Source organism: Kogia breviceps, chromosome 2, assembly GCF_026419965.1.
Source record: "Kogia breviceps isolate mKogBre1 chromosome 2, mKogBre1 haplotype 1, whole genome shotgun sequence".
In the NCBI taxonomy this organism is placed as follows: domain Eukaryota; kingdom Metazoa; phylum Chordata; class Mammalia; order Artiodactyla; family Physeteridae; genus Kogia; species Kogia breviceps.
In genome coordinates this window covers 181,336,090-181,408,178 of record NC_081311.1, presented here as the reverse complement: position 1 = coordinate 181,408,178, position 72,089 = coordinate 181,336,090, and the positions used below count along the sequence as shown (strand labels likewise).

The 72,089-nt window shown below is 44.0% G+C and overlaps 1 long non-coding RNA gene and 1 pseudogene across 1 annotated transcript; one reads left to right on the top strand and one right to left on the bottom strand.

The window, feature by feature from the left end:
• Positions 1–14,789: 14,789 nt before the first annotated feature.
• On the bottom strand, positions 14,790–20,016 carry LOC131750435 (elongation factor 1-alpha 1-like; annotated as a pseudogene).
• Positions 20,017–23,027: 3,011 nt separating this feature from the next.
• Positions 23,028–68,743, top strand: LOC136793717 (uncharacterized). Its single transcript, XR_010839337.1, has 3 exons — positions 23,028–23,485; positions 48,385–48,508; positions 68,137–68,743. It is a non-coding gene; the product is annotated as an uncharacterized lncRNA (long non-coding RNA).
• Positions 68,744–72,089: the final 3,346 nt, after the last annotated feature.

Genomic DNA, 72,089 nt, shown 5'->3' with positions numbered 1-72,089 from the left:
ATGAAGAAAGTGAAGATGGAAAGAAGAATGCCCAAGCACCTTTATAAGTCAGTGAGTGTATTAGTAGAACTCAGCAATTTCCAGAGCGTTCGTGGAACTCTAGAACCCCAAGATGTTCCTGGGAGAAAAAGTACTCCCTGGTCAATTAAACTTAGGAATGGCAACATGATACATCTCTCTCTTGAAGATTTGCAATCAATTTCGACACATTAATAATTCTGCAAAAGCTTTTCTAACTTTATTTACACCCAGAGGTTCCCAAACTTAGTTCACTTCTAAACCAATTTTCCACATTAAACCTATTAACTTCTCACTGAACTTGTCAGGAGTCTTTCTGGTGTGAAGTAAGGGGATGGTGGTGAGAAATTTGGAAAAAATCACTAGGGTTTTGCTTTGTGTTTCCACTGCATTCAGCTTTTAGGAACAATCTGTGCAGTGGTGTGAAGAGTGCAGCCCGAGGAAGAAGCACACGTTCTCGGAAACAGAGAGTCCTGTGCTTAAACGCAGTGCCTCCATTTATGAGTCATGCTGCCACGGGCAAGTTCCTTCACCTTTCCTTACCTCCAGTTCCTGACCTATAAATCAGCAACACTCACCTCATAAGATCATTGTGAGAAGCAAATGAGCTGATGTACCTGAAGAAGTTAGCATCAAACCTGGTACAGAGTAAGCACTCAGTAAGTAAGCAGAAAATGGTGTCATCGTTATTATGCCACCATCCAAATATCCTGCCAAACATTTTGCAACATCCAGCATGACTCGAACATTGAGCTCTGAGAGTAGGAATCAGACTAATCTCTTCTGCCTTCCTCATGCACATGGGGATCAGCCTAGAGCCCCATCAAGAGGTGAGTAAGCCCATTTTAAAGAAGGCGTTGATGGACGTGTCTGCTTTGTGCTTTTTCTGAATAGAAAGCAAAGGAAGGAGGCTTTTTCGGAAGGAGGACTTGTCCTCCAAACCAGTCTGGGCTGACAGTGTCAACTCTTGCAGGCTGGAAGCTGGCCACCAGGACATGGAGAATCTGCTTAGTCATTTCTCAAGAGCAAGAGCAAGTAGCTTGAAAGTGAAGCCAAATATACCCCTTGAGAGGCCCACCAAGTGCCTCCTAAAAAGAGAAGAGATGGGGCAGTACAGAACTCTAAACAACAGGATCTGATCAGGGCCACAGGGAAGAGACAGCTGGCTGCCAGGGTCAGAGACCCACACCCTGGGCTCGGGGAGGTTGGCCCCGGTTCACCCCTGGCCATCCAACCCAAGTCCCCAGCTCTCCTCCCTTTTGTTGAAGAATGTTGCCCACTGGCAGCTGCAGTCTCTCCAGGGGTCCTATGGTCAGTTTCTCTTCACTGATTCATCCATTAATTCAATTAATATTTATTGAATACTTACTACACATGCTATGGGAAACACAGTTGTATAAAAGACAGAAAAAGTCCCTGCACTTATGGTGTAAACATTCTAGTGGAGAGAGAGGGATGGGAAATACACAAGTAAACGAGTAAGAAAATAATTCCAGGGAGTGTTAAGTGCTTTAGGGAAAAATTATGAGGCTGAGAGATCAACGAATTAGGAGCTAGAAAAGAATGAAGGTGGGCACTCAGCCTCCTCAAAGAAGAGACATTTGAGCCAAGACCCGAGTGGAGCAAGGGAAGGAGCCAGAGAAGATCTGGAAGGAGAGTGCCCCAAGCAGAAGGGCCAGAGAGCACCACAGCGCTGGGACAGAAATGAGCCCAGTGTGCTGAAGAGTAGCCAAAATGGTTACAGCCATGTTGGGAAGTGGACAGGAGGGCAGGAGGGGATTAGAGATGAGGTCAGAAGTCTCCCCAGGCCAAGGCAAGGAGTTTTACTCCAAAAGGGATAAGAAGTCATCGGAAGATTTTTAATGGAAGAAAGGATAAAGAGCTCACCCTGATTGTTATGGGAAAACTAGATGATAAGAGAGCAAGAGTGGGATCTGGGAGAGCAGTCGGTGCATGCATCCAGGTGAGACAAGATGGCGGCTCACACTAAGGTGTTGGCAGGTAAGGGGTGAGATTTGGGGTGTATTTTGATGGTAGAGTGACAGGGCTTGCTGGTCAGTGGGATGCAGGCTATTTCTGAAAGTGAGGTTGATGAAGGGGGACTCTCAGAATAGCTGCCTTCTTACTGAGATGTGGAAGGGTGCAGGAGGAAAGGTTTGGGGAAGGAAGATACCATAATGCTTTGCAAGGGCATGGAAGGTTCAAGGTGTCTATTGAACTTCCAAGTTGAAGGGTTCACCTGGAAATTGGATGTGTTTGGAGCCCATCTGTCAGCACTGTGTTCATCAGCATAGACACTTAAAGCCCTTCAAAACCCCACACTTCGACATGATTAAACGTAGTCAGAAGCTTACCATTCAGGAATGAGACTTTAGCAAAATGTGTAATCCAACCCCTTTGTTTTACAAGAGGAATACAGAAGCCCAGAGAGGGGAAGAACTCACTCACTCAAGATCAAACAGCAACTGGCTTGCTGACCCAGGACTCACACCCATGTCCTCCCTTCTCTCCACAAAACATCTCCCAACTTTGAGTTCTTTTTCCACTACTCACAAAATTTTTTCACATTGATTTTTTCTTTGTTGTTGGGTTTTTTTAACATCTTACTTCAGTATAATTGCTTTGCAATGTTGTGTTAGTTTCTGCTGTATAACAGAGTGAATCAGCTACATGTATACATATATCCCCATATCCCCTCCCTCTTGCATCTCCCTCCCACCCTCCCTATCCCACCCCTCTAGGTGGTCACAAAGCACCGAGCTGATCTCCCTGTGCTGTACGGCTGCTTCCCACTAGCTATCTGTTTTACATTTGGTAGCGTATATATGTCCATGCCACTCTCTCACTTTGTCCAAACTTACGCTTCCCCCTCCCCATGTCCTCAAATACATTCTCTATGTCTGCGTATTTATTCCTGTCCTACCACAAGTTTCTTCAGAACCAATTTTTTTTTTTTAGTTTCCATATATATGTGTTAGCATACGGTGATTGTTTTTCTCTTTCTGACTCTCTTCACTCTGTATGACAGACTCTAGGTCCATCCACCTCACTACAAATAACTCATTTTTGGTTTTTTATGGCTGGGTAATATTCCATTGTATAGATGTGCCACATCTTCTTTATCCATTCATCTCTTGATGGTAACTTAGGTTGCTTCCATGTCCTGGCTATTGTAAATAGAGTTGCAATGAACATTTTGCTACATGACTCTTTTTTTTTTTTTTTTTTTTTTTTTTGCGGTACGCGGGCCTCTCACTGTTGTGGCCTCTCCCGTTGCGGAGCACAGACTCCAGACGCACAGGCTCAGCGGCCATGGCTCACGGGCCCAGCCGCTCCACGGCATGTGGGATCTTCCCAGACCAGGGCACAAACCCGTGTTCCCTGCATCGGCAGGCGGACTCTCAACCACTGCGCCACCAGGGAAGCCCCTACATGACTCTTTTTAAATTATGGTTTTCTCAGGGTATATGCCCAGTAGTGGGATTGCTGGGTCATATGGTAGTTTTATTTTTAGTTTTTTAAGGAACCTCCATACTGTTCTCCATAGTGGCTGTATCAATTTACTTTCCCACCAACAGTGCAAGAGGGTTTGCTTTTCTCCACACCCTCTCCAGCATTTATGGTTTGTAGATTTTTTGATGATGGCCATTCTGACTGGTGTGAGGTGATACCTCATTGTAGTTTTGATTTGCATTTCTCTAATGATTAGTGAAGTTGAGCATTCTTTCATGTGTTTGTTGGCAATCTGTATATCTTCTTTGGAGAAATGTCTATTAAGGTCTTCTGCCCATTTTTGGATAGGATTGTTTGTTTTTGGATATTAAGCTGCATGAACTGCGTGTATATTTTGGAGATTAATCCTTTGTCAGTTGCTTCATTTGCAAATATTTGCTCCCATTCTGAGGGTTGTCTTTTGGCCTTGTTTATGGTTTCCTTTGCTGTACAAAAGCTTTTAAGTTTCATTGGTCCCATTTACTTATTTTGTTTTTATTTACATTTCTCTAGAAGGTGGGTCAAAAAGGATCTGGCTGTGATTTATGTCATAGAGTGTTCTTCCTATGTTTTCCTCTAAGAGTTTTATATTGTCTGGACTTACATTTATGTCTTTAATCCATTTTGAGTTTATTTTTGTGTATGGTGTTAGGAAGTGTACTAATTTCATTCTCTTACATGTAGCTGTCCAGTTTTCCAAGCACCACTTATTGAAGAGACTGTCTTTTCTCCATTGTATATTCTTGCCTCCTTTATCAAAGATAAGGTGACAATATGTGTGTGGATTTATCTCTGGGCTTTCTATCCTGTTCCATTGATCTATATTTCTGTGCCAGTACTATACTGTCTTAATTATGGTAATTTTGTAGTATAGTCTGAAGTCAGGAAGTCTGATTCCTCCATCTCCATTTTTCTTTCTCAAGATTGCTTTGGAGGCTTCCCTGGTGGTGCAGTGGTTGAGACTCTGCCTGCCGATGCAAGGGATATGGGTTCGTGCCCTGGTCTGGGAAGATCCCACATGCCATGGAGCAGCTAGACCCATGAGCCATGGCCGTTGAGCCTCCTCATGTGGAGCCTGTGCTCTGCAAAGGGAGAGGCCACAACAGTGAGAGGCCTGCGTACTGAAAAAAAAAAAAAAAAAAAAAAAAAAGATTGCTTTGGTTATGCAGGGTTTTTTGTGTTTCCACACAAACTGTGAAATTTTTTTGTTCTAGTTCTGTGAAAAATGCCATTGGCGGTTTGATAGGGATTACAATAGTTCTGTAGATCGCTTTGGGTAGTATAGTCATTTTCACAATGTTGATTCTACCAATCCAAGAACATGGTATATTTTTCCATCTGTGGGTATCATCTTTAATTTCTTTCATCAGTGCCTTATAGCTTTCTGCATACAGGTCTTTTGCCTCCTTAGGTAGGTTTATTCCTAGGTATTTTATTCTTTTTGTTGCAATGGTAAATGAGAATGTTTCCTTAATTTCTCTTTCAGATTTTTCATCATTAGTGTATCAGAATGCAAGAGATTTCTGTGCATTACTTTTGTATACTGCTACTTTACCAAATTCATTGATTAGCTCTAGTAGTTTTCTGGTAGCATCTTTAGGATTCTCTATGTATAGTATCATGTTATCTGCAAACAGTGACAGCTTTACTTCTTTTCTGATGTGGATTCCTTTTATTTCTTTTTCTTCTCTGATTGCTGTGGCTAAAACTTCCAAAACTATGTTGAATAATAGTCATGAGAGTGGGCAACCTTGTCTTATTCCTGATCTTAGAGGAAATGATTTCAGTTTTTCACCTTTGAGAACAATGTTGTCTGTGGGTTTGTCATATATGGCCTTTATTATGTTGAGGTAAGTTCCCTCTATGCCCACTTTCCAGAGGATTTTTATCATAAATGGGTGTTGTATTTTGTCAAAAGCTTTTTCTCCATCTGTTGAGATTATCATATGGTTTTTTCTCTTCAATTTGTTAATATGGTGTATCACATCGACTGATTTGCATGTATTGAAGAATCTTTACATTCCTGGGATAAACCCCAGTTGATCATAGTGTATGGTCCTTTTAATGTGCTGTTGGATTCTGTTTGCTCTGCATCTATGTTCATCAGTGATATCAGCCTGTAGTTTTCTTTTTTTGTGATATCTTTGTCTGGTTTTGTTATCAGGGTGATGGTGGCCTTGGGAATGAGTTTAGGAGTGTTCCTTTCTCTGCTATATTTTGGAAGAGTTTGAGAACGATAGGTATTAGCTCTTCTCTAAATGTTTGATAGAATTCGCCTGCAAAGCCATCTGGTCCTGGGCTTTTGTTTGTTGGAAAATTTTTAATCACAGTTTCAATTTCAGTACTTGTGATTGGTCTGCTTATATTTTATATTTCTTCCTTGTTCAGTCTCGGAAGGTTGTGCTTTTCTAAGAATTTGTCCATTACTTCCAGGTTGTCCATTTTATTGGCATATAGATGCTTGTAGTGATCCCTCATGATCCTTTGTATTTCTGCAGTGTCAGTTGTTACTTCTCTTTTTTCATTCCTAATTCTGCTGATTTGAATCTTTTCCCTTTTTTTCTTGATGAGTCTGGCTAATGGTTTATCAATTTTGTTTATCTTCTCAAAGAACCAGCTTTTAGTTTTATTGATCTTTGCTATTGTTTCCTTCATTTCTTTTTCATTTATTTCTGATATGATCTTTATGGTTTCTTTCCTTCTGCTAACTTTGGGGGTTTTTGTCCTTCTTTCTCTAATGCTTTAGCTGTAAGTTTAGGTTGTTTATTTGAGATGTTTCTTGTTTCTTGAGGTAGGATTGTATTGCTATAAACTTCCCTCTTAGAACTGCTTTTGCTCTTTTGCTGCATCCCATAGGTTTTGGTCGTCTTGTTTTCATTGTCATTTGTTTCTAGGTATTTTTTGATTTCCTCTTTGATTTCTTCAGTGATCTCTTGGTTATTTAGTAGTGTATTGTTTAGCCTCCATGTGTTTGTATTTTTTACAGCTTTTTTCCTGTAATTGATATCTAGTCTCATAGAGTTGTGGTTGGAAAAGATACTTGATACGATTTCAATTTTCTTAAATTTACCAAGGCTTGATTTGTGACCCAAGATATGATCTATCCTGGAGAATGTTCCATGAGCACTTGAGAAGAAAGTGTATTCTGTCGTTTTTGGATGGAATGTCCTATAAACATCAATTAAGTCCCTCTTGTTTAATGTGTCATTTAAAGTTTGTGTTTCCTTATTTATTTTCATTTTGGATGATCTGTCCATTGGTGAAAGTGAGTGTTAAAGTCCTCTACTATGATTGTGTTACTGTCGATTTCCCCTTTTGTGGCTGTTAGCATTTGCCTTATGTATTGAGGTGCTCTTATGTTGGATGCATAAATATTTACAATTGTTATATCTTCTTCTTGGATTGAGCCCTTGATCATTATGTAGTGTCCTTCTTTGTCTCTTGTAATAGTCTTTATTTTAAAGTTCATTTTGTCTGATATGAGAATTGCTCCTCCAGCTTTCTTTTGATTTCCATTTGCATCGAATATCTTTTTCCATCCCCTCACTTTCAGTCTGTATGTGTCCCTAGGTCTGAAGAGGGTCTCTTGTAGACAGCATATATACGGTTCTTGTTCTTGTATCCATTCAAGCAGTCTATGTCTTTTGGTTGGAGCATTTAATCCATTTACAGTTAAGGTCATTATTGATATGTATGTTCCTATCACCATTTTCTTAATTGTTTTGGCTTTGTTTTTGTAGGTCTTTTCCTTCTCTTGTGTTCCCTGCCTAAAGAAGTTCCTTTAGCATTTGTTGTAAAACTGGTTTGGTGGTGCTGAATTCTCTTAACTTTTGCTTGTCTCTAAAGGTTGTAATATCTCCATTGAATCTGAATGAGATCCTTGCTGGGTAGAGTAACCTTGGTTGTAGGTTTTTCCCTTTCATCACTTTAAATTCACATTGATTTCTTAAAGTTATTTACACACTCCCTAAAAGTTTCTCATGTTCCACTATGGGAGAAGTTTTATTTTCTCAACGAACTTAATTTTCTCTACCAGCAGTTTAAGTTCACTCTCTGTTGTAAGCATTCTTGTATTTTTTCTAAAATGTGCATGATGTTGTTACACCTTACTCCTCAGAAAATCATGTCAGTTCTGTATTTTGGTTGCCATTTACAGATGAGGAAACTGAAGCACAATAGTCAAGTAAATTCTGTTCAGTCCCATAGCTATGTCAAGACACAACCAAAACTAGAACCTTGCGTGTCTTGAATCTTAGCTCAGGACTCTTCCCTGTGGCGCAGGAAATCTTTTAAGCTGAGTCCTGCCATCCTTCAGCTGAGGACCATTACAAGCTCTTTATAAACAGGAAGATAATTAACATCACTCTCATCCTACCCTTTTCCACACCATATGATCCTTTATCTTTTTAGCTCTACTCTCTGTGGCATAGATGGGTCCTCATTCCAAATCCATTTCCTCTTTTTGGGGAAACTGCATTTCCCAGCTTCCCCTTGTAGTTAAGCATTTCCTTGTGACTGATTTCTAGTCAATAGAATTTGAGCGTAATTAATGCACACCATTCCCAGTCTGGGCCATAAAAATATCCCAGGCTCAATTGTCCATGCTTTTCCCCCTCCTATCAGCCTTATATAGATGAGCCTGGCTACCTTAGAGCCATGTAATGAAGATGGTGGAACTTCAAGATAGAAAGATCATAGATCCTTCCATCAACACTTGGAGGAAAATAGTTACCAATCAAGAAAACACATTTACAATTTTTGTGAACAACAAATAAGCTTCTACCATATAAGAACCAGTATACATTTTGCAATCTGTTTGCTATAAGAGCTAGTATACTGACCTGGGTTAGAGACAACTTGTTCTGTCCCGAGAAAACACTTTGCAACACCTAGTGACCACTTTCCAACACTCAGACTCTTAGCATGAGACTAAAGTTTGAAGTAGAAGAAAGAAGCTCAGAGACCATAGACCATACCCTTCTTTATCCAAGAGAGGAAAGAGAGATCCAGAGAAAGACAGATCTGGCATTGTCTAAGGTCAGGGACACCCAAAGGTCTCTGCAGAACTAGAGCACTCATTTTCTGGCTCCTAGTCCCGTGCTCTTTTCAGGACATAACATTGCCACTCTACTGACAGATGTGGGGTATAGTGTCCAAGACAGCCTTTAGAACAGGACTCAGACAAAGCTCACTGTCAGAAATGTCTTCTGTAAAACAAACTTAGGTTACCAAAGGGGATATGGGGGGGAGGGGGAATATAAATTAGGAGTTTGGGATTAATATATACATGCTGCTATATAAAAAATAGGTAAACAACAAGGACTTACTGTATAGCACAAGGAACTATATTCAATATCTTGTAATAACCTATAATGGAAAAGAATCTGCAAAAGAATATATATATATAATATATATAACTCAATCATCTTTCTGTACACCTGAAAAGACCATTTGTAAATTAACTATACTTCAATGTTTTAGAAACGTTTAAAAAAAGAAAGAAATATCTTCTGTAGTTGTAACCCAAATCTCCTTATTAGTTTCCATTCACCTATTCGTGTTCTGTCCTCAGAGAAGTTGATGAGTCTCTGATCACCTGCCTTCCTATAATAACCTCCTGACACTTAAGGGTGAGTATTATACGACCTCTCCATCCTCATTTCTCCAGTACAGCTAGAGTCTCACAAGCATGTTTCATTTTCTAAGAAGTAAAAACAATCATGACTATAAGAGCCCCATAACCTTGGCAGGGGAGTTCTACCCTGAACTGACCCCATCATCCAGTTGTTTCTTCCATCACTCAGCAAGGCTCACAGTTTTCACTCATAGGACAGCTGCTCTGGCAGAAGGAACACGGGGATGGTTTTTGTTTAGTCAATCTTGCTATAGACATTCTGCCCACTCCCACATTCCCGGAAGCCCTCTGGACACTAAACTGAAGTCTACAGCTTTATCCCTGTTTCAGGCAGGGAGTGTACAAATATCTGCTTTGTAAAGACTATTCCCAGTGTTCTTGAACTTTTCCTGATCCACATCACTATCAATAAAGTACTTTAATCATGTGCCCTTAATATACCTATTGAAATATTATAAGATCTATTGTTATTTAAATAGAAATAATATCTCCTGAAATATTTATAAGGACATATATGTGCTATACAAAAATTAGTTATGTTTATGATAGAGTATTCACAAAAATAAGAATTTTTTAAAGGCCGAGATAAAAGACCAGTATGAATAAAAGTGTTAACAGTTTCTTCCCTGGACCTAGTGGGCCCTTCTGCACAGTCCCCTTTTTGGAGAACACTTGGCCCATCAAAGTTTTTGAACTGAAGTCACAAACTGGAAACTTACAGGCCAAATGTAACTCACAAATGTGTTTTGTTTGGCCTGAATAATGTTTTCTAAATTTTCTATTAGTTCCCAACACTTAAAAATTGGACAAGATCACATAAAAATCTCACATAAAAATCTAGAGTTTTTTATCCATTTTATTCACTGCTTTACTCTGGTGCCTGGTTCATAGTTGGCACTCAGTAAACACTTATTTAATTGAACTTCCACCTTCTCTCAAAAAAATAAGACTGGCACATCTTCCTGGCAATAATCACCTGGAGCTGAGTAGTGACTATCCCTTCTGGCAGGATGTAGACTCACCAATCTTGAGGCACAGTCCCCACCACTCCCTATTGCCTATAACCAACCAGCTTCACTCACACCTGTTACCTGCCTGATCCCTGAACAACTGCTTTTGCCTTAGGACCTCCTGGTTATGTGATGACCTTGGTCACGCTCCATGAGATAAAACCAAACCAATATTCCATCTGGAGTCCAAAGATACAGGTTTGAACCTGATTCTGCCAATTACCATTCTTGGGAATTTGTTCTCTGAGCCATGATCTCCTATCTGGAAAATGGGAATTTCAATACCATTTCCAAAGGTTGTTTGAAAATCAGAATAAAGGAGATAATATCTGTGGGCTGTTTTGTAAGTTTTAAAGTATTATGGAAATTAGGAAACTTACCACTATAACAGCTGTGTTCATCCTCCAAAAGGACTAGATGAGGTGATGGGCATGGAAATTCCCCAGAGCTGACCACAGTCCCCTATGTTAACTATGTCTCTCCTATACCTTGTTCCCAGTCCTACCCTACATCCCACCACTTTGATTTTCAGGTGACCTGGGAGGACAAATGAAGGGACAGGCCAAAGAGTAAAGAATAAGCCACCACCCTAAAGGGTTGGTTCAATTTTTCATGAGAGTGACTCCTTTATTTCACTCTTTCTCATGTCTAAGTCACTAACAGCTTGTGACTTAACGCATTGTCAGACCCAGGTGCCCATGCCTTGCTCCTAGAGACAAAGAGTGTGCCCAGTGTCTTTCTACACCTAATCCTAAAAGCCAGTCCCAACAACCTCCACCTTTATCTCCTTGAGTCTAGACCTGTTATGAACTTCTAATCTCGTTGTTCACCCATTGGAAATATGCCCAAGAGAGCCCTTCTCTTCCACCTTTTTATCAGCAAGGAAACTATTTTCGTTACATATAAGACTAGCCTCCCAGCAATGTACTTGCTACACACACACACACACACACACACACACACACACACACACACACACTCTTCTCCCTCTGGCTCTCCCATAAATGTTTGCCAGATATAGGCTGACCCATATAAAATGGTCAATATTCAACCATTTCTGACCTAGGGAAAGGGGCAATTTTATCATAGTTCAACTCAATACATTTAACCCAGAGACCCAAACTTGGGGGTTTCTGTGACCTCTGAACCTTCCTATTTTTAAGCCAAAGCCAGTTGTTCTTGTCTATTTCTCATGGTGATTGCACTGAGGCTTTGAGTAAAATACTTCAGCATCTCAAGCATGCTGGAGGGGGTTTCCTTCCTCATGGACCTATAGTTGCCAGACAATTCCACGAACTAGAAACCCTGGTAAAAATACAGATTCTAGATGCAATAGATTCTTGCATCTTCAGTCTCTTCCTGCTCCCTGGGGAGAGGGGGTGTGGAAAATTTATAAAATATGCACTGCTGGCTTGAGAGTAGGAAGTGAAAGCGTTTTTAAGGAAGGAGAGGATCACTTCAGGATCTCCCAAGTCCCATCATCTTGGAAGCCCCACATTTCTCCTCCCCAGGTTTCTTTAGCCCTTTATGAAAGAGGTTCCCAAATTCCCTACCTCTGGTTTCTTTTGCTCTGTCCATCAGCAGGAACTCTCTCTGCTACCTACCCCCTCACCTAAAGCCCTCCCTCAATGTTGCCCACTCTTCAACCTAGTGGAGGAAAGGGGAGGTTCCAGGAATGCTGAGGGAATCCCCCCAACTTCCCACTGGTACCTGAAAAGCTGTGTATTAGCAGAAAGTCTGTGGTGCTAAACATTGTGCTCTGTTGTGGGGTCCCTATTTAAAAGGCAAATTCCCCACATATTAAGCATTTCGGAAACTGTTCCTCAGAGTGCTAGTGTTCCAAGAGATATTCTTGGGTGTTCTTTTGATCAAAAAAGTTTGGGAATCTCTGCATGCCATTGCTAGCCCCTTGCAAGAATTTCATAATACACAGCATCACATCCAAGACTCTGAGAGACCTTGCAGGGGAAACCTTATTTAACTTTGTTTAATCTAGTGTTTCCTAAACTTACTCAGCCAAGGAACACTTTTCTTTCATGAAATTTTTCTTATCACTTCCTGGACATTTATGTCCCAGAGAACACACTTTGTGAAATCCTGCTCTAACTCCTGAGGGATAATGGATGAGTTTAACACTTCACCTTCCCTTTCAGTTTGTAGAGAGCAAGGCCAGTGAGGATACCGGACCTCTTATCCATCCCCACCACCCATGGAGTGAACATCACTCACCAGCCTTGCAAATGGCTTTCCTCCTCGGCCCTGCACACATGCAATATCTGCAGAGAGCAAAGGATTCCCAAGTGTCTATTCTAGCCCATGACCCCTCATCAGTCTGGGCTCTGAGAAACCCAACATGAGCCTTCAACAGACGTAGTTAAGACACGGAGATCCAAGAGGTCTCCACCCAAAAGGGAGGAAATCAAATGTCCAAGTATGATACATTCTTTTTAGTCCCATTGACCAATCTTGATTAGGCACGCCCTGGTCTCCACACTCAGGCATAAAGGCTTTAACCACATCCCACCCAGGTGGGAGACCCTGTAGAAACCATAGACTTGGATGTGGTGCACCTTGGTCAGATTCCTTGTGATTCACCTGGATCCCACACTTCAGCACTTCAATTCTCTCTCTTGTTTATTTTTCTGTTTCATCTGTGGAATTTATCCCCCCACCTAGAATGTGAACTCCAGGAGGCTTGAGGCCATATCTTATCCTTCCTCTGTTTTGCCCTACAGTATCTATTTCTCAATAATAGGTACATTGGAAATACCTAATAAGCAATACTAAACTGTACTTAACAGAATCTTGTCGGCTCTTTATCCACCCCAGGAAAGAAAAGAGGTAAAATAGGAAAGCTCTCTTAACCCATCTCCTCTAACTGACTCACAGACTGAACCAATACCCTCCATTTCCACTGAGGAGTAAACCAGACAAGCCCAGAGTACATTGATTGCTCATGGCTACTGGGCCATGCTCTCATGCCCTAATGAATGTCTGTTCTCACGGATTGAGTTGTTTGCTTATCAAGAGTCAGTTGTGTTCCTAAATTTGTCCACACCAATTGTATATGTTACTATAGTTATAAGTTTTAAAGAAAGTTACTGGGACAGATGCTTGCTTTCCACTAGACTAGATGTTCTCCATTTGCCTCTTCAGCTCCATTCTCCAACCTGCTTTGTGCCCCAGCAGGCTGACCTGTAAGGACTGGACCAATCAATCCTCCTTGTCCTCTAGCCTCTGGTTGGATTCAACCAACGGAAGCTATCAGGACGAGATAGAAGGTGGGAGGAAAGAAAAGCTAGGCTATTTATCCCCCAGCACTCTCCCTGTAGGTCTTGAGCTTGACAGTGGCTGAATTCTTCTAGCAAAAACCATAGCACCTGCCAGGCAGCTATCTCTTATAGCTACCTGACATCATTACACCCAGGGATGGGAGCAGCCTCCTACAATGCCAGTCATGTGTGCTTCACCTCCTCCTCCCATTCTCCCTCAACCCTGTCCACACTGCGTTAGTTCTTTGCTAAACTCTTTTCAACTATTCCTTCTGAGTATACCACCTCTTTTCTACCCCCCAGAACCCTGAATTGTCCACCTACCAACAACCATTTCTTTCTTTCCCTCTTCTTCTCTAACAGAGCCCCATTTTGCTCTAATTCCTAAACAAGCGTTGCCACTAAGATGTGTCACTGAGTCCCTTTTCCTTAAGGGCTGCCTTTCTTCATACAGAGTTCCCTTGACGTCATCTGTGCAAAGAGCCCAGAGGAACAGCAACAGGTGGCGAGAGCCAGGATCCCGGAGACAGAGGCTTGCCACCAAGACATATGGAAACATTCTGTCCACTCTCACGGCAGACCTTTATCCACTCCCCTCCCTATGTCATTCCATGTTCACATTTACCATGCACCTGCTGTGTGTTAAGCACCGTGTGTTTATATAGATTAGTTCACCTCATGAAGAACAGAAATTCCAGATTATCCCTGAGCCGGGAGGGTTGGGGGATGATCTTGGGTAAGTCCCTGGCCTGTTTCCAGGCCTCTAAAATGAGTGGGTGTGCTATATAATGTCTCAGGATTCTTCCAGTCCAAATTTGCTAAAATTCTATACAGCTCTGAGATCTAGTTTCTCCTTCCATAAGAAGCCCCAGTAAACCTCTCTTAACCTGAGCTTCCCCTCTGAGAGGGGAACCTGAGCCAAGGGCTTGAGTGCAGGAGGCTTAGTTTTTGAAGTGATCCCAGGAAACAAGAGTGAGGCAACAGGAGGAAGAAAAGAGCAGGGAAGGGAGGGAGGGAGGGAAGGAGGAAGGCAGGCAGGTTAACACAGAGTAAATTGTTGTGCTGGTCACCACGGTAGGAAACTGAGATTTGGGGGTTTTGGTTTTTTTCCTCATTAAACTTTTTAAATGGGTCTCAAATTCTGTGACAGATTTTTGGTCAAGTTGTTTCCATTAAAAAGTACTGATTTTAAAAGCTAATAACTTAAAGCTGCCACACACAAAACAAATGATCCACAAAACAGTCTCCTCTCCTTCCGAAGGTTTTATGATGCATTGGTATCATTAACCAGTCTTTTGCTATTAAACTTAAATGGCCAGTTGAGACAAATGGTTCTGAGACCATTCTTCCACCGCTGATTAAGACTGGGGTGGCAGGTATTGGGGATAATGTTCATTTAGGCTTCTGAGCTTTCTGGGCAGACTTGGTGACCTTGCCAGCTCCAGCTGCCTTCTTTTTTTAAAAAAAAAAAAAAACACAATTTGGGAAACTCTCTTTTATTCTACATTTCCTTCCATTTCAGTCAGTTTCCAAAAACAGTATCAATAAAAATTGATCGGGGAAAAAGGGTAGACAAACCATTACAGATAAAGGTGATGTCATTAAATAACTTTCTGGAAATAATTCTGCCTTAAAGACAAAACTTTTAACGTAGGGGGTCTGCATTATGTAATATGTATAAAAAAAAAAACACCCAACTCTTAATTTTCAAAAATCAAAAACTCCAACAATGCAATCATAACAAGAGTAGGAGGTGAAAGGCTCACAGGGAGATCTTTAGCAGACCCAGTTAGTTAAACAGATTCTAGGATTTCACCTTCTTCCCTGGCATCTGCTAGCTGCAGAGGCAATTTGTATAATATACAGGCATCAAGGGCTTCCCTGGTGGCGCAGTGGTTGAGAATCCGCCTGCCAGTGCAGGGGACACGGGTTCGTGCCCCGGTCCGGGAAGATCCTACATGCCATGGAGCAGCTGGGCCCGTGAGCCATGGCCACTGAGCCTGTGCTTCCGGAGCCTGCGCTCTGCAACGGGAGAGGCCACAACAGTGTGAGGCCCGCATACCGAAAAAAAAAAAAAAAAAAAAAAAAAAAAAAAAAAAAAATATATATATATATATATATATATATATATATATATATATATATATATATATATATATATATTCAGGCATCAAAAAAGAGACCTGACAGGCTGAGCACAAACTTTCATGAAATTTCACAAGAAATCTGATGGGCAAAAGACAGAAAAATCAACGAATGAAGACTGAAATAGAAAAAAATGGAAACAAAATATGTCCGAGTCTACGTTTGTGGAAGGGACTGCATCCTTGCCTACAAATGTGGATTATATACACATTTATATTAAGTCAGTTCATTTGTTACACCTGACAATTCAGAAAGGATGTTTCTCATGAGAGGTGGAACGAGGTTCTATTCACTTGGATCCTCAGGCCCCAGTCCTTTGTCCTGGCTGGTTGGTGGTCTCCACACAAGACTCAACAGCATGGTATACGAATGGATAAAGCTTGATGTCTGGTCCAGGGGTGGAACAGTTTCTACATTCTTCATTGTGATATCATAGCAACAGCTTATATACTTCTCCCACAGTCAGTTTCCTTTCAGTAAGGAACATGTGCATGCTGTAAATGTCTCTCATCAATTCTGAGTCCCCAAAGGTGAAATAAACCACATCTCGCTCAGCTACAGCAGCTGCCAGTATCTGTATTAAGGCTTTTAATCTACCAGCTGCCTTCTTGTCCACTGCTTTGATGACACCCACAGCAACCGTCTGTCTCGTGTCACTAACAGCAAAATGGCCCAGAGAAGGATAGTCAGAGAAGCTCTCAAAACACATGGGTTTGCCAGGAACCATATCAACGATGGCAGCATCTCCAGATTTCAAAAATCGGAGGCCATCTTCCAGCTTTGTCCCAGAAGGACAATCAATCTTCTCCTTCAGCTCAGCAAACGTGCAAGCAATGTAAGCTGTGTGATAACCCAGCTGTGTGACAATCCAGCACAGGTGCATATGCAGCTCTGATTTGGCCTTGATGGTTCAAGATAATCACCTGAGCTGTGAAGCCAGCTGCTTCCATCGGTGGGTCATTTTTGCTGTCACCAGCCACACTGCCACTATGAGCATCTATGACAGACACGTTCTTGACATTGAAGCCCACACGGTCCCCAGGAAGAGCTTCACTCACAACTTCATGGTGCAGAAAACCACTGTCTCACTGGTATCTTCTGAAGAGACGTATAGAATGCACTCATAATTCCATGCTACGGAGGGATGGAAAGAGACAAACATATTTCCATCAGCTCCCATCCTGCTGGTCAGAGGTTGTCCCATGGCGGTGAACTCCCTCACCCTTCATGGGTGAGGACCAGGAGTTTCCTATACAGTAACATCAGAGAAGTGCCAGCAAGAAGCAAAGGATACAAGATGCAGCTTAGATGAGGACTGCTGGGGGCTCTGAGCTAGTTGCCTCCACAGTAATCATGTAAAATGCAGGCCAAGGGCTTCCCTGGTGGCTCAGTGGTTGAGAGTCCGCCTGCCGATGCAGGGGACACAGGTTCGTGCCCCGGTCCGGGAAGATCCCACATGCCGCGGAGCGGGTGGGCCCGTGAACCATGGCCACTGAGCCTGCGCGTCCAGAGCCTGTGCTTCGCAACGGGAGAGGCCACAACAGTGAGAGGCCCGCATATCACACACACAAAAAAAAATGCAGGCCAAGAGGATATGCAATTAAGTTTTGCCAGATTTAACAAAAAAAAATACAATATGCTCAGTTAAATATGAATTTTCAAATCAACAATGTATGCAATATTGGGGACATGCTTATATTAAATAAATTATTCATTACTGATTTGAAATTCAAATTTGACTGCATTTCCTGTATTTTTTCTGACTACACTATGTACAATGCACAATTGGGCACAGAGGCAGGCCACACTAAGCCCCAGCCCTACCTCTCCAGTCTCCTTTAAGGACTTTGTCTATCTGCCTTTGAAGATCTTTAAATTTCCCATTTCTCCACGCTTTGGATATAGAAGTAGCTCAATTATGACTGATGACCTGTGGCTTCTCTGTACAAGGCAAGAGAGGTGGCAGGGAAAAAAATGCAGCCAGGTGAGATGAAGTGGGACACAGAATTTCCAGTTCTTCAGGGACTCAAAGCCCAGGAAAGGAATCCTGTGCTTGACACTGATAAGACCTCCTGCTGAGCAAATCCAGGCGGGTGCTGGACTCCCCCCCATGCCCCGCCATGGCTGTGAGCATCTGCAACAGTGCCAAGGCCTACAGGGAATGAAAGAACAGAAATACTAAATTTCATTAAAAATGAGGATACGAACGTCAAAAACCAGTGTATTTTTCCTGCAAATCCTTTTGTTGTTTTCAGGCACAATTCTCTTCTCAAAAATACCAAATGTGATCATCTTAAAAACATTCGAGTTAGTAGATGCTTCTTATTTTGAGTTCAGGAATTTAAAAAAAAAAATTAAGTGCTTAAAAAACAATACTACCTATATTTCTTTCTTGTAGCTTCAAAATTTCCAGAACTTTTACATTGTTCATTAGTGAGGCCTCCTCACCCTTGTGCTATCAGAAGCCAGACTTCCCTCCTGCCCAGGTCCTTAACCTAACCAGAGTGACAGCTCCACTTGAATTCCTGGACTCTGTCCCTCATCCCTGGTGAGGATGAAGCTGAATTGTATTGAAGCTGTGTTTGCTATATTGGGACCTTGAATCTATCTCACACCCAGGGCCTCTGGACAAGAGGCTGAAGCTGCACGCTTACCTTCATATGGGATCGGCCCCATCAGCAGATGTCTGAGCTGTAAGAATTCCAGAACATGGCTTCTACTGAGTCTTAGTTCCCAAAAGTGGGGTGGAAAGGACCATGGGGTCATCTTGGCGAGCCTCTTCATTCCATCAATGAAGAGGCTCCGTCCCACAGGTCGTAGGTAACTGGTCCAAGATCCACCCCTGAATTTTGCCATTCGACAGAATCAAGAGAAGAACCCAGTGCTCCTCCCATTACCCCTACAACAGCCTCACCCCACTGCCCCATCCTTCCCTCTGATTGTATGTTTGTATTGTTCCACTGTGGCAGGAACTTAGGTGTGATACCAAACAGAGCTCCCCTACATAACCAACAGGGACCAGTTTTCAAAGGCTACAACTGCAAACTTTTATTCTTAATGACTCGGAAGGCGTATCAGAGCCTCATGTCGTCCAGGGCAGTAACCATAAACAGCTTCCTATAGAGGAAATCTGTATGCAAACCCTGGTTCTGTCATTTAATATTCATGTAACTTTGGGCAGGTCACATAATCTTCTAGAACCCCAGCTTGCCTGAGGACTGGACAGGTGATCTCTGCCCAACTCATGGGGTTATGGTGAGGAGCAAATGACTTCCCGTGTCCCAGGCAGTAGCCACTAGCCACGTGTGGCTATTTAAGTTGAAACATAAATAAGACAGAGTAAACATTCAATTCCTTATCCACACGACATTACAAGTGCTGAGTAGCCACCTGCGACTAGCAGCTACCATGCTGGACAGGACAGATATAAACACCATCACAGGAAACTCTATTGCACGATGTCGCACAAGGGTACTCAAAACTCACCTAAGTCACTGGGTCCTTCATAGGTTAGTCCCAGGCTTCCTGTCCAGGTTCTTCTCCTGTCACACCCACCCCTCTGCTCCCTTATATTCTATATCAAACCACATGTTCTTCCTGGCTGCTACTTCCACCTGTTCATGACTTGCTTCATGTGGTTTTCCTTTGTTGAGAATGCCCTCCCTACCCTGTAGCCCATGCTAGCCTCTGCTCCCGTCTGCCTAGAAAACCTGCTCACCCCCTGGCCCAGTGCAAAACTTTCCTTCTTGGAGGCAGTGTCCACAATGCTCCCGGAAGAAATCAATCAGTCCCTTTGCTCCGGCTCCTCCATTGATGACCCAACTGCAACCTCTACACCCTGAGACCGTTAATGTGCTGGTCTCTGAAGCCCTTGAGGGCAAGGACTGGGTCTCATTCATCTTTGTTCCCCAGGGGTTTTGCCCAGTGCTGGGAAGAGTAGACATCTTGGTCAATGTCAAGACCATGGATCTCATTTCGTGCTACCACCATGCTCCCTCAGCACAGTGGTTCCCAGTGCTGGCTCAGTCTTAGTTTTGTGCTTTTAAGAGAAAAGTTTCCCTACAAGTAGCTGGTTCTCCCTGAGCCAGCAAAGTCGTGGAGAGAAGCCGAGTTGGAAGCAGGAGCTCGAGCCATGGCGGCGGCCTTGGGGAAGAGGGCAGTTGAAGAAAGCAGGCTCTGAGGGGGAAAAGCTTGTCCCTAGCAGGGAGGGAACGAGGAAGGGCAGTCCCAGAACACACACGTGGACCATTCTCTCCCAGTGGAATACTCTCTGCCTGACCTCTCTGACAAGCAGCGCTGGCAGCTCTCCCAGCCTCCCACGCGGGTATTCTTGTCAGGGCACTGCCACACACACCTGTTCCACAGGCCCTGGCACCAGCAGAGCCTCCTGTGGCTGGAGCCCCAGTGTCAGCTCCAAGACCTTCTTCCAAATGATTTCACCCATGCCCTATTCCTCACTGCCTCTCCCACCGACATCTCCTGTGTTCTTTTGTTTTAGTAGACTATGCAAATCAGTTAAACAAGAGAAACGTATATGCTTTATGTAGTGTACCTGTCTAATTTCGTGGGTTTTTTAATAAATTTATTTTATTTTGTGTTGGCTGCGTTGGGTCTTCGTTGCTGTGCACGGGCTTTCTCTAGTTTGCGGCGAGCGGGGCTCCTCTTCGTCGTGGTGCGCGGGCTTCTCATTGCAGTGGCTTCTCTTGTTGCAGAGCACAGGCTCTTGGCGCTAGAGCTTCAGTAGTTGTGGCACGTGGCCTCAGTAGTTGTGGCTCGCGAGCTCTAGAGCGCAGGCTCAGTAGTTGTGGTGCATGGACTTAGTTGGTCCTCGGCGTGTGTGATCTTCCGGGACCAGGGCTCGACCCCGTGTCCCCTGCATTGGCAGGCGGATTCTTAACCACTGCGCCACCAGGAAAGTCCTGTCTAATTTCTTATTCCTGTTTTTTTATTTTAATTTTTTTCTAACGCAATTATTTTATTACAGTTCCAGAAGACACTGTAAGCCAAATATTTTTGGACATTTAGATTTCAGGAAGAGTTTTAAAGATACACATTTTTTTTAAGAAAAAAATTTGAAATCGCAACACATTTTAAATCTCCTATCCCATTAGCTCTTTTCCCAATCATTTCTTAGGAAGAAAGTCTTTTCTTTTTTAGGTTACTAACTTTTTAAAGTAATTATTATATACCTTAAAATATTTTATAGAGGTAACATTGATTTATAACATTGTATAAATTGCACATGTACGACATTATATTTCCATTTCTGTATTACTCCACTATGTGCTCACCACCAAAAATTTAGTTCCCATCCATCACCATGCAGTTGACGCTCTCCTCCTGTGTTCTTAGTTTGATGACCAGCCCCAACATCCGTCCAGCTTCCTGGCTAGAAACCTCCTATCAAACTTGGCCTCCCCCTTCCTTCTCCTCCAAGACCATCTCCTGCCATTACTCAGAAAGTCCTGCCCATCTGACCCCTGCGGTGGCCGTAACTCTCTGCCACTGGACTTATCGGGTCCCCATCTCTTCTCGTGTGGACCACATCAATGTAATGGCTTCCCATCTGGGTTTTTCCTCTCTAATCTGTGGCCCTTTCCTTCCATCCTGTCAGAACCATCCTCCTAAAACACAAATCGTTCTCCTCCTCCTGGTCTCTGCTTTCCACCATTGCCCCTGGGGGCAAAACACAAGCCAAACTCCTTAAACAAACACTCAAGTCCCTCCCAGATCTGACCCCCACTTACGTTGGCTGCCTTCCCTTCTCTGGGACACACCATCCACTTTCCCACTCGTGTGTCTTTTCTCTACCTCCCCTGTCCCCACCCCACACACAGCTTCCAAGTTCAGCTAAAACATGACCCCCTCCGTGTGACCCTAGGGACAGGCTGCCATTGGCTTCACATCCGACTCCCACATATACGAGCTGAGGGATCTTAAGAAGGTTACTGAACCCCACCATGCCTGTTTCCTCATCTGCAAAACAGGACCATAGCATTGCTGACCAGTCATTGGCAGACTGAATAAGATACTTCATTAAAAGCACATACGTGGCACCTGGCACGTGGTTGTTTCTTTCCACCACTGGTGGAGGTGGTGGTGTCTTCCTGGCAGATCTCTCAAACTCTGCCTCCCCACTTCAATCAGTTTGCCGGAATCTCCTGCAGAGGGCTTAATTATTTGGCTCTGAAATGAGATTGTTTTTGTCCATGGCTGCCTCACTCAGAAGACTCAGGAAGCCAGTCTGGTTTACTGTCACCTCCCCAAGCCCAGCACAGAGTAGACCCCAGGGAGCCTCCTGCTTGGATCCTGCCACCTCCACCCACTCCCAATAAAGGTCTCTTTAATTCTGACTCCACAGAGGTCACACGTGAGAGTGTGGGCAGTGGAGAGGGTGTTTGTGAGATAGTGCATGAGAGCGTGTGAGTCTGCTGGAGCACGTGTGTGAGTGAGAGTGTGTGTGAAAGTGAGCACATGTGAGCCTGTCTGTGTGTGAGTACATCGTGTGAAGGGGAGTGTACATGAGTGGATGAGAATGTGTGTGTGGGTGTGCGTTGGACCAGGCTACTTTCCAGTCCAAATCCTGTCATTTTCCTGTCCCTTCGGCTATCCTTGTGGTCAAAATTTCTTCATGTCTGTTAACAAAGCTACAAAACATTTATGCAGCTTATTTCCACTGCTCGTTTCCTACACTTCCGAGAGTGTGCAGGGCTGAAGAGGAATAAGACAGCATCACCAGGGCCCCTGAGTCATGCGCCCCCTTGCGTGGAGGGTACAAATAATATTCCATCCTCTCTAGGTGGCTTGTCTGTTTGGCAGTTGGAGGAGTTTGTTCTGTCTGTATGATAGGATTAGCAAACATTCATTGAAGACTATGTGCCGGCATTTAACCTATCGGTGACAAGCAAACTCTCAGAGGTAGTTACTCTTGTTATTTCTAGTTTAAAGAACAACTAAGGCATAGAGAGTTTAAATAACTTACCCAGAGCTCCACAGCTAGCTAGTGATGGAGCTCAGATTCAACTCAAGAAGTGTAAAAATAACGCTCTTGTGTGTAACTACTACACTTACTGCCAGAAGTGGCTGTTTCAGGCTTCTGTTCCACCCCCAGTGCTGCTGAGATGTGAGAAGCTGAGATAAAGAGTGTGTGTGGTGGGCGAGGAGGGGGGCCTCAGCAACCAGAACATGAAAACTGGGCAACTTGGGCAGATGCTGGAAAGAAGAAAAGGAGAATGGAAGCCACGGAGAGATCTCGTGGTTCTCAAACATTCAAACATGTAGGTCTCTGCAAAGCACCCTGCCTGGATTGGAGCGGAGTGCAAGTGACCCAGCCTGAAGGATCAGCCTGACACCAGGGCAGTGCCAGTTGGATTCTAGGCAGCAGCAATTTGTTCCCGGTTGAAGCCAAGCCACTTGGAGTTGTGAGATCAGCAGATGTCAGGGCAGGGTGGGGCTGCAGAAGCCCAAGCTAGCAATCAACCTGTTACTGGTGTAACTAGCGCTTCCCCAGGGGCTGCAGTCTTGGCTCTCTCAAAATGAGGCTCCAGGGCCACAGACAGCAGGAACCACCCCCCAGAGAGCTCACTAAATTGCAGATTTGGGGGTCTCACCCTACTCAACCACAGTCTCTGGGACCTGACCTTGCCATCTGCATTTTTCACGAGCTCCTTTAGTGATTCCTATTTGCTCTCAAATCCGAGAACAGAAATGCGTAGCCAGCTGTCTTAGATTAGGTTCTCCAGAAGCAGACCCTGAGAGGAGGGTTCTTACACAGTGATTTATTATGAAAGTGCCCCCCAAAAGGGCAGGTAAGGAATGGGGGAGCAGGACAAGAAGGGAGAAACCCAGCAAGGACGTGAACTCCAAGTCCAGCAGAGGGTGGCGTCCGCCCAATCACCCAGGGACACTGCGGGGTAAGTCATGTCTCTGGGGTCAGCCACCCCAAGTCCTTCGAGTATCAAGATCTTTATCACATCTAAGACTTTGTTAATTTTCTATTCAAAACTGGGTTTTTACTGGTGCCTTATTTATTAGCATGAAGAATAATGGAAATGGGTTTTTTTTTGTGAAATTAAAGATACGTACAATATGTAGATTGGCTAAAAATAGCTTAGAAACACTCCCACCTCGCATGAAGAGGGTGTAAGAACCAGCCACACCCACCAAAACCACCATTCAGCATCTGGGAGAAAGATGACACCTGGCAATGAGCACAGACTTCCATGAATACGCGAAGGCAATAGAAGTGGGAACCGGCTCTGTCGAAAACAGGTACAATGGCCAAAAACCAGATTGTGTCATCTCTTCTGATGACAAAAGCCTCACATAAAGGCTGAGAGCACTTTGAAAACAACACAGTTTTCTTGTAACCTGGGAGAGAGGGTTGAAGAAACTGCAGCTGATGGCAGAAAAAACTCAGAACTACAACTTTGCAAATGGCGCGTTGGTTCAACAGGACCAGAATGGGAAAGGGACAAAAATGACAAGAATAATGGGCTTCCCTGGTGGCGCAGTGGTTGAGAATCTGCCTGCCGATGCAGGAGACACGGGTTCGTGCCCTGGTCCGGGAAGATCCCACATGCCGCGGAGCAACTAAGCCCGTGAGCCATGGCCGCTGGGCCTGTGCGTCCGGAGCCTGTGCTCCGCAACGGGAGAGGCCACAACAGTGAGAGGCCCGCATACCGCAAAAAAAAAAAAAAAAAAAAAAAAAAAAAAAAATGACAAGAATAATGAAAGCTGGAAAATGAGTGGTGCAATGCGTTAGGAACAGTGTCACCTGTGTTCAGATCTATGAAAAGTCAGAATAAAAATTTCATCTTCATGTTTGATGACAATTAGCTGTGAGATGAGAAGCAAGCTCTGTTCAAATCTCCATACTGCTTCTTATTTTCTTTTCCTATGTTCGATTATCTTTATCACAAACATTGTACTTGCAACTATTTCAAAGTATTCCTTTAATTAGGATCAAGCCTTTGGTTAGTAAATAAAAGTGGGTTTTATTTTTAAAATAAAATAAAAAGAATTCAAGCAGGAAGCTAACTCTCCACAGAGGTTCTAGCTATTATCCCAACAGAGAAGATACTATGCAGTAGTATACTTGCAGAACTGTGTAAAGTTTCAAAATCTGCCTAAGTTCTCCCACATCCAGTAAAACGAAGATGCAGGTAGGTTGAGAGGCGATGGGCTTACCTCTGGTGACACGGAGGAAACTGTCCAAAGCCAGTCTTTGTTGGGGGAGGAGCAGAGCAAGAATGGAATGGAAGGTGACAGCTCCCCCAGAGAGAGAGGAGGAAGCTACTCTGATGAACCGATGAGCAGCCGTCACCTGTGCAAGGGCCCTGAGCCAGGCCTTGGGCTAGGTCTTTCCCTTACCTGATCCCATTTAGTTTTCCCAAGAAGCCAAAGGCTGTATCTAGTTTTTCCCTTTACAGATAAGGAAACTGAAACCCAGAGGGTTTCACTGACCTACCTGGGTAACTCAGTTGGAAAGTGGCAGGGTCCTGGAGGGGCCCTGCTTCAGAAGTGTTCCAGGACCACAGGAGACGTGGCAAAGGCCTTGTGGAGGGAGGCAGCGGGGGAAGCCTGAGAACTGAGGGGGCCCGGTGAAAGTGGGGCCCAGAGAGAGGTGGAGAGAGGAAGGAGTGGGAGGCCTTGCTGGTCAAGGCAGCTCTCCCTTTGGAGAAGTCCTCCAGACACAAACCAACAGTGATTAATCAACCCCTCTGTGCTGGCTGTTAAACTGATGCTCTCTGCTCCCTTAGACTCTGATGGGGGAAGAAAAAAGAAAAAGAAAAGCTTGTCGGTGCGTGTCCAATTACAAAGTTGAGACCCAGAAAATCTTGGACCCAGAACCTGCAGACTCAGCAGCCTCTAAGTTCAGTTTGCTTCAGATTTCACTACTTGCAAAAGCAAGGGTCCCTGGAAACTTCATTCTCCTCTTTCTTTCCTCTCTCTCTCTCTCTCTCTCTCTCTGTCTTTCCCTCCTTCTTCACCCTTCCCTTGTCCCATCTTTTATTCGCTCAGGCAACAAGTATTGCCAACACCCACCATTAGCCACACACTAAGGAAACAATTTCCCTAGCATCTTCCTTTCCATTATCTCCTCTCACTCTGACATCCACCCCGAGAAGTGTGAAGTATCATCATCCCCATTTTAAATGAGGAGCAGACTGTCTGAGGTTCCACAACTGGTCACTGGTCATGTGTGGACTTGAACTCAGAACTCCCTTTGTCTAAACGCCTTGGTTTGTGCTGTTTTCCCCATACCCTAGAGCCTCACCCTCACCTTTTCCGATCCGAGGCAACTGTTGAACAAACTCAGCCAACCCCATGAGCTCCACCCCGACCCTGTCCAGGTTGCCAGCAGAGGAAGGACAAGCAGGGACAGTAAAAGAGCCGCTTGGCGGGCAGCCCTGAGTGTCCCAGGTCATGGGCCAGGCCAGCGCTGGGCTCCAAGACGAGCCAACGTGGCAGGGGAACAAGAGACCAAAGCAAAGAACATGTTAACCATCTCCAAATCTCATACTTGAGAGGTGTGAACACTGAGAACCAGAACACCATGAGTACCTGCTCCAAAGGGGTACCCAGGACCGGGGGCTGGAGACGGTCAAAGGAAGCTGCTGGAGAGGCAAGAATGGGAGAGAAAAAAGGAAGGGGGCGGCGGGTAGAGGTGGAGGGAGCCTGCCCCCAAGGGATCAGGATATGGAAAGGAAGGTGGGAGTCGGACCCCACTCCCTGAAGGACCAGTAGGATGAGTCTGGTTTGAAGCTTCCCAACGTCACCAGACACTGGCAGAGAGAGCCCACTCCCCCCCCCCCAGCCCCACTTCTTGCAGGGAGTCCAGGAAGGGACGAATGGAGGAAGGTCCCTGACACTGCCTGGAGAGCTGAGAGGACAGAGATGGGAGGCAAGACTAAAGCTAACCTTGGAGGGGAGGCCCGGGATGGGGGCAAGGAGAGCAGGGCTGTGGCCTGAAAGATGTGTTTGGCAACGGAATCTAGAAATTTTGCCTGACCCAGAGCTTCACCACGTGTTCTTTTCTGTTTCTGTGATGACAAAGATAAAGAGGGAGGAAAACAAACCATGCTACATGCAGAACTCCTCTCTCACCTCCCCTGACCTTGCAGAAAGCAACCCCGTGGGGAGACAGGGGGGTTGGAGAGAGCACAGGAGTAAGTCCAATATAGAGCTCGAAGATTCACTCCGGATTTGGGAAGGTCACCCTGGCCACCTGGGCAGCAGTTAGCAGCCAGCCCCACCTCTTCCCACTCCCACCCCGTGGCTTGGGAAAATGATCAGGATAAGCTGCCCCCCCTCCCCCCCCCCCACCCCCGAGGTGGGCGCCAGCACAGGTCACCCAGTCTCTGGAAGTGACGGCCCATCCCCTTATCTCTGCAGCTGTTAGGCAGCCTCGCAGGAACAGGCTCCGGTTACAGGGTATAAACAGCCACAGAATCAGCTGGCTCTGGTCTGGCCCCTGCCCTTGGCTTCTGCCTTAGGGGAGGGGCGGGGCGGGGAGGCTGGAGTGGAAAGGTGGGCCACTCCCTCTCTTCTCTCCACCTCCTCCTGTCTGCACTCCTCTGAATTCTGTCTGCACTCCCCTGAATTCTCTCCAGAGCCTACAGATCCTCCTTTCCCAGGGTAGCCATGTGTACGCTCCCATGACCTCGGCATGGGCCGCGATCCACAGGAGCAGCCCATTTTACGAGTCTGTCAGATCAGAATTGTGCTGCTTCGGGCCAAAGGCCATCCCATCGCTGTATGAGGACACGCACGGTCCCTTTCCTTTGAGCAGCAGATATGCATGTGTACTTGTCTTCCTTCCAATCTTAACCCGTGGGACTGGAGGTTTGTATCTTTTGGGCTCTAGGAGACCCCTGTTGCACCCACGATGGGTCCTGTATCTTTGAAGTGTTTCACCGAGAGCTGCAGATGATCAGAGTGTGTGCACAGGGCGAGCCTCCGGGGTTAACTCTGCAAACGCAACCGAAGGGGCCTCTCTGTCTCTGGAAGAGAAACCAGAAATCCAAGGCTGGTCTTCTTACCAAAGGGCCTCCCCCTAACCTTCAGAACCAAAGACTGCTGGGCTACTCTGCCTGGTGGCTGAGACCTTCAGAAAGCAGATGACATCCGGGGAGCCCAGCCAGGTGTGTGGATTATTCCAAAGAGAGTAGAAGAAACCACCGACAGCCTAACCAAATACACACTAGTGTTAATCCAACAGAGTGACCAGATAGCAAAGGGCAGGAAGATTGGCCTGACCCCACCTCGGTGCCACCTCCAGGTTCCTATCTGGTGGGCTTGTGGAATTTCTCTCCAGCTCTTCCTTAACAATTATTATATTCGATTAATTCTCAATCAGTATGAGAGGACTGGGTTGCTGCTCTTCCGGCGTCTAATAATCAATCTATATGTGTTGATCAATCCGTATGTGCCGATCAGTCCACACTTACCTTCAATCATGGCAGCCTCTTATTTTGATAACGTGAAAAGACAGGTGACTAAAAGAGAGAAAAACAAATACCGTATATTAACGCATGTGTTTGGAATCTAGAAAGATGGTACAGATCAACCTATTTCCAGGGCAGGAATACAGAAACAGACGTAGAGAACGGACATGTGGACACAGGAGGGGAAGGGGAGAGTGGGACAAATTGGGAGATTAAGGTTGACATATGTACACTACCGTGTGTAAAATAGAGAGCTAGGGGGAACCTGCGATATAGCACGGGGAGCTCAGCTCGGTGCTCTGTGATGACCTATATCTGTGGGATGGAGGGCTGGGAGGGAGGTCCAAGAGGGAGGGGATATAGATATACATATAGCTAACTCACTCCATAGTACAGCAGAAACTAACACAACATTGTAAAGCAACTATACTCCAATAAAATCAAAAAGAGCAGGGGGCCTTTAGAAACTGGGGGATGATGCAAAAAGACTCCCAAAGGGAGAAATCAGAAAGAAGAGGAGGCAGTGGACAGAGAACAGACTTCAAAAGACTGAGCTACATCGGAAGGAGGCTCCTTGCATTTCCAACGTGACCAGGCCAGGCCAGGCCAGAATTGTGTGGTTTTAGTACTGCAGCTACCAAGGTCCTCTGCTTTCTATCATTTATAAAGTCAGTGTGTGTAGATTTGGGGGGAGGGGTGTGTGTGTGTGTATGTGTGTTTTAAGTTGGCTGACTTGAAAATTCCTTCTTGGAAGAAGAAATTTCCTTCTCTTTAAAAGTGGTTATTGATCATACATAAAATAAAGAAAACCTTTTGGACTACAAATAAACACTAGGTACAGCAATAAATACCCAGGGGCCAGCCTAGTGCCGCCCCTTCTGGATATTTTAGAAATAAGTCCTGCACACAGCAGAGACTGGGCACCAAGGATTCTGCCCTGCTCAGAGGTCTGACCTCTTGACCACCCTACCCTGAGGTACAGGATGCTCTGGGCTTCACCTCACATCGCACCCCAGCTCCTCCTCACTTAGATCTTTAACAACCCCCTTTGCAGACACACATCTGAAGAAACACACAAACACACACACACACACACAGAATGACTTATTAAATGTATGTTGAAAGAAGACAAGAAGACACCTAGTTACAGATTTAAGGAGTTGTTCATCTGTTCAGCAAGGATTACATTCCTGATACGTGGGGACCTAGGTTAAAATTAGGCCAATTACACAAAATCATCTGCTAGAGAAGAGAACACTTGATTCAAGGGCTGTTTAGCCATTTAATCAAAGAGCTTAACTATTTTTAAAATAGTCCAGCATGGAGGTTTTTCTTTTTCTACACTTGGACGGTCAGGCACTTGGCCTTGACATTGAAATATTCTCGAAATCCAAGCTGGGGTGAGGCGTGGGGCTAAAAAGACCTTCAAGTACTTCCAGTCCTTTCCCCCGCTCCTGGAAGATTTTTAAGGGAAAAAGAAGAAAGAGAAAAAGAAACATCCATGGGTTTTGATAAGCACTCTCTGTACTTGCATTTGTCTCTTTCCACGAGGTTGGCTGAAGAGTCTGCTAAAAATATCATGAAGGAAGGGGGGCTGGCAGTGCGGGGGAGAGAGAATTAGAAACTAACCCTGTTCGGTCTGACCGTTCCCTCACACATTTACCACCATGATGAAGCTTATCTGCCCCTCTTCTCAGCCCATTTTTGGCACTTGACTTGGGTAAGTCATTTTTTTAATAAAAGGGACACGTACTCTCATTTCTATTCTTTCTGTGGGGCTCAAGAGTCTCTATGACTGAGAATAACTCTCCAGTTCTACTCGGGCCTATGTTGAGACCATGCCTCCCAGAGGAAGACTGGCCCATTGTGTGGGTACCAGAACCCACCAGATCCCAGAGGTAGACAGGCATCTGTCTCAGAGGCTTCCCAGGGGCCAGCCAGCTGGGAATACCCACGCGTCCTGTTTCTCAGCTTCCAGGGTCTGACCATCCCTGTGTGGCTGGAGTTTTCCCAAAAGGAAGAAAGGAGGGGAACACAGCAGGGACAGCCTGGTAGCCGGGTGGTTAGCTCACCGGATTCCTTAGAGCTCTCTCTCTTTAGCACTTCCCTTTCAGCCAAACCCAAAGGTTACTGGAGCAGGCTGGGCCTGGTTGGGCTAGGAGAGCTGAGTCATTCTCAGGACAGGAGAGCTGCGGCTATAAATTATCCTGTGTTTAAGGATGGCTTTCTTAAACCATGGCTTTGGGCTTGGAGTCTTTATTTATATCTCTCGCAGGAATATTTTTCAAACTCATGACTGCACTCTGTATTGCTCTGGGGACACTCCAAGCACCTGGTCTCCTCTATAATGAGCCCTGCAGGCGACAGGCCCCCAGAGGCCCTGGGACTGGACTCCAGGTCAGCTCACCCTCACGCCCACACGTACATCTCCAGGCTACCAGTCCAGGGCCCTGGCTCGTGCATGGAAGTGTGTCCACCTCTGCTGGCCCAGCATCACACACAGGCCCACAGATACATTCAGTGACACGCACACACTCACACACACACACACACACACACACACACACACACACACACACACACACACACTACAAATGCAAGCTACTATGAATCCTCTGGTTCTCTGTGTATTTTAGAGATAGTCTCTGCACACAATGAAACATGCGCCATACAAGAACGACTCCGCAGGCTGCAGGACCTTCCAGGGGTCAGATACCCACCCCTCTGACTCAGGGGCATTTGGCAACTGACCAACAAATTTGTATGTTGTTGTTGTTGTAGCTTGTGCCTTACTCGGTGCATAAGGAGATATCACAGACCAGAGCCTGCCAAACGGTTCACAGGCTTGAAAACAATTCCTCAGACCAAATCCTCAGCAGTCGGAGCAAAGGAGCCATATAGACAGCCCTCTCTCTTTGAGCATCCGCAGGAGGGAAGCAAACCTTGTTAAGAAGTGGGAGAGGGAGTGCCAGTTTTCTCTCCTGCTCATAAATCTAGATTCCTTTAATCCCTCTGTAGCCCCCATGTGATGTTTCCTCACTCCCCTCCCTAGCCTTTTGTTTTTCTTTCTTGTTTTGTAATTAGATAATTTTGTGTCGTTTGGTAAATCCCTGGTTGTTATTTATTTCGCTTGGTTTATTGACCATTATTTGTTCTTTTCAAGATAGAGCTAGCCTCATTCTTCCTGTGGTACTGAGGCACAAAAAACACAAAAGACATGACCCGGGGCCACAGAGGGCAGTGGTTGTGATGGATCCAGCCCAGCCCTGTCCCCAGACCCTGCCTAGCAACTTCCTTCTGAGCAGATGAACCCAGGACATGCTGTGGGTCTATCCTCTTGGCCCTGGGCCCCCTCATCCAAATGGCACAGACACTCAGCCACCTTTCTGGGAGGCAGAACTCCCTGGGGCTTTGAGGCTAGGTCTTAAGGGGTTGTCCTCACCTGTCAGTAGAAGGGATAGTTAGGGCCCTAAATGGGACAACAGTGACCCTACTTTTGATTAAACCACAATGCTGGAAATTTATAAAAATATCAAAATCCTCCATTAGGTACCATAGTAGTTCCCCAATCCCTCCGTCTCTCCATCCTGTTCCCCACTCTTCTTAAGTACCTGCTGTTCAACACACCTTCCATACTCTTATCCCACTATCATCTCTAGCTATCTTCTAAGTATCACCACTTCACCCACAGGGCATCCAGCCTTCTTTGTCCCACTACGTAAACATCACTAGAATTTCTGCTTCTTCTGGCTACTTTTTCCAGATGAATGTTGTTGTTTTTCTCTAACTTCACCAAGCATGAATTCTTGCCACATTTGTCTCATGTATGTGTTTGGACCTTATCCCTCCAGGTCTGTTCAGAGGTTATGATTCATTTGTGCTTTGACCGTAGTTGTGTCTGTGCTGGGCGGCTTCCTCTGCCCCTCCAGAGCCTCTCTCCAGCCTTCTCCACCCTGCTCTGAGTCACGGGGGGCCGACTCCGATGGACCATATCAAGGGGTCTCATGTGCTATGGTTTTCAGCTGGATTAGGCTGGTGGGAGGCACCATCTGGAGGTCAAAGACAATGAAAAAAGTGAGAGACCAGCCTCATGTCTCTCCTTGCTGCACTCTCTCAGGTTGACCCAGCTTCTCTGCAGAAGAAGCAATGCAGTCCTCTCCATAGAGCAACCGTATTCATTTCCTGGGGCTGCTGTAACAAATCACTCTAAACTTGGTAGTGTAAAACGACAGAAACTTTCTCTTTCACAGTTCTGGAGGTCAGAAGTCTGGAACCAGCGTGTTGGCAGGCCCACGCTCCCTGGGGATGCTCCAGGGAGGCTCTTTGCCCTGCCTCTCAGCCTCCAGCACTGTCAGGCCCCCTGGACACGTGGCCCCATCACGCGTCTCTGTCTCTGTGGCCACACCGCCTCCTCCGCACTCTGTCTTCTCCTCTGCTGTCTGTCTTGATCTGCCTCTGCCCTTCCTATATAAGGACACATCATTGGGTTTAGGACCCAATGGGTAAGTCAAGATAATCTCCTCATCTCAAAACCCTTACATAGGGCTTCCCTGGTGGCGCAGTGGTTGAGAATCCGCCTGCCGATGCAGGAGACACGGGTTCGTGCCCTGGTCCGGGAAGATCCCACATGCCGCGGAGCAACTGAGCCCGTGAGCCATGGCCGCTGAGCCTGTGCGTCCGGAGCCTGTGCTCCGCAATGGGAGAGGCCACAACAGTGAGAGGCCCGCATACCGCAAAAAAAAAAAAAAAAAAAAAAAAAACCCTTACATAGATTCATAAAGACTCTTTTTCTAAATAAAGTAACAGGCACAGGTTCCAGGGATTAGGATGTGGATGTATCTTTGGGGAGCCACCACTCAGCCCATGACAGCTACCCTCTCTGTGTTCTAGCCATTGTGCTCTCTCCTTCCGTTATCGGCCTGGGGGTAGTGATGCTGTCACTAGCTCTGGGACCTTACACTCTTTCTGGTTGAGCTCCCTTTGTCCTTGCCACACTTAGAAACAGTCCCTTTATTCAACTCTCTTCTGACTTCCCGCTTCGAGCCTTTTGGTTCCTGCCAGGACCCTGACTGATGCAGGCGTCTTGAGATTAAAGTCATCAGGGAAAGAGTCTGTGTGACTCACTCCATGTAGCCCCCATAGCAAAGTAAGGGAAAGTAAGGATGTCTTATGATGGCAATAACAAACGATGCAATTAAAGGCTCCAAAAAAGGAGGCAGCCAGGCTCCACGAGCAGCGTCACAGCAGAAAGACAACACTCTTTCTTATGCTTCCTCCCTACGCCCAGTCCCAGGTGTGAAATACGAGGGTGCAGTTAGGATGATCCTACGGCCTATCGAGACCCGCTATCTGATGAAGTCTATCTGATGAAGGCAGTTAGAATATTTTGGCTGAGAGTAAACAGAATAACACCTCTCCACCTCCATTCTGCTCCAAATGGCTTAAATGGTGGTTCTCAAGGTTTCGCACGTATCAGAACCACCTGGAGGGCCCTTAAAACCCCCCACCCCCAGAAGTTCTGATTCCATAGGTCTGGGTGAAACCCAAGAATTTGCATTTTTGACAAGTTCCCAAGGGACGCTGATAATCCTAGTCCAGGGACTGTACTTTGAAAACCACCGGCGTAAACAAGAGGGAAAATGTATTCGCGTAAACAAGAGGGAAAATGTATTCTCATAAACAATATGCCCTTGGGGAGGGTGGTTCCCAGGTTAGTTGCCTCTCTGGCTCAACCAGGTCCTCAAGGACCTGACTCCATGCTGCTCTGTCTTTCTCAGCATCTCAGCCTCAACCTTGACTGGGTCCTCATAGCTGCATTCTGGCCCAATAGCTCCAGGCATCCTCTGCAGATGGGATAGTGGCCAGTGAAAGAGATTACCCTTCTTTAGAACAGCAACATTTCTCTGAAGTCTTCCTCTTGCTGTCTCTTTATACTGCTTTGGCCAGAATTACATCACATGCTTGGGCCTAAACCAACCACTGCCAATGGGGGACAGAACAATTATTAGGTTACGCCAATTAGTCCCTCAAAGGAAGAGTAGACAGCAAAGACTTTGATGGGTTCTGCCAACTATGGAAAGAGTGTATCTCCTAAAGTCCTGTGCTTGTGGGTGCACTTATTGGTCGTGATCTGTTCAGCAAACACTCTTATCGTCTTTCTTCTGGTGCCAGGACCCAAAGCCCTACATAGAGGAATAGGGAAATGTCTGAGGGCTCATGAAGCCTAGTGCCCATGTTCAGGCAACAGTGACATATAAACCAAGTAGGGAAACTTATAACTCTTCCCTAAGATTGAACTAAGAATACTACAGGGGAAAAAAAAAAAAAAAAGTCACCCTCCTTCTGCAGAATTTGCTAAGTGGGGACTGCTGGTGGTCACGTACTTACCAAGAGAAGAAAGCCTCTGGGAAGTGGTCACAATTAACTAACAGTCAGAGAGAAGCAGAGATGGGCAAACAGTGATGAAGACAGGTCCTGATTTTGATGCTGAAAACTCAGCCTCTGTGCACTGGTGCCAAATCAAATCTTAGAGACAGAGTTTTGGGTGAAGTAGAAAAGAATAGCTTTACTGCCTTGCCAGGCAAAGGGGGACACAGAAAGCTCATGCCTTGAAACTGTGTCCCAACCTGGGAGGATTTGGAGAGGAGTTTTATAGCAACGTTTCAAGGGCGGTGTTGCTGGTAAGATTAGGGTGTGTGCAGGACCTGCACCCTTTTAATCTGGTCTCAGGAAATCTCTTGATGTGCTTCTCTGGTTCCTTTAGTCTGGCCTCAGGTGGTCTTCTCTGGAATGAAGAATGCTGACATCTTCTATTTGTTGGGGGTTTTCGTTCTGTAAAGAGCTCAAAGATATTGTTATGTGTATCCCTTGAGTGGGAACCAGGACTCTGCCCCAAGGCTGCTTTATTGTTTCTTGGCTGCTCCTCCCTTATCTCTGTATCCCCTCCCTTCCCTGATTAGCAACTGTTCAAATCTGTCCTTTGGAACTAGGGAAGGTCATGGCATCTGGGGTTTATTCCCTACAAACAAGAAACGGGGACGGAAAGTCTTCCGTGCCCAGGAGCCCCACAGTGTCCTGCCCGGTTTCCATTTCTGTAGCTCTTCCTTTATTTCTATGAGCACTTCAGTGTCCTGCCCAGTTCTGGAATAAATGTCTCATTTGTCTAAGCTCACTGGAGTTACATTTCTGCTCCTTGTAACCAAACATTTCAGATTTAGACATCGCTGGTGTCATGAAGAACTCTGAAGAAGGAGATCTGATACCCATGTATGAACAGAGGTAGCCAGGGCTGCCTCAGCTCCCATCTCGCACCCCACCCTTGGCCACATCTTCCAGATTGGGAACAAAGTGAAGTCCCACCAAAGACCCCAGCCCCCTCCATTATCAGTACCTAAGGAAACACGAGGCCCCTGGGAACTTCAAAGGCAGGGCAGAGGCAGAGAATAGACAAGCCAGGATTAGAGGGCATCACCCCTCTCTTTGCAGAAGTAGTCCTGGCCACAGCGATTGGGAACATAAGAAAAGAGCCTGGGCTTCCCTGGTGACGCAGTGGTTGAGAATCCGCCTGCCGATTCAGGGGATATGGGTTCGTGCCCCAGTCCGGGAATATCCCACATGCCACGGAGCGGCTAGGCCCGTGAGCCATGGCCGCTGAGCCTGAGCGTCCGGAGCCTGTGCTCCGCAACAGGAGAGGCCACAACAGTGAGAGGCCCGCGTACCACCAAAAAAGGATTACTCTTGTCTTTTCTAGCTGGTGCTAGGGTGACTGTGGGGTGGGGATCATCCTTAAGCAGGAAGTGATGTCCAAGGACTTCACCAGACGATGATCAGCCCCAGAGAGATTCCCTGTGGGATTTATTTATTTAATTATTTTGTCTTAGTGGAAGGGAGTTCCCCAAGCATTTGCTCAGACACAAAGTTGTTTATTTGTTTGTTCTTAATGATCATACTGGTCAAGCATGCCAGCAATTCTGCTAGGGCAGGAGAGGTCGGCTCAGATAATGTTTCTGCTCCAAAGACTCATTAGGTATAATAGTTACAGCAACTGCTACTGCTGCCCTCACCCACTTACCAACCCACCTACTCTGCCCCCGGCACTGGGCGAAGCTCTTCACGTGCTAGTGCAAGGACAGTCTGCATGATCCCACCACAAAAGAAGAGAAACAAATTTATTTGTTTTCCATTGGCAATGGAATGAAAGCAATTTTTATTTATCTTTTCCTTGCTGACTTCCAGTGACCCATCCCATCAGAAATCACAGTGGGAGAAAGATAGAGAAATAGGGACAGAACTCAAGAAGAGATGAGAGATAGGAGAGAAATGCAACAATTTGGCAAAAACATGAGTCAAGGAATCTCCCTTTTTCTAATGACCAGCAGGGCTTTCTGGAGCCTTTCTTGTCTCCAGATGCAGGGGGCAGAGATGATATCCACCCCCTCCCAACCCCAGGTCACTGATGGAATCCTTGCAATCAGAAGAGTGGTGGTAGCTGGTGGGTCCAGGGTCCAGATTTTGACAAGAGAAACAATACAAAAGGAAGCGAAATCGGTGTGTATTTCTGCTCTTGTTGAAATACTATTCATCCTTCAAGGTTCTCTTCTCTGTGAACTTTTCTCCGAACTCCTTCCCACCCCACCCACCACTATCAGAATATACTCCTCCATCCTAGCAGTTTGTGATAAGAGCAATAATAGAGCATTATCAGTCTTCCGTCCATAATAACGGCGCATGTGTCTAAGGTAGAGGACGAAAACGTCTCCAATTCTCTGCCGCTTCCCCCTTCAAGAGGTGGAGTCCCTCCCCCCACCCCTTCAATCCAGGCTGGCCTTGTAACTTGCTTTGGTCAGTAGAATGTGGCCAGAAACAACTTCACATATGTTCCAAGCCTGGACCTCCAGAGGCTTTGTGTGCTGCCCCCTACTTCCTTGGAAGCCTGCCCCCGAACATGAACAAGCCCAAGTTAGCCCAGGAGAGGATAAGAGGGCATGTGGAGAAGGGCTGTGGCTGTCCAGGCCATCACTGACCAGCCGGCTGACCCACCAGCCACAGAGCCCAGTCCGATTCAGCAGAACTGCCCAGCCACTTATTAGACTCGGAAGCAGCACTAAAGGACTGGTGTCAGAAACCACTAAGTACCTTGAGCCTGGTTCATCCTAGTTGTCTTGATATCACTTCTTCACTAACGTATTCCTGGGATATTCAATTCTCAATCAAACCTCTTAAGATGGAGTGGCATAGAGTGGAATGAAATGGAACTAAAATGCTGGTAAAGGGTGGGGCAGCTACCAAGCACCTCATGCAGGCGCTAATGTTGGCTCCTCTCCAACTCTCTAAGCCCCGTGCTCGGGAAAAAGGTCACCTGATCACCACCACCATCGTCTGTCAATTCACTCAGGGCTGAGTTGATCCCTGCTCAGTTTCTCCCCACTTCACTTGCACCCCATCCCCAGTCTGGCTGCCCAGATGATGTAAGCAGTAACCAATCTTGCAGTCGGAATAGTCAGTTGGCAGGCTCACTTCTGTATCCATTAAGGGAAGGCAGACGTTTTAGAAAGACCTGGAAAATATTACCAGCCACCCACTCCACTCGACTGGCCCCTCCCTTGCCCCAGTCTCCACTTCCCAGTCATATACACCCTAATATCAAGAGAACAGGGCTGGGAGGCACTGAAGCCAAGGAAAGAAGAGACTGGTAGTGTAGCCCTGCGGGCCTCATGGGCTGAGCCATGAGATTCCTTCAAGCATGAGAACTAGCCCTGGAAGAGACCACCTGGGGGCATCTGGGGAGCCCTGCCAGCCACCTCCCCCTGTCCCTGGCACCTTTCCCTCCAGGGACTTTGCTGTTCAGTGCAAATGAAATGAGCATGGAAGGGGTCAGAGTATCCAAATCTGGGTTTCAGAGGGGACCACACAGCAGATCCCCACCACTAAACTGAATTGCCAGACTCGCTTCCAGGGACACTGTGGTGGCTCAAGTTTGACGACTTGAACGGATTTGGGCAAACAATCTGACTGTTTGCTGAGTTCAGGGTTTTGAAAACCTTTCGAGATCTATGCTATTTCTCTCTGCATCAAATATGGGTGTGGAGAATTCTATAATCAAAGAGTCAGCCCTTCCTGCCTTGGAATCTTCGGCTCTTTGAAAGTGTCCAACAAAAATAACAGTAACATCCCAGATTGGCCCCTCAAAACCCTGAGGTCTTGATCAAGCCCCTTTACCTTTCTAGGCCTTCTTCTTATCTGAAAGCGCAGATGAGAACACATCCATACCTCACAGAGTTGCTGGGTAGAACAAATGAGCTGACTTCAACAGAAGCTGATCATGCTATAGCCTATGAAAAGCTGGATGGAAACTCTGCACTTTCTACTCGATTTTGCTGTGAACCTAAAACTGCTCTAAAAAAATTAATTAAAAAATAGTGCTGCCAAATTTAGGATAGTTACTGCTTCTGGGTGATGGGAAAGAAAGAAACCACCATTGGAGAGGGTTCACAAACTCTATTTCTATTGTTATACTTTAGTTGAGTAGCAGTTTCAAGGGTGTTCATTATACTACTCATTATATCACTTTGTATGTTTGAGGCATTTCATAATTAAAAAAGGAAAAAGACAAAAAATAAAAATAAAAAACTAATGCTGGACAGATATGTGTTCAATGGATGGCGAATGGTTGGGACTCATTTCTTCAACACGTAAGGACTTGAAAGGAAGAGCAGAGTCAATGGGAGCATTTCTATCCTATAACGTCTGTGAAAAAGGTGGGTCCTTAACCCATCAGCGTGAAGGGGCTGCATTTACTCTGGAAAAGGTTTTTGGCAATCCCAGTCTGGAGAGCAATTGAACGAGAGATGAGCGGTGGTACTTCGGAAGGAAAATGGCTCGTATCTGTCCATGTGAGTTTCTACCCAGTTCAGGATCAAGCACTGAGGAAGGGGAGACACTGATGTGGTGTCTCTCATTCTGTCTGCCTGGCACACCTCCTCCTGGTTTCTAAGAAATGCACCCTCCTTCCTTCAGGGTGTCTTTCTCCCACCCCATGCCCCTGATATTTTACCAGGAACTACCAATGATGAAAACCTGCCTCTCTGATCACAGGTTGGGTATATGGTAGGCAAATGCTTCCCTAAGACTTTCTGAATCAGACCTCAGGAAAAAAAAAAAAAAAGGCAGTTCCTCCTTGGCATAAAGATAGAAGGTGTGAAAGCTGGCAGGTGGACAGAAACCAAGAAGGACAAAGTCCTGTCCCTTGTCTTTTCCCCATTCCCAGTTGTCCCTGAGGCCAGCTGTACTCTGCCTCCCGTTGCTGTGGTTACAGGAATCAACAAAGCCCCCTTATAGCCTGGATTGATTATGGAAATTCTGCCATTTGTGACTCTACTACTTACAATATACTACCCACAATATAACGCAATCATAGGTTGTATACTACAACCAGTATAACCTCCTGAGAAAGAGGACATTGTAAACAAAACAATTGAAAAGCCATGCAAGATGGCACTAGATTGAGAGGTTTTGAGTTAACTTCTTCTTGTACCTATGTATTTCTTTCTTTGATAAGCATTTTTTCCCCAACTAGCCACTGGGAATGTAAAATAGAACTTACACTTGAAAATCTCACAACAGAGCAATGAGGAAGCCGTAACTATAACTTGCACTATTATGGAATTTATAGCCAGACCAGAGAAACATAGAGGAGGGCTAATTCATTCTGAATGCTATGAGTCTGGGATGGTATCACGAGGCAGGGTTATTATAGGAGAGCTTTTGGAGAGAGAAGAAATTTGGGAGTTTACAATTATATAGATGGGATAAAGGAGACAGAAATCCCAGGAGACCTCAGGGATAGCCAAAAAGAGCAGAAACCATTGTAGAAGTGGGCTGCATGGAGCCCAGAAGACTGAGATTGTTTAGACAGCTCAAGGAACCAGATGTCTTCCCCCTACAGCTCACCCCGACCTCAGCATCTATATTCAGGTGCTCTGCCAATAAGCAGGCCTAGCTCCTCCCCTCCTGCTCCTCCTCTTCCTTCTGCTGACAATCACCATCTCACCCGGACTCCGAGTATCTTGCCCCTCTTCTCCTGGATTCTGCTTTCTCTAACTTCAACTCACATTAGGCCCATCAGGGCTCCTCCTGCCGTAAACTGATACACTCTCTGTGCTCTAGCATCCGATAGGGAAAAGCAGAGAATGCTAATAGAGAGCAGGATAAAACTCTATACCAGGGAGCAGCAAACCGCAGCCCATGGCCCAATCTGGCCTGCCATGTGCTTTTGTAAATAAAGTTTTATTGACACACAGCCAGGACCATTTGTTTACATACTATCTGTAGCTGCTTTTACACAACAGCAGAGTCGAATAGTTGCAGCAGAGACCACATGACCTGCAAACCTGTATTATTTACCATCTAGCTCCTTCCAGAAAAACTTTGCTGACCCCTGCCCTACACTATATGGCTTTTTCTGAACTTTAGCTCCAGACTCCCCGATACCAAGTTTTACAGTATGTTTAAACATTATAATACCTCAAAAAATATTAGCATTTGAGACATATGGAACCCTTCTAGGCCTTGTCAGATAGGACTAGGTAGATGGAGTGGTCTCTAAATTGGCTTTAGACATAGGGATATTTATATACAGAACCACAAAATATAAAGAAAAGTAAATCTTCCATTGGAATCTTTTTTCCCCTAGAATTTTTTTTAGGACTCTCACTTTAGAACACACAACACTTAGGTGCATCATGGAGTATTTTTCAGAAAGCTGAAGTGTTCCGGTGTCACCTGCCACCTCTGAGTCCTGCGAGGGTTCTGTCCCAGCCCATTCCAGACTAGTGAAGCTGATCCAATTTCTAAAGCTCCCCCCCAAAGAGCATTCCACAGCCTCCCTCCTTTCACCCCATTCCAGCATTTAAGCCCATCCTCTCCCTCATCCACCCCTACCCCCTCCCTGAGCACCTGTTGCTACAACAAAGAGAAGCTCAAGATGGAACTCTCTGAGCTTGTCCAGGTAATAAACTGAGGCCATTCAGAGGAGATCATGCCATTTTTTGGATTAGCTCTTTTCAATCATCAGGGAAAGCTCTGGTCGAGAGAGGCATTCAGAGAGCTACATGGATATACATGGATACATGTATATAAAAAGGTGATTATATCTAAATGAGAGATCTCTCACTAGGTGAAGTCCTCCAGCAGCTGACATGAGGCAACTTCAATGGCTAAAGTGCAGTGGGCAGGACTGGATTTGTGTGGCTCTGCAGCTCTCCTGCGGGGCAGATCTGGGGGCTGCCCTGCACTAGGGCTCTGCTGGGAGCTTTGTCAATTCAGCCCAAGCCATGAGCAACTCAGGCTACTCTCAGACTCTAAGAAGTCAGGTCCATATTGACGTCTCAAAGACCCAAAGATTTAAGGACTGTGCATGTAGCCCATGTGAATGAATGCTTACAGATTGGGGTTTGGCTCAGAGTTTCTATTTGCTTAGTTTTGTTATTCTAGAGCAGGGGCAGCAAACTTCTTCTGCAAAGGACTAGATGGGACTAGCCTATATTTGGGACTTTGCAGACGTACAGTGTCTGTCGCAGCTGCTCACTTCTGCCCTTGTAACACGAAAGCAGCCACAGACATCAACCAACGGGCATGGCCATATCCTGATAAGGCTTCATTTATTGACATGGAAATTTGAATTTTGTATCACTTTCACATGTTGTGAAATATTCCACTTTTGACTTTTTTCCCCAACCATTTAAACATGTAAAAGTCTTTCTCAGCCTATGGGCTGTACAACACAGGAGACAGGACAGTGTTGGCCTGTAAGGCATGGGTTGTGAACCCCAATTTTAGAGGATTCTGTTCAAAAGATAAAGAATTACAGGAAAGATGATCTGATTTAGCTCTATGAGGAGTCTGAATAACTTTCATATACATAGCACTTTAATGTTAAGAAAATGCATTTTTTTAACATCTTTATTGGAGCATAATTGCTTTACAATGGTGTGTTAGTTTCTGCTTTATAACAAAGTGAATCATTTATACATATACATATATCCCCATATCTCTTCCCTCTTGCGTCTCCCTCCCTCCCACCCTCCCTATCCCACCCCTCTAGGTGGTCACAAAGCACCGAGCTGATCTCCCTGTGCTATACAGCTGCTTCCCACTAGCTATCTATTTTACTTTTGGTAGTGTATATATGTCCATGCCACTCTCTCACTTTGTCACAGCTTACCCTTCCCTCTCCCCATATCCTCAAGTCCCTGCTCTAGTAGGTCTGTGTCTTTGTTCCCGTCTTGGTTCTTCATGACCATTTTTTTTTTTAGATTCCATATATATGTGTTACCATACGGTATTTGTTTTTCTCTTTCTGACTTTCTTCACTCTGTATGACAGACTCTAGGTCCATCCACCTCACTACAAATAACTCAATTTTGTTTCTTTTTATGGCTGAGTAATATTCCATTGTATATATGTGCCATATCTTCTTTATCCATTCATCTGTTGACGGACACTTAGGTTGCTTCCATGTCCCGGCTTTGTAAATAGAGCTGCAATGAACATTGTGGTACATGACTCTTTTTGAATTATGGTTTTCTCGGGGTATATGCTCAGTAGTGGAATTGCTGGGTCATATGGTAGTTCTATTTGTAGTTTTTTCAGGAACCTGCATACTGTTCTCCATAGTGGTTGTATCAATTTACATTCCCACCAACAGTGCAAGAGGGTTCCCTTTTCTCCACAGTCTCTCCAGCATTTATTGTTTCTAGATTTTTTGATGGTGGCCATTCTGACCGGTGTGAGATGATATCTCATTGTAGTTTTGATTTGCATTACTCTAATGATTAATGATGTTGAGCATTCTTTCATGTGTTTGTTGGCAATCTGTATATCTTCTTTGGAGAAATGTCTATTTCAGTCTTCTGCCCATTTTTGGATTGGGTTGTTTGGTTTTTTTGTTATTGAGCTGAATGAGTTGCTTATAAATTTTGGAGATTAATCCTTTGTCAGTTGCTTCATTTGCAAATATTTTCTCCCATTCTGAGGGTTGTCTTTTCATCTTGTTTATGGTTTCCTTTGATGTGCAAAAGTTTTTAAGTAAGAAAATGCTTCTTGATCTTATTCAATACCCAGTACAACACTGTGAATTAAGTATTATTATGCCGATGTCTAGAAGAGGAAATTGAGGGTCAGACCTGACATGACCAAGATCTCACAGTAAGTAGGAGGACCCAAGTTCAAACTCAATGTTCCACCTCCAAAGGCAGAGATTTTCTCACTACATCTATGGGACTTTAGATTGTTCAATGCAGTCGCGGAGTATTTACTAGGACTTTCAAGGCAGCGGGCAGGGGTGAGCACCTGGGCAAATGCACAGAGGCAGGAGAGTCAGGACCTCCTGGTTGCTCCCTGTTTTCCTGAAGGCCATGGGCACACAGGAAATCAAGAGCTAGCTTTCTCATCAGGAACAGGGTTGTCTTCCCAAGGAGGCAGACTGAGCCAAGTTCTGCGATGGGGTGTGATCACTCAGCCCCATCTCCATGGCTGCTTGGATCCATAAGCCTCCAGAAGGTCAGCTGGCTTCCCTGGAGATGCAGAGGTCAGCCCAAGGCCTTCCTGTGATGTCTGACCCCATGGAGTAGGCTCCCATTCACGTGCAATGATATCAGGCACTCCTGCCCCCAAACATTCTTCCACCTGGGAGTCACGGCCTGAGAGCACCCTTCAACTTCGTGTCATTTTTAAGGTTAAGTCCCTGGACGTAGGGTCCAGAGTGTGAGTTCTTATCTCCACTGTGGTGTCACACTGTGGTCTGACCACTGACGATTTACTTCCTATGTCCACACATCAGTTTTCATCTGTCAAATGGGATAGTAATGGCAACGTGGTGAGGAGTCAATGAAATGATGGTACCTGTGTAGTACCTGCTATGGGGGTGAACCCAACAGGTAGGACCTCCAAGAGGGGTCAGTTCTTTCTTCCCTTGGATCCCAGTCTCTATCTTTATGTCTTCTTTTCCATGCTGTTCTGCCTACCTGGGATGCCTTTCCTTCTACCTTCATCTCCCTGGGAAACCTTCCTTAACCTTCTATCCAATGTATACACACACCTTGAGGTAGTCACTCCCTCACTGAGCAATGTCATGGATTGAATTGTATCCCCCCTCCAAAAACAAAAAACTAAAAAAACTAAACAAAACAAAACGAAACCACAAGCTATATCCTAATCCCCGGTACTCAGAATGTGACCTTATTTGGAAATGTGATCTTTGCAGAAGCAATCAAGTCAAAATGAGGTCATTAAGGTGGGCTCTGATTCAGAATGACTGGGATTCTTTATAGAAAGGGGAAATTTAGACGCAGAGACAGACAGTTACAGAGGGAAGATGATGTGGAGACAAGGGAGAAGGTAGTCATGTGACTGGAGTGGTGTATCCATCTACAAGCCAAGGAACACCAAAGATTACTGGCAAACACCAAAATCTAGAAGAGACAAGGACTGATTCTCCTCTAGAGCCATCAGAGAGGGCATGACCCTACCAATACCTTGATTTCAGACTTCTGGCCTCCAGAATGGTGAGACTATAAATTTCTGGTTCTTAGTGAACGGCAGCCCGTTCACTAAGAAACAAATAGAGACAAACTCTGTATCTCATTTGATACTTTCCCTGTGGTGCTGAACTTTTATTTACATGCCCATCTCCTCTACTAGGTTGCTAGCTTATCTTTGTATCCCCAGGGTCTAGGCTTTGCTGGCTGGTCATCGATATTTGTTCCTTGAACTGAATTAAGATTCCTTTGCCCTGGACGCTGAATCTGTGTCACTGTGATTGTACGTGTGTAACTGCCTTGTTGGGAACCAAACCTGCCAACACCTTGATTTCAAACTTCTAGTCTCCAGTTTCAGGGGACAATAAATTTCTGTTGTGTAAGCCACCCAGTTTGTGGTCCTTTGTTATACCAACTACAAGCCAAATACCTTCACTCTAGATCAAAACTCCATGCCTTCATGGAGCTCACATTCTAGAAGGGAAGAACAGACAATAAAACAAATGAGCAACATGTGTAGAATATTGGACGACAATAAGTGCAATGGAGAAAAATAAAGCTAAGAAGGGGGTCGGAGGTGTAGGGGCATGGGGAGTGCTGAGATTTAAAATTGAATGGTCAGGGAAGGCTGCTCCAAAGAGGTTTGAGCAAAGGTCTGTAAAAGGTGAAGGATGACTACAGAGACATGTCCATGGACAGTGTGGTCCAAGCCAAGGAAACAGCACATGTATCAAGTACCTTTTGTATGCCACAGTGCTCAGCAGGGGGCCAGGCAGGATTGGGGGATGACTGGGAAAGCTGTCATGGTAGGAGGGTCATTTGACCATTGTTTCAAAGCCTTCAGAACCTCAAATATAGATGTTGACATCATCTCCCAATGAGATTATGCACAGACTCATGGCGATTGACTAAAAGAATTGAATGAAGATTCTTCTGTAGGAATACTTTTTTTTTAATAAATCTGTAACTTTCTTGTGAATAGTATGAGAGAATTCAAGACAAATAAGACACAAGCCCTGGCCTGGAGAGATGGGAGCTAGCTAGGAGAGGGGAGTATGTGAATAAAACATTTTAAAATGATGTTGTAAATGTCCTGATGGGAGCATAGGAGAGGTCTTTGGAGGGTTTTTTAACATTCAAAAAATTTTTTTAATTGTAAGGGAAACTTGAGGCAAAATTTTATACAGATGAGTGGTTTCCAGCTATAATTTGACATTAGTTACTTGGCCAGGCATGGATTTAAAACACTAATTCAATGGAATTCCCTGGCAGTCCAGTGGTCAGGACTCGGTGCTCTCACTGCCAGGGGCCTCGGTTCAGTCCCTGTTGGGGAACTAAGATCCCACAAGCCACTTGGCACAACGAAAAATAAATAAATAAATAAAACACTAATTCACCTGAAACGAACACAACATTTTAAATCAACTATACTACAATAAAATTTTTTAAAAAACCAAACCAAACAAAAACAAAGGAGACACTGGGGGTGGACAAGAGGGAAGAGTTTGGGTTGGGTGGGTACAGGCCTTCGATTTATTCAGATCAGAGCAGAACAAATGGATTGATTTAATAAAATAATAAGCTAAGATTCCATGCTCTTAAAAATAAATTAAATAAAATAAAACATTAAGTAATCTCTACTGGGTTCATGCCTCTCTAGCTGACAGGGTCTTCTCTAACCATGACCCTTTGGGGTCACCACCCTAAAATGTAAGTAGGGAATCCTTAGACAAAGAGAGATTCAAAGACCTGAAGATATTGCCTTCCTACACACCCTAGCTCCTGTTCCAGCATCTTCCAGCTCCTTCCTCTTGTTCTCTCATGAGAGTAGGTCCCCTCAATCTTGTCCAGCATCCTTGACCTGACTACCTGTGCTTTCTGCCCATAGCTTGGTCCCTCCTTTTACTGACAAAGTTTTCAAGCCACTCCCATCATATGTCCACTTCCTGACCACCATCTCTGCTCTGACTTACGCTACTTGCCTCCTTCTGTCTCCAGTCCCTGGGAAAAGCCTGTACCAAACCACCCAGCTTGGCATAAATGGGCTTGTTCAGTGCTAACTCTTCTTGCCCTGGTTGCTGTATGTGGCTTCATGGATCACCCCTTCCTCCTGAGATGTTTTCCTCCTTGACTTTCCAGACGACTCCCTACCCCAGTTCTTCTGTCTCAGACCTTTCTCACCATCTCCTTCTTTGGCTTTCTTCTTCCTCTTTCCCTTTAAACATGGGCATTCCCTGGAGTTCAGGCCCTTCTCAATCTACTCTCTTTCCCTTGAAAATATAACTCATGCTTATGGTTTCATCCCTCAGTTTCCTATCAATAGCTCCAAAATCTGTAGCTCCATCCCTTACCTGTTCAGACAAACCAACTCCCTCCCCCTGTCTCTGTTATTTCATGCTACCACTACCTCAAATTCAACATCTCTCAACCTGAACACAATTTCTTAGCCTCCAAATTGTTCCCTGTTCTGACTTCTTGACTCTCATTCATGGTAACATCACCCTCGTTCTCATCCTGACCTGAAACTTTGTAGAAACTTTTGACCCTTCACCTCTCCTAAGTTCCCCATATACAGTCAGTCGGCTGATTCTTCCTTCAACATTTCTCTCTCAATAGAATAAATGGCTATTGATTCTCATTGCCACTGTCCTCTCTCATCAGGACTATACAAATAGTCATCACATATGCCTTCTCCCACCTGCCATGGGACCTTCACACAGAGAACCTACTTCCTTCTCACTCTGCTTACTCTGCTTCTATCATCCTTCAGTTCTCAGCCTTAACATGCCATCCTTAAGGGAAACTTTCCTGCCCTCTCTGACTCTGTAAAATCCACACTCTGTTACATGAGCTCATAGCCCTCTCTTACCCTCCAGGACTTACACAGTTGAAATTTTTGGTATGATGAATTGATTAATGTCAGCCTCCTCCACCAAGCTGTCAGCTCCAGCAGGTTGGAATCAGGTCTCTTTTTCCTTGTCACTCTAACCCCGGCTTCTAGCCTGCTACCTAAGACAGAACAGACACTCTACAAATATTTGTTTTGAATGAATGGCTTTTCCCATGTCACTCTCTAGAGCAGATTGTATTTTGCAAAAATGGCCCCAACAAGATTTTTGGTTCCATATACTGTTCCTCCATCAAGAGATAGGCTCTACTTTCCTTCCCTTACTAATTGGTCAAGACTTTGCCACTGTCCTGATGGACAGAATCTGTGGAGAGATGCTGCATCACTTTCAAAGCTGTGTTAGAAAAGGTATTACAGCTACTTTCTGGCTCTCTTGGGATGCTAATCCTTAGAACGCAGCCTCCATGTTACAAGGCAGCCCAGCCTACATGGAGCGGCCTTGAGTACATGTTCTGGCAGACAGACACAACCAGGGACGTAGCCAACAGCCAGCATCAACTGCAGACATATGAGTAAACAAGACTTCAGATGATTCCAGCCCCAGCCATCAAGTCACCACCAATTTTCAGTCTTCTAGCTAAAGCCCGTCATTAGGAAGCAAGGACAGATGGTTTCTGCTGTGCCTAGTCCAAATCCCTGATACATCTCACTCTGTGAGCATAACAAATGGTTGTTTTATCCACTATGTTTGGGCATAATTTATTCCACTGTGATAGATAGCTAAACCACTCCCTTATCACACTTGCAGTACCTCCCATTGCCTCTGGGACACAGTGCGAGATCCTTGGCTTGGCCTTCAAGGCCCTCAACAAGCTGGTTCCAACCTCTTTGTCTCCATTTATTGCCCTCTGGAGGAAACTTCTACTCCTGTCAAACTGGTTTAGTCACTGCTTCACTAACGTTTTCTATTCTTTCTTCAGTCCCTTGGACCTCACCGTTGCCCATGACTGGGATGGCCTCACCAAGCAGCCCAGAAAAATTCTCTTCACCTCTCAAGGTTCAGCTGTCTGCAATTCCTCCCCACAGCCTCTAGGAACATCCCAGGTAAACAAGGCTCTCACTATCCCTGGAATTTAGAGCTTTCATTATCTTGCTCTATCATTTTCTAAAGGGAAAAACAAGATCCGTGATCTTAACAATTTTTTTAAATGATTTGTGCATTTACTTACAAGGAAAATTGTATAAAGAAATTGAAACTTAAATCCATTTATTCATATATTTAATGAATAGCTTTCCCTGAAAACTATAAGATTGAAACCTCACAGAGTAGATACGATTATTAGCCCCATTTTACAGAGGAGGAAACTGAGAATTAGAAAGATTGAGTAAATTGCCTATAGTCAAACATCTAATATTTGGTGGGACTAGGATTCAAACCTAGATCCTCTAAGCCAGATCTTAACCACTGCTTCCCTGGTAATAAAATATGTATTTCTTGTATTATGTTTTCATATTTCATGTTTTCCTTTTATAAATCAACTCTTTATTGCAAAAATTAATACATGCACATGAAAATATGATAATAAAAAATATCAAATAGCTTGAAAAGGTATGTAATATAAGAGTAGATCTCTCTTCAAATCCAGGCTCTATCCCCCTTCCCTAAAAGCAACCACTGCTGATGGTTCTTTTCTATATTTCCAGAAATGTATGTGCACATATAAGCATCCCTTTATTGTACAAAGGGAGTGTACTATTTACATCTTTTCCTTTGTAATGTCTCTTGACAAGTGTTCCAAGTCAAATATATGGAGATCTTTATATCCTTTTTCCTGGCTTCATAACATTCCATGGCAAGATCATACCATTGGTTATTCAACAAGCTCCTTGTTAATGATCTCATAGTAGACAGAGCTATTGAGAGAGAGAGAGAGAGAGAAAGGATTTTGGATGGAAAATTACAGTAAAACGAGAAGGGGCAGGGGAGACAAGCAGTACTAAAGGAGGAAATGCCTGATTCCCAGGCATATTGCAAAGAGAAAGAAAGCCTAGCTGGGGAATAGAAGTGAAAACAGAGGAGGTTCTGAATACATTGTGTAAAAGTGGGTCCAAGAAGAAGTGGCGGGGGGTCACCCCTGCAGGCCCAGGGAGATGAGAATTTTCCTTCTAACATCCTCTTTCTTGATGATTTCATCACCACTCCTTACGCTCTCCCCTTTGCCAACCCATCATTAAAAAAAAAAAATACCCCACCCAAAAGAAAACAAACATGTTACTATTTATTCATACAGGAAGGCCCACTGGACACAATAGACAGCAGCACCAGCCCTAATTAAATGAAATGGGGCAGGTGTAATTCAAACCACCTAGGGAAAATATAATCTGCCACCAAAACAAATTCCCACCGTTCAGACTACAGGGAGATCAGACCAGCCTCCCGCCCAGGTTCCCAAGCAGAAAGGCTGGACTCAGGGTAGCAAGACAAGAGAAGGTCGATTTCTCGCCAGCAGTCTCCTCCCTCGCCTCCTAGCTCCGTGCACCCCCAACCCCTCTCAGCTTGTTAACTGACAGATCAGAGCTGCTCCCTTTGTAGGCTGGATTGTTTAGCTAATTCACCCATGGAAAATGGTTCGGTTCAGATTCCAGGCTGAGGCAACCAGACACCCACTGTCAATCCAAGCTTGGGGATTGTATCTCTTTCGCTACTTCCAGACACATAAACTGCATCCCCCCTCCTCCCCACTCAGCTTTCCTCTCAGCCTGGAAGGAACTTCAGAGAGGCTCCAAGGTAGACCCTCCACTTAGAGCAGATCCAGACCTAAGAGATGGGGAGGGATTCTGGAGAAACTTTCAACTGGCATCTTAATTTAGACATGGACCCTGAGAGTCAGAAGCAAGCTTGACCTAAGGATGCTCCCTGGGTACCAGTGAAGAGCACGCAGCCAGATGAAAATCTGATTGCATTCTCCACATCCCCTCACCAGCTGCAGAGGGGCTCTGGAATTAGACCTGCCCTGACTCAAACCCCAACTGTACAACTAATTAACTATGCAAGTTTGGGTAAATTGCTTAATTTCTTTCTGCCTTTATCTTCTTATCTGTAAAATGGGAGAATAATCCCTCTCCTCCCTCCCTCATAGGATTATTGAAAAATTAAATGGGAAACCCATGTAAAGTTCTTGGCAATAGTAGGGGTTCCATAAGTGTGAGCTCGTTCCCTTCCCCCAGAAAAAGAGTCTTTACCTACCCACTTAGGCCTTGCTCTAGTCTTCCCTTCCAGGGTCCATTGTCGAAGTGGGTGACCTAATGAAGAGGGTGATTAATGGGCAGTAGACAGGCTCCCCACCTGTTCAAGAATGTCTCCACCACTCCCATGCCAGCGGTCTGAAACACACCACTCACGAGTCATTCTTATAGGCTTGGGAGGGCTTCAGGACCTGTTAGCTGCAGTGGCTATAAATCTTAGTCACTCTCATTTACAGAAGGGGGCAATTGTGCAGATAACCTGAAAAATGCAGCTCTGCCTTGCCATGGGGTTTCAAATGCATTGGGAACTCATGGTCCATCCCCAAAAGCCAAACCACACATGACTCTGATTCCATCCTTGCAGAGCTGGGGCAAAGCCAGGACGTGACCCCTCGGGGGCTAGAAATGCCTCTTCCCCCAGCCCTCAGCCCCGCCCAGCTCTTGTCCAGGTGGAGCCAGTCCCATTAGCTTGACCTTGCCACTGAGCTCCAGTTTCCAGCCATTTCATCACCTCCGAACCCTCTCCAAGTTCCCTGTGTCCCTCTCAAGCTGTCCGTCAGTCAACACTCATTACTGATCTCCAGCTCTGTTCAGATGACTGTACTCAGAGCTGGACGTGGGGTGGGAGCCAGAGTCTGGCCAGGGTGGACAGAGTATCCTGGGGCGATGACCTCATGGGCCCTTCCTCCACCGAGTATTTTTAGGCGCCACTTCCCTCCTTCTCTCACTCAGCTTCCATGGACTTCCAGTGCAATCCAGAACTCCCCAAAATCCCCAAAAGTGCTGCAACTCTTCTCATCATTTTCAAAAGCTTATGGGATAGAAACAATAAAAACCCCTTCATACAGGGCTTCCCTGGTGGCGCAGTGGTTGAGAATCCGCCTGCCGATGCGGGGGACGCGGGTTCATGCCCCGGTCCGGGAAGATCCCACGTGCCGCGGAGCGGCTGGGCCCGTGAGCCGTGGCCGCTGAGCTTGCGCGTCCGGAGCCTGTGCTCCGCGACGCGAGAGGCCACAACAGTGAGAGGCCCGCGTACCGCAAAAAAAAAAAAAAAAAAAAAAAAAAAATTTAAAAAACCCCTTCATACACTCAACTCCTGCTTTGAGGGACTGGTTCCTTTTCATCTCTACCCCACTTCTTTTCAGAAAATAAGGACTGACTCTTGTTCTCAAATATCCAGGAACTCAGAGCATCTTCCTCAAGGCAGGCAGTCCCACCCACCTCCACGGCGTGGCCCTTCCTCGTGTGGCTGTGTTGTGGATTCCTTTGTTGTTAACCTAGTTTCAAGTCATACGGCTTAAAATCCTGGGAGCAGCCCTTCTCTCTGGTGGATGGAGAGACCCAGATCTTTTTGGAAAATTCCAAGTAAGCAGCATCAAGAAACCCCAGGCTCTAATTAGTAGCAGTATGTATGGATGAGAACTTGAGTCTGGGACCCAGGGTGTCAGGGTCTCTGTCTAGTCCCACCTTCACTTTGCCTGCCTTTTTGGAGAAATTAACTGCTCTGATTTTTCTCCTGAACAGTCTGAAAATATTCTCTCCTCTTTGCTTTGCTTTGCTTTTTTTTTTTTAACCCCCAAAGAACTTGACCAGTAATTTACAAATGCATCCACAAGAGGATGCAGCTCAGGACTTTGAGATGGAGGTGATTTTTGATGCTGCCAGACTCAGCAACCCATCTCCTCCTCCCTTTATGCTCTATCTCATCAGCTACATGCACCTAATCTAAACTGAGCTCTAGGAAACCCAGCTCCAGGCCATGCTCTGGCCACGGCTGCCAACCCCTCAATGAGTGCTGAATAGTGAGAAAACCTTCACAGCCTGGGATGAGGAGGGAGGGTGAGACAATGCAGGAGGTAAGAAGGGTCCTGTCTCACCCCCACCTCACCCAACTCCAGGGAAGATATACACCAAATGGAAAGCAGTGCTGAGCAAACAGCTGGCTCTCAATAAATATGTGTCGATTTCTCCTGGGTGATAAATGTTACTGAAGTCCAAGAGGGACTGGAGCAGGAGGTGGCAAAGCTTCATGCACGCCCTGTGTAGTCAGGTAGGATTTGAATCAGTGGGAAACTAGGGGCGGCTCCAGCTGAGTTCAGGTCTCGGCATAGAGCACCACTCAGAAGTCCCAGATGACAGATTGGTGTGTCTCGTCTGTGATGTTCTCCTTGCCCAGAATAGCATCTGCCCACATCCACTGACACAGTCTCCAGATCAAAGGCACCCCCTTGTGAGCAGTCCCCAACCCCGAGATCCAAAGGCTCTCCCCCACCTCAGGGCCCTCCTCCAAGCACTTTGCTCAGAACTCTTGGAAGACACTTATCTCCTCTCGCTGCAGAACAGGCAGGCACCAGCAGGGCAGCCCCTTAGGCAGTCATCTGGTATGTAACTGCCCCTTGTGGCCTTTGCAAAATCAGAGGCACCCTGGCCGGGAGCCAGGACAGGCGGCTGGAAAGTGGCAGCTTCCAGGGGAGATGGTCAAGGGAACTGATTTGTGCAGCACTCATGAGGCATTCTTCAGGGGTTCCAAAACCTATGTGGGAGAAAGTAGAGGGAGCACTGCATAGAGTTCCCAAGACACACCAGCCAGAGCAGATATGTTTGGGAACTTGCTGTGACCCGATTTTTTCCCCAGTCAGGTAATCCCTGGAAGGTGAGATTATGTGCAAATGTTTGCGTTCCATCCAGGAGTACATGTTGCTTCACAACTCCCAGTTTTATCATCCCCAGATCCTGTTTGAGTTTTATCACCCCTAGCAGGGGTGGAGGGCAGAGCCCAACCCAGAAGAAGGAGCCTCTCATCTGAGAATGTAGGAAATATTGAAATCAATAAAGCAAACAAAGCTAAATATATATGGCCAAGGCAGGTATATCATAGAAGTTGGGCTGGGGGGACTCCAGAGCCAGACTGCCTGTTTCAAATCCCAGCTCTTACTGGTCACTATCCTGCTGTGACCTCTCTACTGCTCAGTTCCCTCATCCACAAAGTGCGGATAATTTCATTGCATGGATTAAATGAGTAAATATATGTAAAGTGCTATAAATTTGCTATGTTGTTATTGTTGTTATTCATATACATTGCCACAACTGAAGAGGCCACAAGCAGAACTTGAACGTCAGTGTGAGAGCTAAGAAGGAAGCGTCAGGAAGGAGTGAGAGAGAAAAGTAGCTTCAGAGATGTGGGAAAATCCAAGATATACTGTTAAGTGAAATAGAACAAGGTGAAACAGTATGTATTTTATGATATTATTTAAGAAAAAAATAAATAAAATACAAGGATTTAAATGTAATGCTTTTAAAATGTTTTTGTTTGTTTGTTTTTGGCGGTACGCGGGCCTCTCACTGCTGTGGCCTCTCCCGTTGCGGGGCACAGGCTCCGGACGCGCAGGCTCAGCGGCCATGGCTCACGGGCCCAGCCGCTCCGCGGCACGTGGGACCTTCCCAGACCGGGGCACGAACCCGCGTCCCCTGCATCGGCAGGCGGACTCTCAACCACTGCGCCACCAGGGAAGCCCTAAAATGTTTTTAATTGAAGTATAAGTTGTTTTACAATGTCATATTAGTTTCAGGTATAAGCAAAGTGATTCAGATATATATATGTCTTTGTGTTCAGATTATTTTCCATTATAGGTTATTACAAGATATTGAGTGTAGTTCCCTGTGCTATACAGTAGGTTCTTGTTGGTTACCTATTTTATATATAGTAGCGTGTGTATGGTAATCCCAAACCTCCTAATTCATCCCCCCCCCAATATAATGCTTTTTATACAAGAAATATTTGTGAAAATATACCCTAAAAATTGGGAAGAGAAACTGGGGAAATAGGATGAGCAGGAAAGGAGAGTTTGCTTGTCCCTGTCAGCCTTCTTATATTGCATAAAATTTTGCCATAATGTATAGGACGTTTTTATTTAAAATAAACAGGCAGGGCTTCCCTGGTGGCGCAGTGGTTGAGAATCTGCCTGCTAATGCAGAGGACATGGGTTCGAGCCCTGGTCTGGGAAGATCCCACATGCCACGGAGCAATTAGGCCCGTGAGCCACACTACTGAGCCTGCGCGTCTGGAGCCTGTGCTCCGCAACAAGAGAGGCCGCGATAGTGAGAGGCCCGCGCACCGCGATGAAGAGTGGCCCCCGCTTGCCACAACTAGAGGAAAGCCCTCGCACAGAAATGAAGACCCAACACAGCCATAAATAAATAAATAAATTTAAAGAAAAATAAAATAAAATAAAATAATAAACAGGCAGGTGGATGGATGGATGGTAAATGAGGAACAATCTAAAGCAATTGCTTAAATCCGCTATTGCGGTTAGGTTTGGTGTGTTGGTCATCATATCACGAGATGGTGACTAAACCTCATTTTCAGTGTCAGGAATGGGCAGGTATCTCTTTCCTCTTCATAAATTAAAAAAAAAATAGGAGCTATCAAAAGTTTGTATTTGGATCTGTTAGAAATTATTTACTGGATCAGATCAACCCCCTCCTCAACCTTCCATGTCAGATCATTTATAAAGAGAGAAAGGGCAGGGTAGCATCATCTGGTCACCTGTAAAGACACAAGAAGTAGCCCCAGGGAGTGGAATAGGGACAGGACAAGACTGTGAGCTCCCTCAGGGCTCAACCTAGTTCATGTCATTATTGCAGCAGGCGCTGAAGTTCTGAGAAGTGGCTCTGTGAAGCATCTTACATGGAGATTAGGTTCCAAAGTCAGCATCTAAAGCAATGATGTCGTGAGACCAACATGAGCTTCCACATTTTGTTTATCCATTCATCCATTGATGGACATTTAGGTTGTTCTCACTTATTAGCTATTATGAATAATGCTGCTATGAATATCCATGTTCAAGTTTTGTGTGGACATGTTTTCAGTTCTCTTGGGTCTATACCAGGAGTGGCATTGCTGGGTCTTATGTTAAGTCTATGTTCAAATTTTTGAGGAACCACCAGACTATTTCCAGAAACTGTAGGAGTTCACACTCCCATCAGCAATGTATGAGAGGTCCAATTTCTCCACATCCTCACCAACACTTGTTACTATTATTATCTGACTTTTTAATTATAGTCATGAAGGTGAAGAGCTATTTTATTGTGATTTTAATTTGCATTTCTCTGATGGCTAACTAGCTTGAAAATATTTTCAAGTACTTATTAACTTATTAACACATATATATTATATATACATGTAATCTTCTTTTGAGAAATGTGTATTCAGATCCTTTGCCCAGTTTTATTTTAATTTTTAATTTAATTTTTTTAATATTTTTTATAGCAGGTTCTTATTACTCATCAATTTTATACATATCAGTGTATACATGTCAATCCCAATCACCCAATACATCACACCGCCACCACCACCACCCCATGGCTTTCCCCCCTTGGTGTCCATATGTTTGTTCTCTACCTCAGTGTCTCAATTTCTGCCCAGCAAACTGGCTCACCTGTACCATTTTTCTAGGTTCCACATATATGTGTCAATATACGATATTTGTTTTTCTCTTTCTGACTTACTTCACTCTATATGACAGTCTCTAGGTCCATCCACATCTCAACAAATGACCCAATTTCATTCCTTTCTATGGCTGAGTAATATTCCATTGTATATATGTACCACATCTTCTTTATCCATTTGTCTGTCGATGGGCATTTAGGTTGCTTCCATGACCTAGCTATTGTAAGTAGTGCTGCAATGAACATTGGGGTGCATGTGTCTTTTTGAATTATGGTTTTCTCTGGGTATATGCTCAGTAGTGGGATTGCTGGATCATATGGTAATTCTATTTTCAGTTTTTAAGGAACCTCCATACTGTTCTCCATAGTGGCTGTATCAATTTACATTCCCACCAACAATGCAAGAGTGTTCCCTTTTCTCCACACCCTCTCCAGCATTTGTTGTTTGTAGATTTCTGATCATGCCCATTCTAACTGGTGTGACGTGATACTTCATTGTAGTTTTGATTTACATTTCTCTAAAAATTAGTGACGTTAAACAGCTTTTCATGTGCTTCTTGGCCATCTGTATGTCTTCTTTGGACAAATGTCTATTTAGGTCTTCTGCCCATTTTTGGATTGGGTTGTTTGTTTTTTTAATATTGAGCTGTATGAGCTGTTTATATATTTTGGAGATTAATCCTTTGTCTGTTGATTTGTTTGAAGATATTTTCTCCCCTTCTAAGGGTTGTCTTTTCATCTTGTTTATGGTTTCCTTTGCTGTGCAAAAGCTTTTACATTTCATTAGGTCCCATTTGTTTATTTTGGTTTTTATTTCCATTACTCTAGGGGGAGAATCAAAAAAGATCTTGCTGTGATTTAAGTCAAAGAGTGTTCTTCCTATGTTTTCCTCTAAGAGTTTTATAGTGTCCAGTCTTACATTTAGGTCTAGAATCCATTTTAAGTTTATTTTTGTGTATGGTGTTAGGGACTGTTCTAATTTCATTCTTTTATATGTAGCTGTCCAGTTTTCCCAGCACCACTTATTGAGGAGGCTGTCTTTTCTCCATTGTATATCCTTCCCTCCTTTGTCACAGATTAGTTGACTGTAGGTGTGTGGGTTTATATCTGGGCTTTCTATCTTATTCCATTAATCTATGTTTCTGTTTCTGTGCCAGTACCATATTGTCTTGATTACTATAGCTTTGTAGTATAGTCTGAAGTCAGGGAGTCTGATCCCTCTAGCTCCGTTTTTTCCCCTCAAGACTGCTTTGGCTATTTGGGGTCTTTTGTGTCTCCAACAAATTTTAAAATTTTTTGTTCTGGTTCTGTAAAAAATGCTATTGGTAATTTGATAGGGATTGCATTGAATCTGTAGATTGCTTTGGGTAATAGAGTCATTTTCACAATATTGATTCTTCCAATCCAAGAACATGGTATATCTCTCCATCTGTTAGTATCATCTTTAATTTCTTTCATCAGTGTCTTATAGTTTTCTGCATACAGGTCTTTTGTCTCCTTAGGTAGGTTTATTCCTAGGTATTTTATTCTTTTTGTTGCAGTGGTAAATGGGAGTGTTTCCTTATTTCTCTTTCAGATTTTTCATCATTAGTGTAAAAGAATGCAAGAGATTTCTGTGCATTAATTTTGTATCCTGCAACTTTACCAAATTCATTGATTAGCTCTAGTGGTTTTCTGGTAGCATCTTTAGATTCTCCATGTACAGTATCATGTCATCTGCAAACAGTGACAGCTTTACTTCTTCTTTTCTGATTTGGATTCCTTTTATTTCTTTTTCTTCCCTGATTGCTGTGGCTAAAACTTCCAAAACTATGTTGAATAAGAGTGGTGAGAGTGGGCAACCTTGTCTTGTTCCCAATCGTAGAGGAAATGGTTTCCATTTTTCACCATTGAGAATGATGTTGCCTGTGGGTTTGTCATATATGGTCTTTATTATGTTGAGGTAAGTTCCTTCTATGCCTACTTCTGGAGAGTTTTTTTATCGTAAATGGGTGTTGAATTTTGTAAAAGCTTTTTTCTGCTATTGAGGTTATCATATGGTTTTTATCCTTCAATTTGTTAATACGGTGTATCACGGTGATCAATTTGTGTCTATTGAAGAATCCTTGCATTCCAGAGATAAGGCCTACTTGATCATGGTATATGATCCTTTTAACGTGCTGTTGGATTTTGTTTGCTAGTATTTTGTTGAGGATTTTTGCATCTATGTTCATCAGTGATATTGGCCTGTAGTTTTCTTTTTTTGTGACATCTTTGTTTGGTTTTGGTATCAGGGTGTTGGTGGCCTCGTAGAATGAGTTTGGGAGTGTTCCTCCCTCTGCTATATTTTGGAAGAGTTTGAGAATGGTAGGTGTTAGCTCTTCTCTAAATGTTTGATAGAATTCACCTTTGAAGCCATCTGGTCCTGGGTTTTTCTTTGTTGGAAGATTTTTAATCACAGTTTCAATTTCAGTGCTTGTGATTGGTCTGTTTATATTTTCTATTCTTTCCTGATTCAGTCTCAGAAGGTTGTGTTTTTCTTAGAATTTGTCCATTTCTTCCAGGTTGTCCATTTTATTGACATATAGATGCTTGTAGTAATCCCTCATGATTCTTTGTATTTCTGCAGTGTCAGTTGTTACTTCACCCTTTTCATGTTTAATTATGTTGATTTGAGTCTTCCCCCTTTTTTTCTTGATGAGTCTGGCTAGTAGTTTATCAATTTTGTTTATCTTCTCAAAGAACCAGCTTTTAGTTTTATTGATCTTTGCTATTGTTTCCTTCATTTCATTTTCATTTATTTCTGATCTGATCTTTATAATTTCTTTCCTTCTGCTAACTCTGGGGGGTTTTATGTTCCTGTTTCTCTAATTGCTTTAGTTGTAAGGTTAGGTTGTTTATTTGAGATGTTTCTTGTTTCTTGAGGTAGGATTGTATTGCTATATACTTCTCTCTTAGAACTGCTTTTGCTGCATCCCATAGGTTTTGGGTCGTCTTGTTTTCATTGTCATTTGTTTCTAGGTTTTTTATTTCCTCAGTGATCTCTTGGTTATTTAGTAGTGTATTGGCTAGCCTCCATGTGTTTGTATTTTTTACAGTTTTTTTTCTTGTAATTGATATCTAGTCTCATAGTGTTGTGGTCGAAAGAGATACTTAATACAATTTCAATTTTCTTAAATTTACCAAGGCTTGATTTGTGACCCAAGATATGATCTATCCTGGAGATTTTTCTGTGAGCACTTGAGAAGAAAGTGTATTCTGTTGTTTTTGGTTGGAATGTCCTATAAACATCAATTAAGTCCCTCTTGTTTAATGTGTCATTTAAAGTTTGTGTTTCCTTATTTATTTTCATTTTGGAATATCTGTCCATTGGTGAAAGTGGGGTGTTAAAGTCCCCTGTTATGATTGTGTTACTGTTGATTTCCCCTTTTAGCATTTGCCTTATGTATAGAGGTGCTTCTATGTTGGGTGCATAAATATTTACAATTGGTATATCTTCTTCCTGGATTGATCCCTTGATCATTATGTAGTGTCCTTCTTTGTCTCTTGTAATAATGTTTATTTTAAAGTCTATTTTGTCTGCTATGAGAATTGCTACTCCAGCTCTTTTAATTTCCATTTGCATGGAATATCTTTTTCTGTCCTGTCACTTTCAGTGTGTATGTGTCCCTAGGTCTGAAGTGGGTCTCTTGTAGACAGCATATATATGGGTCTTGTTTTTGTATCCATTCAGCCAGTCTATGTCTTTTGGTTGGAACATTTAATCCATTTACATTTATGGTAATTATCAATATGTATGTTCCTATGCCCATTTTCTTAATTGTTTTGGGGTTGTTATTGTAGGTCTTTTCCTTCTCTTGTGTTTCCTGCCTAGAGAAGTTCCTTTAATATTTGTTGTAAAGCTGGTTTGGTGGTGCTGAATTATCTTAACTTTGGTTTGTCTGTAAAGGTTTTAATTTCTCCATCATAACTGAATGAGATCCTTGCTGGGTAGAGTAATCTTGGTTATAAGTTTTTCTCTTTTGTCACCTTACATATGTCCTGCCATTCCTTTCTGGCTTGCAGAGTTTCTGCTGGAAGATCAGTGTTAACCTTATGGGGATTCCCTTGTATGTTATTTGTTGCTTTTCCCTTGCTGCTTTTAATATTTTTTCTTTGTATTTAATTTTTAATAGTTTGATTAATATGTGTCTTGGCATGTTTCTCCTTGGATTTATCCTGTATGGGACTCTCTGCACTTCCTGGACTTAATTGACTATTTCCTTTCCCATATTAGGGAAGTTTTCAACTATAATCTCTTAAAATATTTTCTCAGACACTTTCTTTTTCTCTTCTTCTTCTGGGACCCCTCTAATTTGAATGTTGGTGCATTTAATGTTTTCCCAGAGGTCTCTGAGACTGTCCTCAATTGTTTTCATTCTTTTTTCCTTATTCTGCTCTGTGGTAGTTATTCCCACTATTTTATCTTCCAGGTCACTTATCCGTTCTTCTGCCTCAGTTATTCTGCTATTGAATGCTTCTAGAGAATTTTTAATTTCATTTATTTTGCTGTTCATCATTATTTGTTTGAACTTTAGTTCTTCTAGGTCCTTGTTAAATGTTTCTTGTATTTTCTCCATTCTACTTCCAAGATTTTGGATCATCTTTACTATCATTATTCTGAATTCTTTGTCAGGTAGGCTGCCTATATCTTCTTCATTTGTTTGGTCTGGTGGGTTTTTATCTTGCTCCTTCATCTGCTGCTTATTTCTCTGTCTTCCCATTTTGCTTAACTTACTGTGTTTGTGGTCTCCTTTTCGCAGGCTGCAGGTTCATATTTCCTGGTGTTTTTGGTGTCTTCCCCCAGTGGGTAAGGTTTGTTCAGTGGCTTGTGTAGGCTTCCTAATGGAGGGGATTGGAGCCTGTGCTCTGGTGGGTGGGGCTGGATCTTGTCTTTCTGGTGGGCAGGGCTGCATCCGGTGGTGTGTTTTGGGGTGTCTGTGAACTTTGTATGATTTTAGGCAGCCCCTCCGCTAGTGGGTGGGGTTGTGTTCCTGTCTTGCTAGTTGTTTGGCATGGGATGTCAGCACTGGAGCTTGTAGTCCATTGGGTGGATCTGGGTCTTAGTGTTGAGAAAGAGATCTCTGGGAGAGCTCTCGCTGATTGATATTATGTGGGTCCAGGAGGTCTCTGGGGGTCCAATGTCCTGAACTTGGCTCTCCCACCTCAGAGGCTCAGGTCTGACACCAGGCCAGAGCACCAAGACCCTGTAAGCCACACAGCAGATGAGTGGTTTATTACTGAGAATATTAAAGCCCAGGAACCAACAGCCAGATGAAGAGATTCATAGGATGAGGTCAAGAACAAAGAAACTTCAGTCCTCTTAGAGTTTGGAGCCCAGCACGGTAGCATGTGGAGGCATTATGCTTCACCAGCCTGGAAGCTCTCTGAAACCCCTCCTTTTGGATTTTAATGGTGGTTGCATATAGGGCTTATTACAGGACATAGCACAGCAATACTTAGAATAATTGCAAGGTTTTTTTCCTAAAACTAAGTAAACTCCATATGGTAAACATCAGTTATGCATTAATTAGCACTTAAGGTTTTGATTTTAAAGATTTGGAATATGGAACACTATCCTTAAAATTCCTAATCGTGAATATTCTACAATATGGAGGTCATGTGATAATAAAAGAAATCATGGGATCCTCAGTGATGAAAAAAGAGGAGAATTTCTCATTTAATCCAACCTCTTAATTTTTCAGAGTCTGAAGTCGCCAGAGAAGCCATAAGGCACAGATCCTACCCCTGTCATCTGATTCCCTGTTGAGGTAGAAACATTAGAATAGGAATCAGCTCCTACACATCTTCAGGAAGTGAGAACATTCCCCTGGATGGATTAGGAATCTGGTCAAATGTAGAAATTCTGAGGTTTTTTGGCTTTTGAATCTGATTTGATGTCAAGCAAAACAACCGGGTGAAATATTGCAGGTCTGTCCCTGACCCACCTCCTTCCTTTACTCACCATCATCAAAGTCAACAGGCATTTATTAATAAGCACGTATGCCTGACACTGTGCTTGGTTCTTTGCAGGGGAAATGCATGATTCCTTGACCTGTGGGAGTGGACAAGCTCAGGCAAAGCCTTGCTGAGCTATTTCCAGGCAGCCCCAGGGAGGACTAGGAGGTGGAGGGGAGAGGAGGAGACAGAGAAGGGGCCAGGATCCCAATCCGGAGTGGAGACTGAGAGTATGGACAGTACCTGATAAGCTCAACCTGGGCTACAGTCTTGCAGGCTGCGTGGGGAACTAACAAACCCATGAACTAGAGTCCTATTTACACTCTTCTTTATGCTAATCATTTGTTGGATGAAGTACAGCTTTGTGTTCCACTCAATGTATTTCAAGCTGGAGTTCAGGTTGAACCTGACTCCCCAGGGAGAAATCTATCAAATCCGAAAAATGCTTAATTTAGTCATAGGCAGTAATAGTGCTCCAATAAGGCTGAACATTTTGAAAGAAATTATCTTTCAGAATGGTTGCTTACGCACACACACACACACACACACACACACACACACACACACACACACACCAAAAAAAAAAAAACAAACAAACAAACAACAACACCTCCCTGGATTTCTAAATTGTGCTTCTTGGCTACAGACCATGTCACTGATCTCCGGGGTTATACATGCAGGCCCACGGTAAATTCATTGAGAGAAAGAGAGCTAGAGGAAACCAAATATAAATGTAACTCCTTTTAAGGTGACCTGGAGGCCTTCCTGCAGGAGGTGTGGTTTGTCAGGAGCTGATTACAAGTCCCAAGCTCTACCTTGTTCGTGAATATAGTTAAGGAACCAAGTACTCAGAAAGTGTAGGCATTCTTCTGGGAAGAGAAAAGTAACTTTCTGGTGTCTTACAATAATTAGACTGAGGAGAGCCTGAGAATTCTGTTTTCTTCACCCTTTGTCATTCTTTCCATCTCCACGTCTTTAGATCAATTTTTAGAATCTCTAACATATGGCATTTATTTTCTCTTCTCCATTCGGGGACAGGGTGCACTCATAGCTCTTCCTCAAGCTTCTCAGCCCCACTTCCCCAACCTCTGTAAGGCCCAAAGGGGCCCAAAGTTTCCCTAGTTTTGACAAAATGTTATCCTGGAACTCAGAAACCAGAAAGTAAGCAAAATGAAACCCCTAACCCGGTCCCTGGAGGACAGGCTGCTGTGAGCCCAGAGGTTGCCTGCTTTGCCCAACCCCAATCTCTCCCCCTCCCCCACAAAGCCCAGGCTCCTTCCTCCCCAGGGATGGGGATGCCGCCCCCTCCCAGCCTTGCTCCTGTCACCCGCCTGGAGGAGTTAAAACAAACAGTCCTTTGGAAACTCAGTGAAAGAAAACGGCTGAGTCAGGCCTTCTGTTTAAATAGTCCCCACCTGTTCTCCGGGCCCTGGCCTCCCCCGCTCCCACCCTTGGCTCCCCCACTTCCCTTTCTCTTTTCTTTCTTTTCCCCTTTGTTGCTCATTTTCAAAAGAGCAGAGTTGACAGCTCTTGCCTTGAGCAAAGCCAACTCCGGGAGCCAGCCAGGAGCCACCTCGTGCTGCTGACCCAGCGCTCTCCCCGCGTGGCTCCCTCACCACAGTCTGCACGTGGCTGGGTGCGGTCAACGGGGAGGGGGAGAGAAAGGGGGGCCGTAGTTCCCAAGAAAGAGAGCCCCACGCCCTCCCTTTACCCTCCCCTCCTCCTCCCCTCCCTTCCTCCTCCAACTCCCCCACCAAGACCCAGCACCCAGGCACCCTCTACCCGGCATCCAGGCACCCTCTGCCCAGCAGGATTCGTGAAGCCTGTGGAAGGAGAGACACGAGAGAGAGGGTGTGAGAGAGGACAAAGGAAGACAGACAGACCTTTACCAAGGGATGTGCCGTCTTGTCTGGAACCCTCAGTGGCCCCATACACTTGATGCTGTGTGAAACTAACTTCTTGGCACTGGAGGAAATGATTTAGTTACCCATATTCAAAAACATACAAAATGTTTCCAAAGTGGCATAAGCTGAGTTAGAGACAAAGCCCTGAACCCACTAACTGCCCTCAGGGCACATGTGCAGGTTTCTAGAACTCTCCCGTGCCGCCTTGGAAGGCAGCGTCATCTCCAAGTCTGTTGCTGACTCTGTAAGTCAAAAGCATTTTTTTTTTAATTAAATTTTCTTACAACTGCAAGTGAATCTACAGTTTTGAGAAAATAGGAGGTTCATGTGCAGTTATAAGAAATAATACAGAGAGATGTCCTGTGCCATTTACTTAAGTCCCACAGTGTTACATCTTGCAAGACCATAGTACACTATCACAACTAGGATGCTGCTATTTATACAGTCAAGATATAGAACATTTCCATCACTACAAGGGTCCATTGCCTTGCCTTTCTAGAACCACACCCACCTCCTCCCATTCTACCCCCTCCTTAACCCCAGGCAACCACCAATCTGCTCTCCATTTCTAAAATTCTGTTATTTCAAGAATGTTATATACCTTTGCATCACAAAGAATAAAATACCTAGGAACAAACCTACCTAAGGAGGCAAAAGACCTGTACTCCAAAAACTATAAGATGCTGATGAAAGAAATCGAAGATGACACCAACAGATGGAAAAATATACCATGTTCTTGGATTGGATGAATCAATATTGTCAAAATGACTATACTACCCAAAGCAATCTACAGATTCAATGCAATCCCTATCAAATTACCAATGGCATTTTTCACAGAACAAGAACAAAATTTTTTTTAATTTGTATGAAAATGAAAAAGACCCCAAATAACCAAAGCAATCTTGAGAAAGAAAAATGAAGCTGGAGGAATCAGGCTCCCTGACTTCAGACTTTACTACAAAGCTATAGTAATCAAGACAGTATGGTACTGACACAAAAACAGAAATATAGATCAATGAAACAGGATAAAAAGCCCAGAGATAAACCCACACACCTATGTCAATTAATCTATGACAAAGGAGGTAAAAATATAAAATGCAGAAAAGATAGGCTCTTCAATAAGTTGTGCTGGGAAAACTGGACAGCTACATGTAAGAGTGAAATAAGAACATTCTCCAACACCATACACATAAATAAATTCAAAATGGATTAAAGACCAAAATGTAAGACCGGATACTGTAAAACTCCTATAGGAAAGCATAAGCAGAACACTCTTTGCTATAAATTGCAGCAATATCTTTTTGGATCTGTCTCCTAGAGAAATGGAAATAAAAACAAAATAAACAAATGGAACCTAATCAAATTTAAAAGCTTTTGCACAGTAAAGGATACCATAAACAAGTCCAAAAGACAACCCTCAGAATGGGAGAAAATAGTTGCAAATGAAGCAACTGACAAAGGATTAATCTCCAAAATTTATAAGCAACTCATGCAGCTCAATAACAAAACAAACAAACAACCCAATCCAAAAATGGGCAGAAGACCTAAATAGACATTTCTCCAACGAAGATATACAGATTGCCAACAAACACATGAAAGAATGCTCAACATCATTAATCATTAGAGAAATGCAAATCAAAACTACAATGAGGTATCATCTCACACCAGTCAGAATGGCCATCATCAAAAAATCTAGAAACAATAAATGCTGGAGAGGGTCTGGAGAACAGGGAACCCTCTTGCACTGTTGATGGGAAGTAAATTGATACAGCCACTATGGAGAACAGTATGCAGGTTCCTTAAAAAACTACAAATAGAACTACCATACGACCCAGCAATCCCACTCCTGGGCATATACCCTGAGAAAACCATAATTCAAAAAGAGTCATGTACCACAATGTTCATTGCAGCTCTATTTACAATAGCTGGGACATGGAAACAACCTAAGTGTCCATTGACAGTTGAATGGATAAAGAAGATGTGATACATATATACAATTGAGTATTACTCAGCCATAAAAAGAAATGAAACTGAGTTATTTGTAGTGAGGTGGATGGACCTGGAGTCTGTCATACAGAGTGAAGTAAGTCAGAAGGAGAAAAATAAATACTGTATGCTAACACATATATATGAAATCTAAGGGGGAAAAAAATGTCATGAAGAACCTGGGGGTAGGACGGGAATAAAACACAGACCTACTAGAGCAGGGACTTGAGGATACGGGGAGGGGGAAGGGTAAGCTGTGACAAAGTGAGAGAGTGGCATGGACATATATACACTACCAAATATAGGGTGGATAGCTAGTGGGAAGCAGATGCATGGCACAGGGAGATCAGCTGGGTGGTTTGTGACCACCTAGAGGGGTGGGATAGGGAGGGTGGGAGGGAGGGAGACACAAGAGGGAAGAGATATGGGAACATATGTATATGTATAGCTGATTCACTTTGTTGTAAAGCAGAAACTAACACACCATTGTAAAGCAATTATACTCCAATAAAGATGTTAAAATATATATATATATAATAAAATAAAATAAAATAAAGCTACCATATGATCCTGAAATTCCACTCCTGGTCATATATCCAGAGAAAACTCTAACTTAAAAAGATACATGCACCCCAATGTTCATTGCAGTACTATTTACAATAGCCAAGACGTGGAAGCAACCTAAATGTCCATCGACAGATGAATGGATAAAGAAGATGTAGAATATATATATAAGGAAGTATCACTCAGCCATTAAAAAAACATGAAATAATGCCATTTGCAGCAACATGGATGGACCTAGAGATTATCATACTAAGTGAAGTAAGCCAGACAGCTGAAGATAAATATCATATGATACCACTTATATGTGCAACCTGAAAAGAAAAAAGATACAAATAAACTTGTATACAAAATGGAAATAGGCCCACAGACATAGAAAATGAACTTATAGTTACCAAAGGGGAAAGGGGCGAGAGATAAATTAGGAGCTTGGGATTAACATATACACACTACTATATATAAAATAGATAACCAACAAGGACCTACTGTATAGCACAGGGAACTATACTCAATATTTTGTAATAACCTATAAGGGAAAAGAACCTGGGGCTTCCCTGGTGGCGCAGTGGTTGAGAATCCACTTGCCGATGCAGGGGACACGGGTTCGTGCCCCGGTCCGGGAAGATCCCACATGCCGCAAAGCAGGTGGCCCCGTGAGCCATGGCCGCTAAGCCTGCGCGTCCGGAGCCTGTGCTCCGCAACGGGAGAGGCCACAGCAGTGAGAGGCCCGCGTACCACAAAAAAAAAAAAAAAAAGAATCTGAAAAATAATATGAATCACTTTGACCGAATCACTGAATCACTTTGCTGTACACACAAAAAAAAAGAATCTGAAAAATAATATGAATCATTTTGACCAAATCACTGAATCAGTTTGCTGTACATCTGAAACTAACAAAACATTGTAAGTCAACTATACTTCAAAAAAATTTTTTAAGAATGTTATATAAATGGGTTAATACAGTAGGAAAACTTCTGAGATTGCTTTTTTATATTCTGCATAATTCTCTAGAGATTGATCCAAGTAGTTGTATATATCATATGTTCCTTTCTTTTTCTTGCTGAGTAGTTTTCCATTATATGGATGGACTGCAATTTGTTTAACCATTCACCTATTGAAGAACATCTGAGTTGTTTCCAGCGTTTTCCTATTACAAAGAAAGTTGCTGTAAACATTCTTTATATATATATATATATATATATATATATATATATATATACATATATATATATATACATACATATATATATATAATTTATTTATTTGGCTGTGTCATGTCTTAGTTGCAGCACACGGGCTCTTCGTTGTGGCACACGGGCTTCTCTCTAGTTGCAGCACGTGGGCTCAGTAGTTGCAGTGTGCAGGCTTACTTGACCCACAATATGTGGGATCTTAGTTCCCCGACCAGGGATCGAACCCACGTCCCCTGTATTGGAAGGAGGATTTTTAACCACTGGACCACCAGGCAAGTCCCTAAACATTCATTTTTATGTGAAGATAAGCCTTCGTTTCCCTGGAGTAAATGCCAATTGCTGGGTCCTATGGTACTTGCATGTTTAGTAGTACACCTTTAAAAATTCTTCTCTAAAACTATTCCTTATGCACTTCTAGGAGTGTTCCAGGCTGGAAGGTAAGCAGAAATAGAGCTACAAGTAGAAGAATGATGTCTTTGAGACCTTAATTCATGGAGCTGAGTTGCTACCAAAACACAAAGCCTGTGCCTGCACTGGATGGTGAAAGTGGACCAGGAGCAAAACCAAGTATGGAAGACAGAATAATGGCTCCTGAAGATGACCATGCCCTAATCCCCAGAACCTGTGAGCTACATGGCAAAGAGGACTAAAGTTTGCAGATGGAACTAAGGTTGCTAAACAGCTGACTTGAGATGGAAGAATACCCTGGATGATATGCAAGTGGGGCCAATGTAATCACAGGGCCCTTAAAAGTAGAAGAGGAAGGCAGGAGAGTCAGAGAATGATATGACTGTGGAAAAGGACCCTCAAAAGATTCAGTGTTGCTGGTTTTGAAAAAGGGGAAGGCAACCCTGAGCCAAGGACCTTGGTGGCTTCTAGAAGCTGGACAAAGCCAGGAAACAGGTTCTCCCCTATAAGCCTCTAGAGAGGAATGCAGTTCTGGTTTTTGTAGGCCAATGATTCTTGTGTCAGACCTCTGATCACAGAGCTTTAAGGTAATAAAATCATGTTTTTTAAGCGGCCAAGTTTGTGGTAACTTGTTACAGCAGCAAATAGAAAACTAATACATCAAATGACCTCTCCATGGCTTTCAGCCCTCGGAGTTCAACACTGCTGCTACTGAACAGAGCTTGTCTTATAAGGAGGGAGAAGAGACAACATGGGACTTCTCTCATGGTCATTTACAGGCCCCTGGTCTCTCCTTGTTTATCCACACACTTTCTGATTGGCCTCTCCCTTCCCACATCAGACCTGTTGCCTGGTGTCCCTTTCCACCGGACCTCACCACCCCCAGGCTCTCTGGGCCTTATCCTATCTCTCCTCAGACAGCATCTTCTGCATCAATGACTCTGAGAGTGTTCATCTAGCAAACTCGAACCTCAGCCCATCCTGACTCATGAAAAAGACAAAGAAGTTTTGGGATTTGGAACTTGTCTGCCCACTGGGATCTAGCACTTAATTACAATAATAGAAACCCATGGGCCCTGCCTCTCTTACAGCCAGACACTGCTCTGCAAAATCAGGCATTTGGTGTTGCATCAGCTTATTAATGAGCTGGGCTTTTTTCCCTCTGATAATGACCCTAGAAAGTGATGATCCCAGAGTGTGGATGAAGGAGATCCAGAGAAATAAAGTCGAAACAACCTTTTCATGAGGATGCAAAACTGAGGTGACAATTCCCTAAATGAATCGTTCACAAGTGAAGAGTAAATCAGGATCAACGGGGAATTTTTTCAACCTATACACACATTCCACCGTCACCCACCTGCAAGCACACACAACAGAGACATTCCCTATTCTATCAGAATTGTCATAATTCTATGAGGACCTAGCCCTGAGAGCTTCATCTGTGAGGGCATCAATATACAACCTAACCAATATGCAAATACATGCCTACAAACCACCCCCAACACACATACACAATTATAATTTGATCCGCTATTTTACCAACTAGTTAGGCTTTGGCAGCCAAGACTAAGAAACCGGTCTAAGGAGGAAGACTCCTCTAATTAATGGTCTCCCCTCAACTAAGTCCTCTCTCACCTGAATGTGGCATTCCTCACCCTGGCCCATTTTCTCATTCTATACATAGGGTTGGGCAATAGGAACTAGAAAAAAAGAATGGATGAATTGTCAAAACCCCAGAGATTTCCAGAGATACAACCAAAGAAATATCGTACGGACCTCTGAAACACCAAGAATACCTCACTCATTCGTTTTACAAATATTTGTTTCACAAAGACGTAAGAAGTGTCATCCTAGGTCAGAACAAAAGTACACGTAGCCCAGTGTTACAAGCTCTCTGACCATATGCTGGAGGCAGCCATCACAGGCTGGAACAGGGGTGCTCGACCAGTCTCCCCCTGACTTTCACCAGTGAGCCACCGAATCTGAATAAGTGTGATATTTATTTTTGCTGCACTGGAGTATACACACTGGTAGGGCAGTGATGGTCATGTAGTTCTCTGAGCTGACAATATTGGGTGACTCAGTTTAGCAAGTAGTACAGCTTGCTGTGGGTAAGGGGACTGTCTTAGTCTTCTTGGGCTGCTGTAACAAAATACCATAGACTGAGTGGCTTAAACAACAGACATTTATTTTCTCACAGTTCTGGAGGCTAGAAGTGCAGGGTCTCAGTATGGTCAGGTTCTGGTAAGAACCTTCTTTCTGGCTTGCAGGTGTCTGCCTTCTCATTGTGTGCTCACATGGCCTTTCCTTGGTGCCAGCACATGGGAAGAGAGAGAGAGCTGATCTCTCTTCCTCTTCTCCTAAGGACACTAATACCATCATGGGGGCCCCACGACTTCATCTAAACCTAATGACCTCCCAAAAGTCCCATCTCCAAATACCATTACATTGGGAGTTAGGGCTTCAACATATAAATCTGGGGGGACGCACACATTCAACCCATAACAGGGACAGAGGTTAAGTCCTGAGGAAGGAACCCATGTTCAGTGGAACATATAAAAATCCACTGAAGAGAATGGAACAGAGTGTGTCAGGGTAATAGAGAGCTCTACTCCTAAGGACCACAGCACTGAAAAGGACACAAGCCATTTATGAGGAGACTGAATGCTTCTATAGATGCTGAAAGACATTATTATACTGCTGTTGATGACTGCATTGTAGTCATTAATGGCTCATTAGTGCTATCTTGAGGTCTTTAATCAAGTGCATCTCCAATATGATGCCACAAGTACAAAAAAAACGCTGGAAGCCACCAAGTTAGGGACATACTCCTACTCCACTCATTTCACTTAGGCTTTTCGGTGACCCACCTGGAGCACCTCTGGAAGGTAATCATCTCTATAGAAGGTATTAATGGCTCTGTAAAGCATGTGTCCTTTTCAATTCTTTTCTAAAATTACCCATTTCGTGCTAGGGATGTTCCCTTTTTTTCATAAGAAGGTGTTGAAAATCATATTCGTGTTTGTCCTCTTCCAACCCTGGAGAGCTTCATAAATATGCACCATACATGACTCCTCAGCCTCCATAGTTTTGGTATGGGGAATCCTCTGGAAAAGCAGACAGAATGTCTTCCATAAACTGGATTATGGGGTGAGTCTCTCTATTATTTTTATGTGAGACCCAGCAAGTAACATGTTTTGGCATCACAGTCTGCATGAGGAGGGCAGGGCACAATGACTTCTGGTTTCAGTATCCTTCTTGATGAAGCTCAGCACCGCATTGGCTTTCCTTCTGCCATACCTAATGGCCCTGTCTTCAGGAAACAGTCTGCAAAACTCTTAGTTTCTGTTTTTAGGGCTGTAAAATTCCAACAAAAGTTAAAGAAGTCCTGCCTGACCCTAAAAAGTCACAGTGAAGAATTTCCCATCTCTCAAATATGTGTAATGAATTTAACAGATTTCTTTGATTATAAAAGCAGTAGATGTTCATTGTAGAAATTTGCAAAGTAAAGAAAAAGCACAAAAGAAAATAAAACTCATATTTTGTGTATGTATCTGTATATAAATATTTCAGCCTAATCAGGCTCATACCATATCTTACCTGCTTTTTTGATATATCAATAAGACATGAACATTTCTCCTGTCAGTTATGTAGATCTTTGCCAACACAATTTTTTATGGTGGATGGCATGCTATCCTATGGGTGTATCATGATTTATTAAACCTACCCTTTATTGTTGAGTACTTAGTCCATTTCTAATTTTTCACTGCCTCAAACTATCCTCTTAAAAGGTGTTGCATATTGATCCTAATCTATAATTAATTATAGAGGTAGAGATTATCAAACATAAAATGAGCCTTAAGCATGTTAATTTCATGATTATTGACAGGTAGCTAATTTACATCTGTGTAAGCTGAGAACTATGATAGGAAAAAGGAAAGAAACCAAGAGAAATTAGAGAAA